The sequence below is a fragment of the Panicum virgatum genome, chromosome 5N, assembly GCF_016808335.1.
Source record: "Panicum virgatum strain AP13 chromosome 5N, P.virgatum_v5, whole genome shotgun sequence".
NCBI lineage: Eukaryota > Viridiplantae > Streptophyta > Magnoliopsida > Poales > Poaceae > Panicum > Panicum virgatum.
Window position 1 is genome coordinate 34,358,608 of NC_053149.1, and position 70,959 is coordinate 34,429,566.

The 70,959-nt window shown below is 47.7% G+C and overlaps 5 protein-coding genes and 3 pseudogenes across 6 annotated transcripts; 4 read left to right on the plus strand and 4 right to left on the minus strand.

Moving 5' to 3' along the window:
* Positions 1-24,078: 24,078 nt before the first annotated feature.
* Positions 24,079-31,976, minus strand: LOC120672390 (1-aminocyclopropane-1-carboxylate oxidase homolog 6-like). Its single transcript, XM_039952763.1, has 3 exons — positions 31,763-31,976; positions 24,519-25,447; positions 24,079-24,400 (listed from the first exon to the last, which is right to left on the minus strand). The coding sequence occupies exons 2-3, from the start codon at positions 25,413-25,415 to the stop codon at positions 24,131-24,133; spliced, it is 1,167 nt and encodes a 388-aa protein (XP_039808697.1). The 5' UTR covers positions 25,416-25,447; positions 31,763-31,976; the 3' UTR covers positions 24,079-24,130.
* Positions 26,976-29,951, plus strand: LOC120674752 (annotated as a pseudogene).
* Positions 31,977-36,665: 4,689 nt separating the features above from the next.
* LOC120671943 lies at positions 36,666-39,227 on the plus strand. 2 transcript variants are annotated; one of them, XR_005673912.1, is made up of 3 exons: positions 36,666-37,474; positions 38,703-38,956; positions 39,054-39,227. XR_005673912.1 is itself a non-coding variant. In XM_039952211.1 (2 exons), coding segments are annotated over exons 1-2 (732 nt in total). In that variant the 5' UTR covers positions 36,666-36,743; the 3' UTR covers positions 38,704-39,085. The 2 variants fall into 2 exon arrangements, 1 of the variants encoding a protein (XP_039808145.1); XM_039952211.1 differs by having other exon boundaries at positions 38,703-39,085.
* A 2,784-nt stretch (positions 39,228-42,011) lies between these two features.
* Positions 42,012-43,758, minus strand: LOC120671876 (probable pectinesterase 67). The gene is made up of 5 exons (XM_039952137.1): positions 43,490-43,758; positions 43,197-43,359; positions 42,856-43,062; positions 42,518-42,765; positions 42,012-42,396 (listed from the first exon to the last, which is right to left on the minus strand). The coding sequence occupies exons 1-5, from the start codon at positions 43,756-43,758 to the stop codon at positions 42,240-42,242; spliced, it is 1,044 nt and encodes a 347-aa protein (XP_039808071.1). The 3' UTR covers positions 42,012-42,239.
* Positions 43,759-46,339: 2,581 nt separating this feature from the next.
* Positions 46,340-47,341, plus strand: LOC120676687. Its single transcript, XM_039958016.1, has 2 exons — positions 46,340-46,719; positions 46,911-47,341. Exons 1-2 carry the CDS (start codon positions 46,373-46,375, stop codon positions 47,101-47,103), a joined length of 540 nt encoding a protein of 179 aa, XP_039813950.1. The 5' UTR covers positions 46,340-46,372; the 3' UTR covers positions 47,104-47,341.
* Positions 47,342-49,119: 1,778 nt separating this feature from the next.
* LOC120672204 (heat shock 70 kDa protein BIP4-like) lies at positions 49,120-51,123 on the plus strand. The gene has a single exon (XM_039952513.1). The coding sequence runs from the start codon at positions 49,120-49,122 to the stop codon at positions 51,121-51,123; it is 2,004 nt and encodes a 667-aa protein (XP_039808447.1).
* Positions 51,124-65,664: 14,541 nt separating this feature from the next.
* LOC120674753 lies at positions 65,665-66,262 on the minus strand (annotated as a pseudogene).
* Positions 66,263-66,652: 390 nt separating this feature from the next.
* On the minus strand, positions 66,653-69,287 carry LOC120676895 (annotated as a pseudogene).
* Between the last annotated feature and the right edge of the window lie 1,672 nt (positions 69,288-70,959).

Consider the following 70,959-nt stretch of genomic DNA (forward strand, 5'->3'; position numbering starts at 1 on the left):
TCTCAGACAAGAAGGTGACTTCGGCGCCCTCCATCGCTTTGACATACCTCGCCACACGGGTGACCAGTGGGGTTATGTCGATGGGACTTTTACCCGTAATCATCTTCTGCCAATAAGCAAGCATGCTCCAGATGGGCGAGAAGCAAATCTTGTTCGCCATAGTGTACAGACACTGCAGCTCAGGCAAGCTATAGAGACGAAGGTCTGTGCGAGAATGCACAACCATGGCGAGCCACTTGGCAAGAAACCTCAGAGTAGGATTATGAATTGAAACTATGTTGTTCTTACTACTCACAGTTTCATTAGATATTTCACTCCACCAAGAGTTATGATCATACTAATAGCGCTCAACAAGTGTGTTGGGGTCTAGGATGCATCTTTTATTAAAGCCCAAAGCAACACTAAATTGTTGGAGAGTCATTTCAAATTGTTCGCTAAAGAACCGAAAGTAAACTTTAGTTTCAGTGCTGGTTTCTTCAACGGTAAGAGACATAAGAAATTCCATGGTCAAGAGATGCAAACCTAGCTCGACGATGTCGGCGAATTTCTCCCATCTGATGGTGGTGAAAGCTTGGTTCATGTCTTGCAAGAGTCCCATCATGATGAGGAAATGGGTTTCGAACCTCTTGGCATGGGCATAAGTTTGCCTCTTCGGTAGCTCGAGTGCTTGCCACTCGTAGTCATTCTTGTAGACGATCTGCTCGACCATCGTCAAGATCCTGATGCGGAAGTGGCTTCTTGGGACTACGGGAATTTCTTCTTCCTCCCGGGACGCATGTGAGCGGTGACCGGAGTCGACCGACATGTTATCCCAAGAAGAAGAGGAACTTCGCGAGCTTCTCGATCTTCTCGAGAACGCCTTCTTGACCTTCTCCTTTGCTCGATTTATCATGGTGCCTGCAAAAGGTTAGCACGAGCAATACCCAAAGGAAACAAGAGGTTAAGAGGAGGGTTAGCGTTAGTTGTTAGTCGTTAGTCATTCTTGCGGGGCGTTAAGCCACCACAAACGTTCAACGTTCAGCGTGCCATGAATTTATTAAGAGGGGAAATATTTTTTTTGTGTTTTCTGGTTTATGAACTTCACTAATTACTACTCAAATTTTTGTTTTTAGGTGAGCTAGCACTTGAGTTCTTCTCCTAATCAACTCAAAAGAGCTTAAATAGGCAAGGAAACTAAAGGAAGGGAGAAGAGATTAAGGAGCTCGGGCTGGGACATGTGTACCTGAGCTTCTGGTGCACCGATGAACATCACCCTGGCTGGCTTTTATAACCATTTGCAGAGGCCTGGCCGGCTGGCCTGGGGCAGGCTGGTCGGCCCCCTAGGCGGCGCCAAGTGATCCACGTCGAGGCTCTAGCGCTTAGGCTTGCAGGCATTGATGCCGGCGTCGGTGGGGATGGGACATGGGTGGAGGAGAGGAGCCGACCGGCCTGAATGGGACCGCTCGGCCTGCCCCCCGGCACGTTGAGTGCCCATCCTTTGCCCATAGCTTCTTCTTTACTCCTTGATCCCACTCCTGGTTGTTCCCTGCGAGAGGAGAAAAGGTGGGGCCGGCCGGCCTAAAGCTCGGCCAAAAATTTTCAAAAGTTTTTGTGAAGTTCTCTGATGCAAAACTTTCAAATTTTAAACATGGGTTGGTTGAAATTCAAAACATGATATGCAAGTTGGAAAGAGAATTATGCAAGGAAAAAAATTAAACTATCCTATATGCAATGCAAGTGATGGATATGTGCCACGTACCTCATGGCGAGGGCTCGGGTTTTGAGTCCGGAGCCGGACTCTCCATTCCTTCAGTTTGATTGTCGTCGACGGATGGAGTTTTGGGCGATGACACTTTCTTCCGCCACACCTTCTTCAGTGTGGGTTGTGTTTCGATCTTCACTTCCTATGATTCTAAAAATTTCTTACGCTGGATTCGACGTTTGGCATTTCTCTGATTATGAAGCTTGTTTTGCTTCGCTTCCTCTTGAAGTCGTAGCTCCTCCTAGATCCGTAGATTCTCCACGAATGCGATGAGAGTGTCAATGTTTGGAAGTGATGGTTTCTTCGTCTCTTTCTCGGGTTTCTTCTTCCTTTGGACCTCTTTGACTTGGTTGCATTGTTTGACCTTCGGTTTGAAGGCAAACTTCTCCTGCTGGCCATTGATGTTGAACTGGATTTCTCCAGCCCCGACATCAATGTGGGTGTTTGCTGTACTCAAGAATGGCCTGCCCAGGATGAGCGGTGTCTTGGCGTCGACTTCCATGTCAAGGACGATGAAGTCGACGGGAATAAAGAAATTACGGATTTTCACTGGGATATTCTCTGCTATTCCCGCAGGGTAGCGGACCGTTTGATCCGCTAGCTGCAAACACATGGCAGTAGGGGCAAGTGCGTGATGGTTAAGTTTGTCATAAACAACCTTTGGCATGACACTGACGCTTGCTCCCAAGTCACAGAGGGCGTTGGAGAAATGTTGAGCCCCGATCGAACAAGTGATGGTGGGGCAGCCTGGGTCTTTCTTCTTCACCAGGAGAGGATCGAGTATAGCTGCGCTACACTCTTCCGTTAACTGCACGACCTCAGTGGTGGGCAGCGTCCGCTTGTTTCCAAGAATATCCTTGATATACTTGGCATATGTGGGTACCTGCATAGCGTCAAGAAGTGGTATATTCACATATAGCTTCTTGATTACCTCGACGAATTTGCCGAATTGTTCGTCGGCCACTTGCTTCCTTATCCGCTCTAGAAATGGTAAGGCAGTTGTGTTGTGACAGTCTCGTGAAGTTCTCAGGGGTTCCACGGGGTCTTCCTTGGTAGCTGGTGTGTTGGAGTCGACGGCCTCCTCCTACTCTTCGTCTTCAACTTTGGTACTGCTATTGGTTACGGTCTTCCGCTGCTTTCCTGCATCTTTTAGGAAAGGTGGCTCTTGTGTGGTCTTACCACCACGCGTGGTCACCGCACTAACATTTTCTTTCGGGGGTACTTCTGGTTGCCCGGGCAGTTTCCTCGTATTGACGTTAGGGCATGAGGATGCAAGTTGAGCTACTTGAGTTTCTATCATTTTGTTAAAGCTCAGTTGATTTTTAATTACAGAATTGAATCCCTCTAGTTATGCAGCCATAGGTTCTAGGATCTTGTCATTAGCAAGAAATTTCCTAATAATGTTCTCATTTATTTGCTTTTGGCCGTACACTAGGTCTTTTAATGTGGGCTGAAAACTGTTATTGAAATTCATACCTTATTGTTGACCGAAGGGGAGGTTGGGCTTGGAGTTCCAACCCTGCTGAGGACGAAATCCTGAGTTGGGATTATTGTTGCTCCCAACGAAGTTTGCGTCCTCTTGAGTTAAGGGGCACGAAGTGCCCGAGTGCTCAGTCTCGCCACATGTTTCACATGTCATACGAGACTCCGAAACTTGATTAACTTCCTGGGGCGGAGATTCCAGCTTCTTCATCAGAAGTTCCAACATGGCAGCTAACATGTCGACCATGTCGATCTGCCTTTCTCCTTTCCAACTTTGGTTGGACGCTATCTTGTCAATCAACGCCTTTGCTCCCGCAACGTCGAAAGAAAGGAAGAAACCACCCGCTGCTGCATCAACGTGGTCCTGCGCTTGCTGATTCAGGCCATGGAAGAAGTTCTGAATGATCAGCCACTCTTCTATGCCGTGGTGAGGGCATGCTTGTATGTACTCCTGGAGACGTTATCAGACTTCTGAGATAGTCTCATCCGGTAATTGCTGAATTCTGGTGATCCTGTTCCGGAGGGCATTGGTCTTGCCCACTGGAAAGTACTTGGCTAGGAATGCATTTGAACAAGCTTCCCATGTTGTGAAAGCTTCCTTGTTGGAGTAGAACCACGTCTTGGCCTTCTCGAGCAGTGAGAACGGGAACAGGCGAAGACGGACGTCATCTAGAGTAGTTCCTCTGGGGTTGATGGTGTTACTCACCTCCAGGAAGTTCTGGAGATGGGCATTGGCATCCTCGGATGCCTTTTCGCAGAACGGACTTGCTTGGACCATGTTCGTGAGGCCAGTCTTTAGCTCAAAGCCGTCATTGCCAGCTTGGTTGACGTTCAGTACAGTAGGAATGTGGCTGCTGGACGGGGCAGAAAACTGACGAAGAGTCTTCTGAGCCATGGATAGGGATGCTGAAGTGGAAGGTGAACTGATAGGCCAAGTGAGCTTTTTCTGAGGTGGGACGATGCGGCGTCTCACGATTCTCCCAATTCGTTCTGGATTTGGGTGGAACTTACTTGGTAGGTCGAAACCGGTCATGCACTGCTCTGCTTTGATCAAAAGATAGAGAGAGCAATGGTAAGCCCACTAGGGTTAGCGGCGACAAACTAGTAGAGTTTATCAAACTATCTACAATATCTTTAGCCAATTGCTTCCCCGGCAACGGCGCCAGAAATGCTTGTTGGCATTTTTTATGCCCGATAAGAAATTTAGAATAGATATTCTGCAAGCACACAGAATCACCGCTGTAGCACTTCACCTTGGAGTATTCCAGGGTATCGTATTTTTTTCGGGAAGCACTATGGTGAACAGTATCGTAAACCGAATGATAACCGTACTAGCTTGATCGTCCGACTGACTAGACGGGGGTAAGCCAGATAGGTAAGTGAGATGAATGGCCAGGCAATGACCGAGTGACACACGGAGATTCTAATCCTTAGAGAGGTAGCAGCTGGGAGGACAATGAGCGAGATAAGACACCTGATACACTTCTGAACTATCGAGCTAGCCTCTCTAGATTAGACTAAACACCTAACTAGTTCTCGGGAAAGCAGAGCTTACTTCGGCGGCTGGAAGAGGAAGGACTTCAGAAAGGGATGAGAAGGGAGTCCAATGGCAACCTGCACTACTACTATGAAAACACCCGAATGTGGTGGCCTACAAACGACGGATAGGGCTGTCACCACCTACCGACTACCACAACGGTTCCGTGGGGTGGAACACACTTTCTAGCTAACACTAAAGTCAGACACCACGCCTGCACTCGGTGTTAGGATTTCTCTCCAGGCCTTCGAGAGAAATCCCCCACAACCTAGAGCACTAACTTGAGATACTCTAGTCCGGGCGAGAAAACTCGTAAGATAAGTTCCCGATTACTAAGAAAGATAACTTAGCCTAACCTAAAGGAAAACTTCCGTGCCCAAGCTGAACCTCAGACTTGAGTAAATTAAAGACTACGGAAAGTAAAGCTAACTCAGAAAAGTCAAGAAGATAACTTATATTAATAAAGTCAAAAGAAAGACACAAGAGCTATACCAGACTCCCGACGACTCCAGAGTCCCGAGCAAGCTCGACTCGACTCTAACTCCCAAGCTACTAACCTACTCTAGAAAGTACAACTGGAAGAGAAGAGCTCCAATAGTGTGTGTTGAAGTGATGGATGGTGGCTCCTTTTATTGCCCTCCCAGGGTCGGTTCTGGCAGTTACTGCAGGTATCATCGGTTGGAAGCAGGTAATCTCATTGCGCTTAACTTCCACGCCAAACATCAGCCTGAGAGGCCTCCAAGTGGGGCCGGCCGGCCTCCCCCAGGCCGGCCGGCCTGGGGTTGCCACCACATGGCCGCCGCCTTTCGGACCACGGCTCTGGTCCCTCCCTGGAATCGGTTGACAGTTGGGTTCGCGCCAGTTTGGTAGTTGCTAGGCCGGCCGGCCTCCCTCTAGCCCATCTCGGCCTCTGACTTGGCCGATGCTTTGCTCTATTCTTGGACATTCTCCAGGGAAGTGGGTTCTTGAAATACTTGTGCTCTTGGGCTGCTTTGTGGATCTTTGGATGGATGTTGAAGCCTTTCGGTGTTTCCAGTTGAACCAAGGCCCAACCCTCGACTTTGAGCCCCTTGAATATGTCACATTGCCACTGGTTCAAAGCTAGGACTGTGTCTTTGGAGGTGCCAGGCCGGCCGGCGTAGGAGAGGCCGGTCGGCCTGGGTTTTTGCCCTTTTTTGCCCATTCTTGGTACACCTGTTCCTAGAATCAAAACTCATCCAAAACTCGTGGAACTCTTTATAATTAAACAAAATATGAATGGAACATAGTGTAAAGCTCTTGTTATTTCCGAGAAGTTGACGGCTTAGAATGTGAAATTATGGCCGTCAACAGTGTGTTACAAGTGATGGATGGGTTCTCTATTTATATAGGCTTCCAAGGTCGGCTCCTGGCCGGTAATGCAGTTGGTGTCAGTTGTAAGCAGGTAAGGTCGGTGTGCTTGTCTTCCACGTGAAGCCGGGACTTGAGGGGCTGCAAGGTGGGGCCGGCCGGCCTCTCCTAGGCCGGCCAGCCTGGGGTTGTGGCCATCTGGCCACCGCCATCACCTGGACGCTCTTGATCAGTCCCTGGTGTTGGTGTTCATTGCGTGGCTTCAACGCGTGAGGTTGTAGGCCGGCCGGCCTCCCTCTGGCCCATCTCGGCCCTCCGTCGCGTCGACGTTCCCTCTGCACACTTGAGATCTTGCCACGGTGGTGGATCGCTATCCTGAACCAAAGTTGGTACTGAGTTGTGGGTCCTACCCAATCCTTCTCAGGGCATTATGATTGTGCCACACTGCCACTGGATCGTAGCCGGGACCCAGTCTTCAAGGGTGCCAGGCCGGCCAGCCTGGGAGAGGCCGGTCGGCCTGGGTTTCTGCCCAAATTTGCCCATTTTTGGTACACCTGCTCCTGAAATCCAAACTCATCCAAAACTTGTGGAACTCGTTAGAAATAAACAAAATATGAATGGAACATAGTGTAAAGCTCATTTTATTCCCGAGAAGTTGACGGCTAGAATGTGAATTTATAGCCGTCAACAACCATCTACAAACAATACAACTAAATATGAAGCTCTCTTACTTGGGCTTCGCAAGATGAAGTCACTAGGACACCAAAACTGCGTCATCAAAACAGACTCGAAGGTCATAGCCGACCACATAGAGAAAGAATCCGAGGCCAAGAAGCCTGAGCTCATTGAATATTTGGAAACAGTAAGAGCAATGGAAAAATACTTCAAAGGTTTCACTATCACTCACATTCCGAGTGCCTAGAATGACGAAGCCGACAGGCTCGCAAAGGCTACAGCTAGAAAGCAGCAACTCCCGCTAGATGTTTTCTTCAAGGAAATCTCCACACCTTCGACCAAGGCAAGGTAGGAAAGCAAAATCAATGCAATCTTCAGCGAAGATTGGAGAGCGCCGATAATGGCGTACCTTCGGGGACATTACGAACCTTCTGACGAAGCAGAAGAGAAAAGACTTTCCCAAAGAACAAGAGGTTATGTAATCTTGCAAGGTGAACTATACAAATCAGGGATAGTAACCCCTTGGCTCAAATGCATCCCAATAGCTCAAGGCGTCGAACTACTTAATGAAATTCACTCTGGCATCTGCGGATCCCACATCGAAATCAGGCCTCTCGCAGGAAAAGCATTCAGGCAAGGATTTTTCTGGCTATCAGCATTAAAAGATGCAGAAAAAGTTGTCAAGAAGTGCGAAGCTTGCCAGAAGTTGGGTCCAAAATCCAACAAACCATCGGAGCCCTCGCAGCTCATAGCCCCCGCCTGGCCCCTCCAAAGGTGGGGAATGGACCTGGTAGGCCCCCCTGCCTACAGCCCAAGGAAATTACAAATATGCAGTGGTTGTTGTAGAGTACTTCATCAAGTGGGTCGAAGCCAAGCCCTTGATAAATATCACCTCCGAAGCAGTCCGAAAATTCTTTTGGCAGAACATCATATGCAGGTTCGGGGTACCGAAGGAGCTAACAGTTGACAACGGCAAACAGTTCGACTCGTAGTCATTCAGAGAATTCTGCCAAAGCATAGGAACCAAACTCATGTTTGCCTCAGTTTACCACCCCCAATCCAATGGGGCCGTAGAACGTGCTAATGGTGTCATCTTCACAAGCATCTAAAAGTGCCTTTTTGATCGGAAAAAAGGAAAGTGGGTTGACGAACTCCCGAAGGTTGTCTGGTCACACAATACATCCGAAACTAGAGCCACCAAATTCACTCCATTCAGACTGTTATACGGCGCCGAAGCCATGAGTCCAGAAGAACTAAAAAATCAAAGCCTAAGAGCAACCTCCGCACTCGAAGGCAATGAACCTTCAGACGAGTCAGATCTAATAGAGCTTGACATCCTACAAGCAGCCTCCAACCTGAGCAAATACCAGATTGAAACCAGAAAATGGAGGGATAAGAAAGTGGTCAAGAAGAACATCTCTGTCGGGGATTGGGTCCTCAAGCGAAGGCCAAATGCAGAAAATATAGGAAAAATGGAGCCAAAATGGGACGGCCCATACCTCGTCATCTCAAACAAAAGGCCTAGGTCATACCACCTAGCTGACCCCGAAGGCAACGAGTTGCCGCATTCGTGGAATGCTAACAGCCTCATAAAATACTATATCTAGCAAAATGTAAAATGGGCTGGACTGCGAACCTATAAGCAGGACCAGACCCATTAGGTACTTTTCACCTTTTTTTCATTTCTGAACCTTCGGGCCGTACTCTTTTCCTCACAAAAGGGGACTCCATTCAGGAGGTGAGGTTTTTAATGAGGCGGACCCTTGTAAATTTCATTACCTTATAAATGAAACTAATTTCATTAAAGCTGCAAACTTTGACCGTCGCTCGGCGCAATTTGCAAAGTTAAGTCAGCTAGGCTCGCACCCCTCACGAACCCAGCATACTTATGCTAAGGGATCCAAAACCTTGCTTCAAGCAACATGGGCAAAGTGGGGGGAGACGTTTTCTCAAGAAATAACCACGTCACTCAAAGCAAAACCACACCTTCGCCCTAAAACTTAAAGTGCAATAAGCACCGACAGGCAAGGGGTTGTCGACCCAAAGTCGAAGCCAAAACACATTCGCCCTAAAATTAAAGTACAATAAGCACTGACAGCCAAAGGGCTGTCGACCTAACGTCGAAGCCAAAACACCTTCGCCCCAAAAATTAAAGTGCAATAAGCACCAAACAGGCAAGGGGCTGTCGACCCAGAGTCGAAGCCAAAACACCTTCGCCCCAAAAATTAAAGTGCAATAAGCACCAAACAGGCAAGGGGTTGTCGACCTAGCGTCGAAGCCAAAACAACTTCGCCCCAAAAATTAAAGTGCAATAAGCACCAAACATGCAAGGGGCTGTCGACCCAGAGTCGAAGCCAAAACATCTTCGCCCCAAAAATTAAAGTGCAATAAGCACCAAACAGGCAAGGGGCTGTCGACCCAGAGTCGAAGCCAAAACAACTTCGCCCGAAAATTTAAAGTGCAATAAGCACCAAACAGGCAAGGGGCTATCGACCCAGAGTCAAGCCAAAACATCTTTGCCCGAAAAATTAAAGTGCAATAAGCACCAAATAGGCAAGGGGCTGTCGACCCAAAGTCGAAGTCAAAACACCTTCGCCGCAAAAATTAAAGTGCAATATGCACCAAACAGGCAAGGGGCTGTCGACCTAGAATCGAAGCCAAAGCTCCTCTCATCTAAGAATCTAAAGTGCGATTCGAGGCCCCAAGACCCTCGCTCAGCTTTAGCTAGCATGTGCAAGGTGGGGGGAGACGTTTTTTCCAAAAATAAATCTGCCCATGCTACCTAAAGCATGGAGTCACCTATGCAAAATCCGAAGCCCCAAGACCTTCTCTCAGCTTCAACTAGCATATGCAACGTGGGGGGAATGTTTTTTCAAAAATAAAACTGCCCATACTACTTGAAGCATACGACCATCCATACAAAGCCGAAGACAAAAAAACCTCCGCCAGCTTCAACCAGCATAGGCAAGGTGGGGTGGACGTTTTTTTTCAGAAAATTATTACCTATGCTGCTCAAAGCTTAGGAAGGGGATGTTTTTTTCCAAAATAAAATTACTCAAGCCACCCAAAGTATCGGCACACAAAATAAACGCACAACCCAAAATCGTAAAAGGTAAAAGACAAAGAACAAGCCTGCCACGGCAACCATTTGCATCAAATATGAGCTCAACAGGCTTCATCCCAAAAGAGTATCATCCACCACACAAACAGCTTAAATACTCCTAGCTCCACTAGCGTTCAAAAACTCAGCAACACTCGCGCCGGGGTGCTTGAAGCTGAACCGCTCCCAGTCAGCCAGCGGCGCCACAGTAAGTATTTGACCTGCCGGCACAATTGCCAGGCTAGGGTGGGAATATTTACATCAATATCCACAACAAAAATCACAAAAGTCTCAAGTTCATCTCATAAAAAATTGTTCCTAGACCTTCGGACTCTCACCGCCATCGCTCCCAGCTTCGCCAGACGACTCGGCGATCTCCCCAGCATCAGCACCTTCGTTGAGAATGCCTTTCCTAGCTTCATGGGATCGTTTGGACTACACAATCAGCCAGACGACTCGGCGATCTCCCCAGCATCAGCACCTTCGTTGACAATGCCTTTCCTAGCTTCGTGGGATCGTTTGGACTACACAATCAAAAGCACAGTTAGAAAACATCTAACAAAAGGTAAGGGACAACCCAAAGGATAATAACCTAACCTCCTCAAGGCGCGAACGGGTGGTATCCAGTACAACTTGCCGACCAGCGGACATCCAAAACCTCCGCAAAAAGGTCCTTTTAACAAACTGAATCCGGGCAGCACAAGCTGCTATCTCAGCAGAGTCAGGGAGCTCGTACCTGGGATCAATAAGTTTTCCCAAGTCTTGGCAACCCTCGTGCTCGAGCAATGCAAAAGCATTCTCGCACGAGACTACAGCCGAGTTATTAGAAACATTTGTCATAATATTACCTAGGACAACAAACTCCTTCAGCATCCAATCCAGCAGACCATTAACCCCCAGGCCACTGGACTTTCCCAAGGGCTCGGGCTCAGCCCCGAAGGTTGCAAGAGCATCCCTGTAAGCCTCAAAGATAGCGTCGCTCTTTTCCTCAATCTCATCGCTTGCATCACTTAGCATCTGCATATTCTCGCAGGCCTCCTCTTGCAGTTTCTCAATCAGCTGGTCCTTTTTAGAGCACTCGCTAGAAAGTTGAATGACAAGGCTCTCAGCCTTCTTGGCGCTATCAACTTATTTAGCAACCTCTTGCCTCAGGCCTTCAATGGTTGCCTCTTTAGAGTCTAGCTCTTTTTGCATCTCGGCGATAGCAATGTCTTGGCGTTTCGCCCTCTCCTCCAGTTCCTCGTTCTGTTTCCTCCGAGAGTCATCAAGAGTTTGGAGCACTGCCAGCTCTTTCTTTAACTTTTCGTTTTCCACAACCAACCAAAGCCTCTCAGCTGAACCTTCGAGCATCTTGTCAGATTCGACCTTCGCCCTTCGAAGCAGCATCCTCCCAGCTACAAGAGCGTGCACAAAAAGCGTGTGAAACCCCAAAGCAAGAGCAAATCTACAAAACACCTACAACAACCCAAACCTTCGCGTTCATCGCCGCCACAACCCGGCCAACATCCCCAGTACCGTAACATTCAAGCTCCTTCTTAAAACCTACACAGATCACAGTCAGTAAATAATTCACTACACATACTTCACCAAAATAAACAAAAATATCTTCGATATCGAAGAACTCCTTCTCCAGTTGTTGCTCCTTGGCATTGAAAGAGGTGCCTAGCGAAGGTAGAGGCACCTTCGCAGAGCCAACCTCGATCTCGTGGCTCAGCTCCGCCATCATTGTGGCAACATCTACTTCACGCACCCAAGGAAGATAAGGATCAATATCCGGACCCTGAAAATCAAGAGGACGAGGTAGTAGAACCCCACCTAGCTCGTCGAAGCGATGTTGTCCGTCGTCATGAGCATCATCACCCATTAAGACTTCCTATGTCCCCACCGGGTCCTTGCGGGCCGCGGTAGCAATGGCACCAGTATCTTTGCTAACAGCACCCTCCAGCACCTTCGAAGGCTGATCGCTCGAGGTCGCAATGGCTGTGCTTACGACCTTCGCGACAACTCTCATCGGGGCAGGAGTTGGCCCAGTAGCGGCCACAGGTGTAGGCACAACGGGGTCAATGGTAGCACCCTCACCTTCAAGATCAAGCAAGCTGACACTCCGACCTCCCGTGCCGCTTGATGGGTGAAGTTTCACAATCACATCCCCAACATTGTCCGGGCCTGAAAGGAGGGACGCAAACTAATCAAGATAAAGTTCCATAGACTCTCCTCGAAGAGGGGAACAACTTATCGTCTCCTCTAGCTCCCGCATAAAAGATTCACTACATAGCTCATTATGAGAAACCCCCCGAAGGTAACGATCCAAACGATTACCTTTCTTTGCTGAGGGGACCTTCGGAGGCAGACGGGGCGGCTTCGTCGCAAAACTTTCGGGGTAGCCTTTCGAAGATCCGGCGTCCGCAGAAGAAATTTTTCTCTTCTTGGCGACGGGATCTTCACCCGAAGCCCCCTTGCTCCTCTTCTCCGTCTTCTTGGGCTCCTCCCGGTCTGGGTACTTCACCCCCATAATAGCAAAAGATCAATTCACACGAGAACCTCCGGGGCAGCATATAATGAAAGAATCATGTTCCTTCGACAAATATGGTCTTGCCAACTCCGCCGCCTTTCGCTCGACCTCTGCAACAATAGCTTCGTCCTTCTCACCGGGCGGCTTGACCAGTACAAGTTTCGGGAAGGGAACTGTTTCTTTCGAACCACGCACTCCAACCTTCCCAAAGGGGTTTGGATCCCAACCGGCAGACAAAGGCCAAATATTCGCACAAATAAATATCTCAATCAAATCCCTCCCTCCGATCAACCCAGCTGCCGACGCGAAGGCGTCCAAGCAATCCTTGTAACCAACTCTGGACCTTCGAAAGTCAGCCTGACTGATGTGCTCGACTGGGGCAACCCTCGAGGCTAAAGGATAAGAGACCTCTGTTGGATTCTCAGAATTTGGAAAGCCCAATTTTGGCATAAAACCAAAATTGGGCCCAGTCATTGTCCCATCGATTTTTCTGACAATACGAGAGCTCCACACGATCAATCTTTAAAGACTTGTTGGGCCTCCGAGGCACGAAGGTGTAACACCCGCTCTGAGCGCTAAACACCTCATCTTCGTTAGCGAACCTGACCTTCCAACCTTGTGGATGAAGCTCATACAGGCGGCAGAACGCGTCAGCTGAGATAGGACCTTTGAAAGTCTTGACAGCCCAGAAAAACTTTGAAAGCTGAACGACCGCGTTCAGCGTCAGCTGATGAATGTTCACCTTAAACCGAAATCACGAAACACAACACATTCCCCATCTTCGGGGCTGGGCGTCTCTTTTGCTTGAGGCGGGCGATAAACCCGCGCAGGAAAATACCCTCTTTCGACATACGACTCAATCAGAGCCGCAAACATGAGCGAAGGTCCAAACCTTAGGGTTGGCTCAGGCTTGTCCCGCTTCATTAGCTCTGACGGGTCGGCGTCAACGTTCGACAAATCTTCTTCCTTCGATGAAATATGATCCCTCTCTTCACCCGAGCCCGCACCTTCGGAAACGTCCTTTGCAATCAGACGAACACGAGCCATCCCTGCCAAATCACAAGTATGGATCCTTAAAAAAGAACTTACAAAGACTTTAGAAGATGTGAAGCTCCACAATAGACCAAAGACGCGAAAGCGCTCAAGGCTCCTATCGAATCACAGCACTCCACGTGGCAAGCTGTTGGCGGCCATTATCTCACGTTTTGACCGTCAACTTCTCGGGAATAAATTGAGTTTTGCACTACGTTTCATGCATATTTTATTTGATTCTAATAAGTTCCACAAGTTTTGGATGAGTTGTGCTTGCAGGAATCCTCTATCCAAAGATGGTCGAAATCAGAGAAAATCCTAGCCGCCCGGCACATTTCGTGCTGACCAGCCTGACACCTCCACATACATGGATCCAATACTTTCACTGGAGCAATGTGACATGTTCATGAGGTTCCAGAACAAGGTAAACATTTCATATCCTGTCGGTGGACCCGGAAGGCACAAAGTTCAACTCAAAAGCCCACATACCAGTGCCAAGATTGCCAAATGGGGAAACCACAAATTCCGGAAGCAATGTGGAGTGTTGTTGTGCAATGTCGGCAAAGCGGAGGGCCGAGGGGCTCTGGAGGCAGGCCACCCGGCCTACCTCAGGCCGCCTGGCCCAAGATGGAAGCATCCGAGGTAACCACCCAGAGAACCGACGTACAGAAGAGATCAGGAGCCGTCCACGGCAGGTCGGTGGCCAGATGGCACACCCCTAGGCCGCCCGGCCTAGGGAGGGCTGCCCGGCCCCACCTTGTAGAGACTCGACTCCCGGCTTCGCGTGGAAGTTAAGTACCGCCTCTACAGTTGCGTGCACCTAGCGCTAACAGAATTACTGGCCTTCTACCGACCTTAGAAGCCTATAAATAGCACTCTCCCCCCTCACTTGTAAACACACACTCAAAGGAGCAATTCTATCTTCTCAAGTCTAGAGTAGGTTAGTAGTTGGGAGTTAGAGTCGAGTCGAGCTTTTCTCGGGGATCCGGAGTCGTCATCGGAGCTCGGTAAAGCTCTTGTATCTTTTCCTTTGACTATTTTAATATAAGTTATCTTCTTTATTTACTTGAGTCAGCTTTACTTTCCGCAAGTATTTATCTTCCCAAGTACTAGTACTTGTCTCCGGGAGTAAGTTTACCTCTAGTTCAGTTTAAGTTCTCTTCCTTGCTTGTCGGAGTTAGTCTTACGGGTTTTCTCGCCCGTACTAGTGTAACTCAAGTTAGTTCACTAGGTTGAGGGGGATTTCTCTTGAAGGCCTCAAGAGGAATCCTAGTACCGAGAGCAAACGTGGTGTCTGACTCAGTGCTAGCTAGAAAGTGTGTTCCACCCCCACGGTACCGTAGTGGTAGGCGGCAAGTGGTGACAGCCTTGTTCGTCCCTCGTAGTCCACCACGTTCGGGTGTTTTCATAGCAGTAGGATTGACAAAAGTATGTTGGGCCCCTTCTCATCCCTGTCTGCGCCCTTCGCTTAGGCCGCCGAAGTAAGCTCCTGGTTCAGACATCAAGTTAGAAACTTATATTAGTTCTAGTGAGGCTAGCTCAGTAGTTTAGAAGTGTTTCAGGAGTCCTTTCTCGCTCATTGTCCTCCCAGCTGCTACCTCTCTACGGTATAGAATCTCCTGTGTGTCACGCGGTCATAGTTTGGCCATTTATCTCATCAGTTATCTGGCTTACCGCTGCTGAATTAGTCGGTCAATAACTTCAATAAGGATTGTCACTATAATTTACGATACACTTTACCATAGTGCTTCCCTTTGGATTTCACGATACCCTAGAATACTCCAAGGTGAAGTGTTACACCGGTGAATTCTGTGCGCTTGCAGAATACCTATTCAGATTGAGCATAAGAGACACCAACACAAACTCAAAAAACTGACAGAGCTTTGCTGCAGGCAGAAGGCGTGAAAGTGGCGCCCCCCCTCCCCCCTATATAAGGGGGGTAAAAGTGAACAGTAATGCCAATGGTAAAACCGAGAAAAATTCCAAGAGTCAACCAACTAAAAGTCGACACGTGTAAAAAATTCACCTTCGGCTTGTCCCAGCCTCCGACAGGGGGAGATGTTTTCTTGGTTGCAGGTGATAAATACTTCGAGGGTTCAGCCCGTCGGAGTCGGCCCTCGCCCGCGAGGGGCGACTGTTGGGAATCACCGTCTCGCAGGTCAGAGGTTGCCCAAAGATACGAGGCGGAAGAACCAAGCAGGCCTGAGCTAACGCGAAGACAGCCGAAGGAGTCAGGAACCCGAAGGTCCTGGGAGGCACCCGAAGGTCTGCGGAATCAGCCGAAGATCCACGGAAGCACCCGATGGTCTGCGGAATCGGCCGAAGGTCCTCAGAAGCACCCGAAGGTCTAGAAAGGAACCCGAAGGTCACCTGCAAACCCGAAGGTGATGTGGTACCTTCGGGGTAGCGTCCCGCATACGAATCGGATAGGGTAGACAATTTGTACACTCCAACCTGTATGAAATGACCTTCGATTCGGAATATTCCACGAATATTTCGGGTTGGTAGGGGCATTATAGTCATTATGTAACAATAAATACCCCCAACCAATCTATACTAGACACCTGCTAATACGAAGGCGACACTCTTCCACTTTATCATGTCTAACCTGCGTGTATGCATATTGATTGGGTTGTAAAGAAGCCGAGAACCCAACAGATGCTAATGATTGTTACTGTAAGCTTTGATTGGTATCAATTATTACTACTGTATTCAAGAAATAAAAGGAAATCATATCAATTTGATCCTACACTGCAAGTATCATACATTCCAAGTGTTAACTAGCAAATTACTAGTCAATCCTAGTTCCTATATAAGATTCATCCTATCGTTATGCATCTAAGGCTAAAGTTTAAGTTACTTCAACTTTCTTGATCAAGGTGGAACAGATTTGCACTTGACAACTTTGGAATGCATGATGCATCACTTTAATGGAGTCGTAGCTTTAAACATTTCATAGGTGGGCCATCATGGTGTATAGCTGGGCTAGTTAAATATTTTTCAATGAACTAAATGTGCAGCAACCCTTATCCAAAATCTAGAATTGCTGCATTGGATGAACGAACTAATTATCTCATTTTGCATATGTATTAAGAACTACATAGATATGTATCTCACTTGGAATACATGCAAAGTACGTAGGTTGTCAGTTTTGTACCTTCTGCCAGTAATGAGATGGCTCATTACTCTTCTGAAAATTAGGATATCCTCTTCTCCTTTGGATATCCATACTTTGTACTTCTTCATCAGCATCAAATAGAGGTCACGTTCAGAGCCCTTCCTCATGGTAACTTTGATATTTTGTTCTCCAGCACTTCCAACACATCCTTTGGATCTTATTTGACCGCTCTGCAGAGCATTCTCGCATGAAGGTTTGCCAATGTTGCAGTCGAACAGGAATTACAAGTTTTCCATCGACACAGCCTTGGGAGCTCGGACAACCTCGGCCCTCGATCTCCCAAACCCACATCCGCGGCGTCCTGGAGGTGGGGGACGCCCTCGTGGCGAGTGCGTGGTCGTCCATGTCTGAGGCCAAGCGGAGACAGTAGGACGAATTCACCGGTGGAGCGCTAGTCCACCATAGCAACGATCTGATCCGGATCCTCTACCTTGGTGGCCTCGAGAGTAGACTGTGCCTGCATTGATGGCGGCTATGGCGGAGGGTTACCGTACAATTTCCTACAAAGCATCGAGAAAGATGGCTGAGGGACTCGCGTGCTGAGTCCTAGTTTTCACTCTGCATCTACGATCCGACGAGTGACGACAGAGAATAACATGCAACTAGTTTTCACGCTGCATCTACGATCCGACGACAGAGAATAACATGCAACGTGGCCTAATGAGGAGTCTGAGCCAGTGTTAGGTTTCGTCTTATAGAGCAGTTTTGTTATTCAAAGTCAAAACTTAGTAAGAAAAACCACTCAAAGTAATAACAATTTCCAAGATATGATGGATATCAGCAATCTAGAACATTTTTTATTCTGGTAATATGTTCCTATACAGAAACGAATGGTAGTTTAATTGTGCAGGAGAGTAGATAACGCAGAGTCTATTCAAGAATCTGTTGAGTTAGTCCAGTTTGTTTTTGCCTTTGGGCTATGCTTACTTAGACATGAGTTCAATGACAATACCTTGTCTATTGTAATCCACATGTTATGCAATGATTGTGTACACTATACATAGCATTTCCATTTCCTCCATGAGTCATAACAGCCTTCATTTATCACATATAGTCTAATCCCTATACAGCAAGCGGCGAGGGCACTCCACAGCGCTCGGCCTCCGCATGCCTGACGCGTAGCAGCGCTGGGTGGGATTAGACGGAGAAGCTCGCCGCTAGGCCTGATTTTAGGCCCACGTCGTGCGTCGCGTGCTGTTCTCCTGTTGCTCCTCCACCCTCCAAGCCCTCCAAGCGACACGTATCTCAGCTTTCTCGATTTACGTGCAACTATGACTTATGCGTATTGAAAAAGCTGTAATTGCTAAACCATTTATCAAAATTAAATTTCGATTGCACTGTTGTATTTCTTTTGATTAGATTTTCAAAACAAAACCACACTTGACTATATTTCGATAATTTTTTTTCATTTTCTAGAGATGTAGCAAGTCCTTTATTCATGGGTATTGAAAAGATGTAATTGCTAAACTGATTATCAAAAAAATAAATTTTGATTGCACCATTGTATTTCTTTTGATGAGATCTTCAAAACAATAACGCACTTCACTATATTTCGATGAATTTTTTTTTGCTCATTTTCTATAGATGTACTAATTACTTCATGTATGCAACTTTATCAATGGATGTTGTTTCCATATTCTTTTTTATCTTGACCTCAGAAAATCAGTCCCATTCTATGTATGGAGAGTATTAAGATAGAGTTAGCCAACATTTTTTTTTACCTCAACAGGCTTTCACTACCAATACAGATTATGTTAAATGTTTGTAGTGACTCACTATACCACTGCCGTTCATACATTATTTTTAGGGAAATTTGTCCATAGCACACTGCGAAAGCATGATTTCGTGTAGAGCACACCGCCAAACTCGAATTTGTTCCCAGCACACCGCGAAAGCGCCATTTGGTCTACCACACAATGCATCCAATAAACTATTCATTTTCAACTGAGAGATCAGATAAAAAGACTGTTTTGCCCTTTGTTGGGGCCTACCTGTCATCTTCTTCCTCACCTCTCTTCTTCTCTCTTTCCCCTCCGTCTCCTCACTGCCGCGCCCATCGCGGCTTCCCGCGGCCGCCCCACCTCACACCATACGGTGGCGGTCCGCGCCTCGCCGTGGCCACTCGACGCCGGTCCACGCCACCTCTGGCCCGCGCCGCCATGGACCCTCGACGCCAATCCACGCCATGCCGCCGGTCCGCGCCTCGCCATCCCTCGCCGCCGGTCCGCGCCGCCGCGGCCCCTCGACGCCGGTTCGCGCCTCGTCATCCCCTCACTGTCGGTCCGTGCCGCCGCAGCCCCTCGACGCCAGTCTGCGCCTCGCCAGCCCCTCGCCCCCGGTCCGCATCGTCTCCGTCGAGGCCCCGCGCCGCCGCCGACTCGCACCCGGCGGGGAACTTCGACCGCAAGGAACACGGCTGCGCTGCCTCGCTCTGCGCCTTGGCCGCGCTGCTCACCGTCGCCATCTGGCTCGTGCTCACCACCACCAGCGTCACCGCGCACATGGAAGTTGCCAGGGCTGCGCACGGACGGGTGGCGCGGTCGCCGGCTCCGCGCGACGGCCGGCACGGTCGTGAGCTCGTCTACGGGCGGCGCGGTCACGGTCTCCTCCACGCCCGCGGTCGTCGTCGGCCTGCACCCTCGCGCTGGCAAAAGCGGAGCAGCAGCAAAAGTTTGGAAGGGAAGGGAGGATGAAGCAAATGAGCGAGCCGCACTACGACGCGGTGTTCTGGGCGCTCCCCGGGCAGAAAAAGTGTGTGCCGGTGCCGGTGCCGTCCAGGGAGTCGGAGGCGTCGCTGTTAGTGGAGGAGATCCCCGAGGCCTTCGTTCTCTCCGCAGACGTAGTGGCCTTCTACAGGCCGATCGCTGGGAGGTCGGAGGTGCACATGAGGCCGCGGAGGCGCGCAGGCTCCGCGTGAAGGGCGGCGGCGTCCGTCGCAGGTTCCTCCAACCATGCGAATGGAGCGGAGCCAACTGAGGCAATGAATCCTTGGGCATTTTTGTCTTTCTAGATCATGTTCTCTCACCTCCCTAATTGCAAAATAATTATTTAATGGAGCCAATGTGCCACGCACAAAATTCACCGCTCAGAGTGTCCTGGAGACTAATTCAAGAATTGGAGTATGCAGCTCACAAAACAACGTTTTGAGAGTGTCCTGTAGACAAAAAAAAACCCTTATTTTTATGTTCATTTTTTGTGTGTAAATGATTGATGCATTGCAGTATTTGATAGTTGTGTAAGCAAAAATTATGGCAGTTTCTGGCACTATCCTCCTCTAATCGACTCAAACGCTGAATCGACCTCGACTGACACACTCTCTGCACCGACACAAACAAACCATCACTCTCGCAGCCTCTTCGCGCCGTCACTCTGGATTACCGATGCGACGAGTTGGACAAGTGCAACAAGGAAACAGAAAAACACAGTCGGATCGGATAATCCGACGGCCCTAAGGTCGGACTATCCGGGCAAAGCATCCGGATTATCTGACGAGTTGAAAACCTAGTCGGACTTTGTCTCGGGCTATTCTTCAGAGAGTATGTTTCCGAAGGCTGAATTTCTCCTTCAGGGTCGGATGATCCGACGCAGTCAAAAGAGCCTGTCGGATTAAGACTCGGAGCAATTCACCAGAGAGCCTGTTTCTCGAGTTGGAAAATTTGCTTCAGGATCGGATGATCCGACGCGTGGTATTTGGAGCGTCGGAGTAATGGTCGGATGAATGATCAGAGATGTCTTGGAATTCAAATCAAGCCTTCAAGCACCGGATGATCCGACATGGTCTTCAAATAGCGTCGGACTAATGCGTCGGACAAATGATGTCAGCAATTGGTTTGAAACTCAACGGCTACTGTGAAGATGACAGTAGGGTCGGATGATCCAATGCCCTTCTCAGAGCACCGTCGAATTATCCAGCACCTAGCAGAAAAAGTTGGTAACGGCTCAAAACAGCTAGTTCGACTTAGTGGCCTGTATAAGCGCCTCACCCTGGCCATTTTAGAGTTGCTGGAGTTCAGAGAGACTAGACACACTGAAGAACATCTCCAAGCCAACCAAAGAGCAAATTGATCACATTCTTAGGTTTAGCACTAGTTTAGCTCTTGAGTGAGTAAGAGAACAAGGATTGTGCCTTGTGCCTTGGTTCTAGAAGAGAACCACATCGTGTACTTGGTGAGCCGGCCATCCTTGGAGTCTTGGTGACTCACCGACAGCGTCGTCGACTCTCCGGCTTGGTGTGGAGCGGAAACGACATCTTTGTGCGGGGAACGTGGAGACCCCACCCTTCTTGGTGAAGCTCCTTAGTGGAACCCGGGGCCAAGCTGACCGTGATTGTGTTCACGGAAGAGACTTGGTGGCCGCGAAGCAATACTCTTTGTGAGTGCTTCAACAACGTAGATGTAGGTGTGCCTTTGTGGCTAACCGAACCACGGGATAAATCCTCGTGTCAAAGAGTTTGCTTTCTCTCATCCCTCATTTATGCTTCCGCATTTACTTATTGGAATCTTGTGTGTCTTTACTTTCATAGAGTAGAATTTTGATAGGATTGGCTATAGGTTGCATAACTCTTTTGGGATGAGGGTTTTCACACTAGAAGAACACTAGTTGCGCATCTAAATAGTACGTCTTAGTTTAATTTATGTGCAAATAGTTGGAGCTTGAGATTAAGATTTTTAGTTTGCCTAATTCACCATCTCCTCCTTTTAGGCTACGAGCACCCGATTCCTTTCAGATCACTGATCTTATTTCTAGGCCCGGTTCTTATTTCAGTCTGCCCTAGAAATCAGGATGATTTTCAGGAGCGATTCATGTCATTCACCGCATGGATCGGACCTCCCCTCGAAATTGAACTTTAGGTGTGGACTGGCTGCTATAGTGTAGCGCAATGTTACCAGGCAGTGAACTTTTCGCCCGCCTATAAAACACCAGGACCTCCTAGAAATTATTTATGCAACAGTAAATTATAACGGGGCCTTGAAAATATATGGCAATACGCATATTTTCCTTTTGCAAGCATTTTTCATGACCTCCAAGAGCGATGCAACAGCTTTTATGTAATTTCATTTTTGTTATGGTAAACCAGACAGCTAATGGTGTTGCACATTGCTTTGCAATCTAAGTTGATCTGGTGCGTGAAGTTTATAAATGGTCAAATTGCGTTCCTAGCTTTCTAATAATGATGAGGACAACACTTTTCAGATACCACTGCTGAAAAACCGTCATTTGTACCGGGCCGGAACCCCGGTTTGTACCGGGCGCCGGCCCGATACCGCCTGGCCAGTACTAAGTGGGCCGCCACTTAGTACCAGTCAGGCAGCTCGGTACTGAAGGTGCACTTTAGTACCGGTCGACCTGCCATGCAGGCGCCGCAGGTGGAGCATTTTAGTACCTGCTGGTACTAAATGTCTTTTTTTTCTTTTCTGCTTTTCCATTTTTTGGGTTTTAACTAATTCGTATTTATATACATTTGCGTATTCATATTCGTGTACGTCTGCGTATTCACATTCTAGCACGTCTGCATATTCGTATATATTCGTATCTAGCACATAATTGAATATATTTATTATAATTATATAAACTTGAAATATTATTTAGTAGAAAAAAAACTTTATTTCGGAAAATGTCTATGTCGGTAACCTCGACCCTGCGGTGATGACAATGACTTTCGGGGGGACACGGTGCGGTACAAGGATGTCACCAATCGGCCAGTCGCAGCACCAACATTTCCGGTTAATAGGAACACAGCACTTGGTACATGCAGCGTGCTCGTTGATATGCTCTCAGTGCAACAACGGTGACGCTGACTGCGTCAAATGTTGTCTTCGTATTAATCGGAAGTGCTGGTGATGCGACCAGCCGATTCGCGACGTCCATATAGCACATCGTGTATCCCCGAAAGGTAGTGATATCACTGTTGGTTGGAGATTAACGATGTATACTTATTTCGAAACAAAGATTTTTTTACCTTCTAGATGGTTTCAATGTGAGCCTGAATAAATACATCACTAGAGTGTCAAAATAATTAATTCATAATAAAAAAATCTATTATAATTCTTTCAATAATTCATTATAAAAAAATTAACTATCCACATTATGGCCATATCTACTACAATCACATAAAGTGTCTACACTCATTCTAAAAATTTCTACTATCCACATGCTCATCTGAATCTAAAAATAAAAAATATGCTACAGTCATTTCTAATATATAGAAAATGATTGAAAAATATGTCTATAAATTATCCATATTCAACCTAGCCAATAAATCTACTCACACATTCAAGTCATCAGATCTATATATCTCAAATCATAGCATAGATCAAAAAATCATGCTCATTCTCACTATTTCCAAAAGTCACAAATTTCTCTAACTATGGAGCATAAAACGAAGAATAAAGACTATCAATGAAGAGAGGATGAAGTTGCAAACTTTTAGCGCACTTGGATGACTAGAACACACACTAAAACTAGAAAAAATGGTGGCAACTCTCTAAGGGGAAGGACAACCCCGAGCTCGAGCTTCTCTGGTGAAATGGCACTGGCTCGGGCTCGGGGAGGAAGAAGGCGCCAATTTATAGTGGGCACATTAGTAACGGCAGGTGGCTCGAGCCGGTACTAACGCGCCACATTTAGTACCGGTTGGAGCCACCAGCCGGTACTAAGTTTCCTGGCGGCAATTTAGTACGGCTGGTGGCTCCAGCCGGTACTAAATTGTCACTAGCCGTTGCAGGCGGAGGTCAAAGTCTGTCGGTGGCACACTTTAGTGCTGGCTGGAGCTACCAACTGGTACTAATAGGCTCCCATGGCCACTATTCCTTTGGCCCGGTACTAAATTTGCACGTTAGTACCGGCCAAAGCCGTGACCGGTACTAACGGCCGCGGACGAATGTGCTTTTTTCCAGTAGTGTACGTACACATTGAAGTTCATGTTCAAGTAGGACTTCGAACTTCACTGCATCAGATTCTAGAAACACTCTGCACCAAATACAACGCCACGGATACACATGGAGTCTGTTTCGCGAGATCTTTATACGGTTGGAAAAATAATTTCATAACCTTCCAATGCCACCGGATTCAGGTCCATATCATTTCGGAGTCATCGGCAATTGACAATACAAGGCGACATTCAGAATTTATCCACGCTCTAAAGTCCACATATTTAGTAGCTGCCGCCACATTAGGGTTCAAGTTTGTTTGTGCCACCACTTTTGGGCTAAGGACCCGTGTATCGTGTTGGGGCCAATAGAGTTGTCCAGAGGGGTATCCACGCTCTAAAGTCCACATATTCAGTAGCCACAGCCCCATTAGAGTTTAGGTTTTGTTTGGGTTTAGTTTTCCACGTGAAACTTAATGTTCATTGCAATTGCAGATTGTGTTTTTCCAGTTTCTTGATTGTGTTCTTTGATTCGCTTGCAAGAATCATCAATCCTGTGATATACATATACGTAGGTATCCAACCAATATTCGATTCGTTAGTCATCAGGATATTTTCTTTGGCAAACGTGTACATGAGAGCTGAATCAAATCATCGACAATATCCTCCACAATCATCAATTCAAAGAAGTGACCCTAAATTGATCAAGTGTCGATGGCTTAGCATGCCCCAATGCGTTCCTGTTATCCAGCATCTCCTGCCAGGATAAACTCCGGTACCGTGCAGGCTTTTCTTCTGTCACCAGCTCCGGGAGAGGGCCGAAGACGAAATCGGTCTCGCCATGCTTGGCAGGGTTGAAGAAGAGGGCAATGGAGACCCTTGGCTCTTGTGCGGACTTGATCACCACCCTGTGCTCCACGCTTCTGCATTCATCATTCGAAACCACCTGCGAGTTATTGTGACGCAAAGGTTAATTATTAGCTTGGGAAAGGATGCAAATACATTATTTAATTAGACTTTTCCATTGCTAAATAAATATAATAATCAATTTAGAAACTAGGTGCCTTTAGAACGTCCCCGATGTTGACAAGAATTGTACCGGCCACGGGCGCCACGTCCACCCACTCGTCGCCGTCGAGCCGCACCTGCAGCCCGCCGACCCCGTCCTGTGAGAGCACCGTGAACAAACCTCCGTCGGTGTGCTCACGGCTGCCCAGCACCCGTTCCGGCTCAGGACACGGCGGGTGGTAGTGGCACTGCATCAGGAACCCTTCAACCGGGTCCAGCCGCTCGGCCCCGACTCCGAGCCCCTCCGAGAGCAGGCCGGCGATCTCCTTCCCGAGCCTCGTCAGCGCCCGATGGTACTCCAGCAGAGAGTCCCGGCACGCTGCGGGGAGGTTGCGGAGATCGGGATCTCTTAGTTTGTCGAAGCGGAGGAGTAGCGAGTCGCGCCATGGCAGGAGGGGAGCGGTCACAGGCTGGCCATCCGTGGGCCGCGGGATTGGATGGGTGCCGTAGGAGACGGCCCCGACGGGCGAGACGGAGTAGAACGGCGAGCGCGCCGCCAAGGGCTGCTCGTTGAAGGCCCTGACCACGGAGAGCGCGGAGTCCATGGTGGCGGCCGGGACGCCGTGGTTGGTGAGCTGGAAGATGCCGCTCGAGCGCGCCGCGGCGCGGACGAGCGCGACGGCGTCCGAGCGCGGGAGGGAGAGATCGACGGATGGAACGACGAAGTTCACGGCCGCCGACGACACTGGCGCGACGGGCGCCACGAACAATGGCGGCACCGTGGTGACGCCTGACTCGACGAGGGCGCGGACGCCGCCTCCGGACTCGAGGAACCTGGACATGGCCATCGCGGCGTCGTCGTCGCCGACGGAGGCCGTCCCTTGTTGCCCAATGTAGCGGCGCTTGCGCTTGCACTTCCGATGCGATGGGCGCCGTGCAGTTGCTAGATCCATCGCGGGGCGAGGAAAGGTACTACTCGAACGTCCTGCGTAAAAGATTCTTTAAGCATCGTTTTGCTAGAGCCGCGTCATGCTGTATTTATAAGAGCGCCTTCAACCGGCTAGGGATCGGAGTTGACAGGAATTTGTTACAAGAGTACGTATGACGCACGGATCCATGATCCTCGAATCCTATTACCTTACAACTTTAGTAGCTAGAATCCTAAACATACACTACTAGAAAACAAGCCTTAGGTCCACCTCAAAAGTACCAGTATGAAGATGAACCGGTACATAGGTACCGGTTCATCTTCATACCGGTACTTTTAGGGTGGATGGAATTTATGGATGAGCCTTAGGTACCGGTTGGTATTATCAACCGGTACCTAAGGCTCATCATAGGTACCGGGTGGTACCACCAACCGGTACTAATAGACGAGCCTTAGGTACTGGTTGATATTACCAACCGGTACCTTAGAAGCCTTAGGTACCGGTTTGTATTACCAACCGGTACCTTAGGCTCATACATGAGTTACTTTAAAATGAAAATATCTTCTTCTCAATCAGAACTGCTGTGTAGTTGAGATGGTAAAGGAGCAGCACGTGAGGCTAGAGGTCGTGGGTTCAAATCCCAGCCAAAGAATATTTTGCGTGATTTAAGAGGCCATAGGTACCGGTTGGAAATACTAACCGGTACCAATGGAAGCTTAAGGCACCGGTTGAAAAAACCGGTGTCTTAAGGCGAGGCCATTGGTCGCGGTTGCGGGGCACCGGTTGGGAAACCGGTGCCTTTGGCCCTTCTCAACCGGTGCCCAAGGCCCGTTTTCTAGTAGTGATACACTTTGATTATTTTATGTTCCCCCTCAATCATGCTATAATAGAACTCCAAACGAGTGGCTTCGCTAAAATAGGATTTCTAACGTTCGCTTCGCTAAAATGACACCGAAACATTTGCTCTTCGGAATACATGACATTATGCCCCCTTTTAATTCATTTGATAATTCTAAATACATGTATTTTTCGTCATATGACTGTATTGCCCCTCATCCTTCTACCTTGTGGATCGACGTCTCATCTGCCTCCCAGCCCTAGACGCCGCCTCCCCAGCCCTAGACGCCGCCTAGTAGCACTGCCGCCTCGCCTGGCCGCGCCGCCGCCTCGCCTGGCCGCGCCGCCGCCCCAGCCCGACGTCGCCTGGCCACGCCGCCTCCCAGCCCTAGACACCGCCTCCCCAGCCCTTGACGCCGCCGCCTCCCCAACCTCCCCGCGCGATCTCCCTCCATGGATGGAGAGGCACCGCCTGCATGAGCACCTGGTGCCCTGGCCGTAGGACATTGTGCCCTGGAAGCAGCACCTGATGCTCGATCTGGAGGACAAGGAGGGCTGGCGCCCGCAGGAGCAGCTCTGCCCCATCCTTCATCTCAGGTTGGGTGTGAACTGTGTTTGATTTCACATACGCGTTCGTTCTTCTCCTAGGTCTTTGTCCAGTGAGATTAGGCACCACTGACTTCTTCACTGCAGGCTGCATATCATCTTCCCCACTATCCACATCATCCACTGCAGTACAACGTCCACATGAATCCTGCAGGAGGGCTGGCCGCAGTAGCTCCTGGTGCCCTGGCCGTGGCTCCTGATGGCCTGGACGGAGGACCAGGAGGACTGGCCGCAGGAGCACCTGGTGCCCTGGCCGTGGCTCCTGATGGCCTGGGCGCCCTCGCCAGGGCAGCCGCTGGAGGTCCATAGCCAGGTGATGATGCAAGACAAGTTGATGTTGTAGCCCAAGCAAAGTCACTGCTTGCTACTGTTGTTGTTCCGGCAATTGAGTATAATCTTCCTATTCTTGAAGTGGACAGGTACATATTGGATGCACTAGTTCTTTTATTTTTTTATAACAGTACAGTAGTGGAAACCCTCAAGCATGCAGACATACACTTGTCTAATTTGTCATAGTAGTTTATATAGGGGCCAAGTAGACGATGTTGAAAATATGGAAAGAGTTGATTGGACAACATTACAAATCGTGGAGACACATGATGATGAAGGTCGAATTGAACTTATGAGCGAGAGTCAGATGTGTGAGCTTTTAGGCATCAGAGATGAGAGCGCGCCAAATACCGCCATTCCTACTAATGATGAACAGAGGCATGATAATGTGGTTGGGCAAAATGTTGATGGTCCTGCCATTCCAACTAATGATGAGGTGCCAAGTGAGATGGTAATTTCATATGATAAGAACAACCCATCAATGGAGGTTGGAACAGTGCACCCAAACAAGGAGGAGTTCAAGCTGGTGGTGCGGCAATATGCAATCAACAATGAGTTTGATATAAAAGTAGAGAAATCATGTAAGACGATATATATGGCTTTTTGCAAGTTCGGTGATGAAGGTTGTTGCTGCCCTTGGGGATAAATGGCAGGAAAATAAAAGGCACCACAACTGCGGAGGTAACCATTTTAGTTAATAAATATCAACTGTAGTTAATAAATTCATTCATTCTTCTTGTTGTGTATTAATGTCATTTTTTATTTTGCAGGTAATCGTTTTAGTCGACAAACATGAATGTGTGTCTAGCATGAGGATGTCAACTACAACTCCAAGTTGCAAGTGGGTAGCTAGCAAGGATGTGCCTATACTTAGAACTGAACCAAAAATTGGATGTAAGGAATTGCAACTACGGTTAGAGAAGGAACACAAGTGTCAAATTGCATATGACACTGTATGGCGGGGTAAAGCAAGAGCTCTCGATGAGTTTTATGGCAAATGGTCAGATAGTTTTGAGTTGTTGTTTAGGTGGAAGGCCGATGTGATGAAGCGCAGCCCCCGAAGTGTCATTGAGATTGATGTTCTAGAAGTGGATCGTGAGACATATTTTCACCGTTTTTTCTGTGCACTTAAACCATGCATAGATGGTTTTTTGGAAGATTGCAGGCCGCATTTAAGTATAGATGCTACTACACTTAATGGAAGGTGGAATGGTCACTTGGCAGCAGCTGTACCAATTGATGGACACAACTGGTTGTATCCAGTTGCTTATGGCTTCATGGCTTCAGAAACAACAGACAACTGGACTTGGTTCATGGAACAATTAAAGAAGGCTATAGGTGATCCTCCACTCCTTGCTATTTGTTCTTACGCTTGCAAGGGCTTGGAAAATGTAGTGAAGAATGTATTCCCAAATGCAGAGCAAAGAGAGTGCTTTTATCATATGGTCAAAAACTTCCAAAAGAGATATAGAGGGTTTGGCCAGATATATCCTGCTACAAGGACTTACAGGGATGAGATTTTCATTGAAATATAGCAAAAATGGTAAGTGAATCACCACAATCTGTGTAATGGTTATAAGCCAATCATAAGCTATTATGGTATAGGTGTGGTTTCAATCCAGAGATTAAGTGTGACTACATAACTAGTAACATTGTTGAGTCATTTAATAACTAGATTAGAGACATCAAGGACTTACCTATTGCTGACCTAGCTGACAAGGTTAGAGAAATGATCATGCTACCATGGAACAAGAGAAGAGATATTGCATACATGCTACCTAAAGTCAGGATACTCCTAGCAGTTATGGTTCAGCTAAGCGCAAATACTAGAGGTTTGGGACACTTGAGACTAGTACCATGTTCTAATTGGAGTGCAGAGCTATGGACTATAGACTATAGTGGCAGCATTTCTGTGAGGCATATTGTCAAGTTACACCAAAGAACATGCACTTGTCTTGAATAGCAGCACACCGGTAAGCCATGTCAACATGTATTAGCCTATGTAACCTGCTAGAGAGGCATTGATCTAGAACAATTTGTGCATGGCTACTACTCAGTGAATAGGTTTAGGGCTGCTTGTGGAAGAGAGATTGAGCCGACGACAGATAAAACACAATGGCCACAAGTGGAACTACCATTATCAGTTGGTGCACCTCTAGCTAGCTAAATTACCTGTTGGAAGACATAGAAAACTAAGAATGAAGGGATGGGACGAAGGTGGACACAAGAAGAAAGGGAAAGGGAAAGGGAAAGGGAAAGAGGATGGTATAGAGGCCAATGTGGGTGAAGGTGAGAATGATACTGCTCCAACCGATGCCAAGGGAAAGAAAATGGTTAGAGGACCTATGATTTGGAGAAGATGCGGAGAAAAAGGTCATATGCAAGCTAGTGATAACAGGTAACTTATTTACTTCATCAAGAAACTTGAATGAAAATGTCAATATTAATTTATTTGATCACTTGTAGGAAGCGTAGGCAACCTAGTAAGAATGTGACAAAAATGCATCCAGAACCTAGCACTCCATGAAGGCCGACTCGAGAAGAAATCCTATGGGATAGTCCTGGAAGGGTCAATAGAAGGTGAGAATATGTTAGGTTCATAGAAGCCTATTTTCCATTGTCCACTGTGCTACCATTGTAACAAGTGTATTTTCCATTTGCAGCAAGCTCGCGATGTTATTAGGAGAGGGTACATCTTCACAAACCGACACCACTTCTCCCGTGAGGATACCTACTGCACCAGCACCAAGAAAGATGACTCCAAAGAGAAAGCTGCACATTGCATGAATTATTTTTGTCTTGTGTGATGACATGTAAACTCATGATTTATTCCATATCACTTGGATCTCGTTTGGAATTAAACTCATGAATTATTGCTAACATATTTTTATGAGCTCGTTTGTGCTAAATTTATGATTTTACCTATTACTTGAATCATATCATACATGTATTTGAGATCCAAAATGATATATATGTGCCCAGCCATGGCCACTCCCCAGCGACCAGCCATGACCACGTCCAGCGAGCCAGTCATGGCCACGGCAGCTAGCCAGGCCAGCGGCCGGCTAGGCGCCCAGGCCTATAGTTGGCCAATGGGAAGGCCCAGCATGACACGGCCAGGGCCCGACTCGTCCCGGTATGATTAGGCCCGGTCTGATTGGCCCGATTATTTATCCGTGCCGGGCCGGGCAGGCCCATGTGCCGAGGCCACAGGCACAGGCACGGCCCGCAGGCCAATTTGGCGTGTCGGGCCGGCCCGACTGGCCCGTCGCCCGCGGAGGAGCTGCCGCCTGCCGGCCCTGCGGCGCCAGCAGCCATGGCGCGGGAGGATGGCAGCGCCGGCCGCCACGGCGCGGGAGGAAAGGAGGTGGCTCGCCGGCCGCGGTTCGAGAGGAGAGATGGGGTCGCCGCCGGTCGCATTGCGGGGGAGAGGAGGTGGCGCGGCGGCAACGGTGACGGCCTGCGACCGTAGCCTGGAGGAGGAGGAGGAGGAGGAGGAGGCAACGCCAGCGGTCGCGGCCTGGAGGAGGAGGAGGAGGCAACGCCGAAGGCTGCATGGAGAGAGGGGCGGCGGCGTCTCGGAGGAGGAGAGGGTGGCGGCGCCGTGCCGGAGGGGCGGCGGAGGGGCGGTGCCTGGGGAGCGATGTGAGAGGAGGGGAGGGAGATGCGGAGTTTAGGATTTGGATACATTGAAATGGGCTTGGGTGTGTAATGTTTATTTGGGCCTATTGTTAATTGGGCCTTTCATGCGGGCCGGCCCGCGTGCCTCTGTCAGGCCGGTGGTTAATTATGCCGGGCCGGGCCGGCCCACGTGCCGAGCCGTCAGCCCAGGTACGGTCCGACGCTCGTGCCTGGCCGGCACGGGCCCGATTAAATTCGTGTCGGGCTGGGCCTTGTACCATGCCGAATTGTCGGGCCTCGGGCCCAATGGCCAACTATAGCCAGGCCACGGCCAACGCGTTTGGAGTCCTGCGAGCCAGCCATGGCCACGACAACTAGCCAGGCCAGCCGGCCAGCCGGCCAAACCACACCTAGCGCGCCTAGGCCAGGCCAGCGGCCACCGAGCAATGAGGGGCAATATGGTCATATGAGAAAAAATATAGTATTTAAGATTATCAAATGAATTAAAAGGGGTATAATGTCATGTATTTCGAGGAGCAAATGTTTCGAGTGTCATTTTAGCGCAACGAACCGTTAGAGGTCCTATTTTAGCGAAGTTGTTTGGAAACTAAAATTTTTCTGCCGTTCGGCTCCTCTTTTTCTTTTTCACCAGCGATGGAACTTACCGGCACCCGCCCACGCATCGCATGGTCTATTTGTTTCGGCAATGAATTAACTAGGCAATGATTGTTTCTTTCCTACGTAATTTAAAAACTTACTAAAAACAATAATATTACTGTTTCAAAAACTACTAAACATATCTGAAGAGCAAGCTACCAAACCCCACGGCGTGGTGAGGACGGAGGCGACGGAGGTGCCAATGCGGTGGCTCTCGAACATTTGCCGCGGCCTTCGGACGAGCACGCGCGTCATCAAATCGACCAAAATCACAGTAGATGCGGGGACATTAGGGAGGCGGCTAGGTCGTCAGTCATCACCTTGGTGGAGAAGAAGGTGTCGCGGACGGCGGCCCAGGAGTTGGACGCCCGCCTCCGGATGTTGGGGAGCGTGAGCAGCGCGCACCCCTCGCCGCCCAGCCGGCGCACCACCATCGCCCTCGATCTCGGCGCTTCGTCTTTCCGGGGATTGTTTCTGGTTTCTGCTCTATCTGGTGTGGTGGGGTTTTCGCGTGTTTTCCGGCGGGTTCGGTAGGCCAGCGGCCGAGTCGGCTTTGATTGCTTGGCTCCTCTTGTAGTCTTGTTCCTCCGGCTCCGCTCCTCCCCACGGCGGAGGGAGCGCGACCAACTTTCGCGGCACGACCAACTTGCGATGCGCGTGCGGTTGCTGGATCCATCGCGGGGTGAGGAAAGTTACTCGTCTTTGCATAAAAAAGATTGTGTAAAAGATCGTGTAGTTAGAAGGGTACGTATGACGCACGGATCCTTGAGGCTAGGATACAACAGATTTGTTACGTTACAACGATTGTTTCCGTCATTTTAGGCAACCAATTAGGGCGCGTTTAGTTCCCAAAAATTTTCACCCAAAAATTTTCACCTCCCCTTTAAACACATGTATGAAGCACTAAATGTAATTAAATAACAAAACTAATTACACAGTTTGGATGTACATGACGAGACGAATCTTTTAAGCCTAATTAGTGCATGATTAGCCATAAGTGCTACAGTAACCCACATGTGCTAATGACGCGGTCAAAGGCCTCAAAAGATTCGTCTCGTGGTTTCCAAGTGAGTTCTGAAATTAGTTTTTTAATTAGTGTCCGAAAAATCCTCCCGACATCCGGTCAAAGTGCTGATTTGACATCAAAAAATTTTGAACGGGGAACTAAACGCGCCCTTAGCTAGGCAACAAGGATTGCAATTTCTTTGCATCGCATGCAGGTTTATTTGTTTCCTCGCAAGTGAATCACGGATTCACGGATCGGATCACGTAGGTTACCCATTAAGGCAATGGGTTAACTAGGCAATTATTGTTTCCTTCATTTTAGGCAGCGAATTAGCTAGGCAAGGATTGCAATTTCATTTTACTTCCTTTTTAGCTGTTCTGGTCATCTAAATCACACGTCCTCGTTCAGCCTGCTATTGGATTGTGCTACATCCATCCCAGACTCCGCGCGAGCGCCACTCGCCATTCACTACCGAAAACCCTCCATTTGCCATGTGCTCTATCCTTTTGCCGTGTGCAATATTTCGAGCACACGCCAAACAATTCATTTGCCGCGAGCCAAAAAAAAATACACATGGCAAACAAAAGGGACACGACAAATCATACATTCGCCGTGTGCTTGAAAAAAAACCATGCAAAAAAACACACGGCAAATTATCCAAGTTTGTCGTGTGCAATGACAAACACACGGCAAACTCCTATGTTTGCCGTGTGACTAACATCTGGCACACGGCTGACCTAGACATGCTGTGTACCTGACCATCAAGTTTGCCGTGCGCTTCAAATGGCACACGACAAATCAAAATGTATGACCTGTGTTTTTCAGCTATGTCGTGTGCCTATGTTGTGGTACCCGGGAAACTTTTTCAAAAAAATTGATTCAACACTCCTAGCTTTTTCTGCTACTATGCGTGGTATTATATGTTAATTTTTTGCACTTTTCTCGGTCTTTCTGCTATATCTAATTATTTTATTTTAGTAAATGGAATTCTTGTGGATAAATAAAATTTGAGCAGCAAGTGTTTTGAATAATTAAATATAATTAGTCGAAAATTGACATTTACATTATTGAGTCCAATTTGAGGCCGCATCCATGAAATGGAAGGAAATTTGAGGAGAGAGCTGGCAGAGGGGATGGAGTACACGAGAGGTAGGTGAGACTGAGTGGATGAGGAAGAGGAAGAGGGAGGGGGGCTGGCCGTGGGGCATGTAGACTGGGAGGAAGTTGGCGGAGAAGGAAATGAGATGGGCCACTGTGATTGACAGCTGACCGTGTGGCATGTGGACTGGGAGGAAGTTGGCGGAGAAGGAAAGGAGATGGGCCACTGTGATTGACGGGCGTGATTGGGTGAGTATACTTGGGCGGATAGATACCTGCATGGCGAGAAAAAAAGAGCCAAATCATGAAAAACATTTTAGAAAGAGTGGTTTTTTCGCTCATTGTCCACCTTCCCGACAGGTGGGGCACAGTCCGACAGGTGGGGACACAGTGAGGGGCTGGTGTGAATTTTCTAGGTACATGCTAATTTTAATTGTTTAGGATCCTTATCACTAGTGATATTTTGTGAGGTATTATTAGCCACATCAGCATGCATTGTTGTACCCAAAAAGGATCAATAAGATGAGAAGGAAGGAGGTGAACTTCAGCGTGTAATCTTGTGTTGGCATTACACTACTAAAAAACAATTTATTGAAACGACCCATTTTTCTAGAGATGGGTCAAAATAAAGATAATCTGCTCCTACAGAGTGAGTGGGCTACTGTAGCAACTAACCCATATCTAAAAAAAATCAATGAGGTCGTCCTCTCACCCGCCCCTGAAAATGGAGCCCGTTATTAGAGGCGGATGAGGGCTTACCCGCCCGTACAAATGTCATTTTCAAAGTCGGTCACCCCTCACCCACCTCTTAAAACGGGCACCATTTTCAAAGGCGGCTGAGAGGGTGATCCGCCCCTAACAATATTTTCTACAGCAGGTCGATTGCTACAGTGGACTGCTCCCTCTGTAGGAGCCGTGCAGATCTACTAGTTGCGTCACCATCAGGCACAATTGCCCATAGTTCCACTACCGGGCTCCACCTGGGAGCCGCATCACCATCCCAGCTTAATACGACTGCCCCCCCCCCCCCCAAGCCACCGCCCTACTGTCGGCACCAGCCGCTGGGGAGGGGGGGGTGGGGGAGGGAAGGGTGTTATTTTTCCTGGTCCCAGTGCATCCAACAATTATTTAAGTATGCAACGGATTTTCAATACGACAAGTTCATTCCAACTATTTTCCTTTTTCACTGTTTATCTTACCAACTCACAATATTTTCTTATCCAACATTTCTATTATCTAGCCCCAACTTTTTATGGTTCGGCACAACCTATTCTTTTTATAAAAAGTTAATTCCAAGAATTTTCATTTTCAACAAATTTTCTAACACAATATTTTATTTTGCAATATCTTCGAACTCAAGGCGCGGTGACCGTGCTTGACACGGACGCGGAAGAAGGAATGATTTTGAGTTGCTTGATTAAACCCATCTGTATAATCGGCATAAGATGGATTACATCAAAAAATAGATAAAAATTCTACGTACTTTAGAAATAAAAAATGGTAAAGATATAAAAAAAATTATACTAAACATAATAAATATCGAACTGAATGCGCTTTCAATTTATGTGGGCCAGGTTCCGTCGCTCACTCGGCTTCAGCCGTCAGGCACCCGTCCCAGCTGGCGCACACGGCCCCAACTCTGCCCCGCTCCGGCCCCACCCAGGCTACCCAGCAGAATCAAAAGCCGCGAGCACGCACAAGCGACAACACAGACCTCTTCGCCTCCTGATGCTCAAAAAAAAAAGACCTCTTCGCCTCCTCTTGCTCCGACCATGTCGCGCTTCCTCCGCCCCGCCGTCCTCGCCGCCACAGCGGCTGGGGGGCTCTTCTCTGCAGTCTCGTGGAGCCCCTCCTCACCCCTCGCGCTCTCGGCCTCCCCATCATCTTCTCCGTCGACGCCCGTCGGCCCCGCCGACGCCACCGGCCACATCGCCCTCGTGCGCGCGCACCCGGGCCTGCGCGAGCTCAACGCAATGCTCACCCCGGCCTCCTTCTTCGTCAACGCCACGCAGACACTCCTCGGGACTGCTCTGCGCATCGCGCCCTTCTGCCCCGGGAGTCTCCGCCTGGCCCGCGACCTCCTCACCGCAGAAATCCTTTCCGCGGAGGCGGAGTCGGAGGGCCCCACCGACGCAGCGGCGGAGCAGGCGGTGCTGGCCCGGATGCATATGGCTCTCCTCAATATGTTTTTGCTTCTCTATATGTCATATTGTGATCCATTAGTCCTGAGAACAGAGAATATTGTTATCCTTGCAGGAGGTGAATTGTCTACAGAAGTGCACTTGGATTTAGGTAAACAAGTCAGAAGATCCTCGGTTAACACTGAATGAATGTTCACAGTGAAGTGCTGCTACGGAGTTTTGAATTGATCGTGAAGCAATAGTGTAATGCAAATTTAGTCGCTGACCTTGTGTCCTTACCAAATTTCACTTTTGTCTTGGCACTACCAAGGTGTCCCTAGATTGATACCAAAGTTACTTACGCCGTCTTAGCAATCAATGCGTGAAAGCTGTATGACTTGATGGATTTATGTTTCTATGCTTGGATCGATATGCTGTGAAAATATTACTCTTCCATTTTTCAGGATTACAAATCTTAGTACTATACAAGTTTAAAGCATTCTTTACCACTTCTATTGTTGTGTGCAAGCAGAGCAGCAGCTTAGTATGCCATTTGTTCAGTGCTACTTTAGGTTGGAAGGCCCCAGCCCCTCTCTTCCGTTATGTCGCGTGTTTTATGAAGGAACACATCTATAATAATTTTATTCTCTTGGTTTCAAGGCTTTGAATTGAATAACTCTTATTAATAGGACACTATGACTGGATTTTCATTGGATAAAGGTGCCGTGATTACTAGGCAAAGCAAATATTAGAACATATACTGGTGATGAAACATATATGGTCTCTCTGCTTTAAGTTACATCATTTTGTTTTAGAAATTATCTCCAAAGTCCAAACTAGTATCTTGTTGTAAGAGCTTGTTTTTAATTGTTCGTTTTCCTAAAATAAAATCAACAGACCGTCAAGAAAGCTGCTTAGTTACTTAGTTAGTGCAACAAATCAAAATACTAATATGTCAGTGTCAAATAGCCCATCTTAACAGACCAGCAAGGCAGCAAAGCAAGCCACGCCACTGTTTCCATTCGTCCCCCGACAAACTTCAACTCTCGGGAACCACCTCACTCCGCCCTCCTGCCCATGGCCGGCCGCGTCCTCCTCCGCGCCACCGCACTCGGCCTCGCCGCAGCGGGGGCGGGGGCCCTGCACGCCGTCTCCAGGTGGACGCCGCCCAAGGACCTGGCTCCCTACGTCCTGTCCGTGAGGTTCGTGCTACTCGAGTCCGCGCAGGGCGCCGAGCACGACCTCGCGCTCGCTGACGTCGACCGCGCCGAGGGCGGCGACCCCGCCGCGGCCGCCAACCTCCGCCTCCTCGCGTTCCTCGCCACCCGCGACGGCCGCGCCGACGACGCTCTGCGCATCTACGAGGAGGCGGCCCGCGACGCGCTGTTCGACCCCCGCCCCCGCGCCCTCGCCTACCACCTGTGCTGCTTCGACGGGCGAGAGGACGAGTCGTTGCGGTGGAGCGCGGCCTACCGCCGCCTCGTCCCCGTCATCGACGGCGCAAGCCAGGAGCCAGGGATGGAGTCCCACGAGATGCGGGAGCTCGTCCGCGAGTTGTTCATCGCGGCGACGGTGGGCGGCGTCTGCAGGATCGTCCACCCCGTGGACAGGGCCGTTGTCATGCACGCGGCCTGCGGCGCACTAGACCAGGGGCTAGTCGCCGCGCTGCAGGACAAGGCGCTGTCAGCGACAGAGAGGCTTCAGCTGCGAGCTCTCCGCGTGTATCTGCACGCCAAGGTGTGGCTTCTCATCAAGGAGGAGGCGCGGGACGTGGCCGACGGTGTTGCGGAGGCATCTCCTGTTTCATGGTAAGCAACCTTGCACTCGTCTCATCCTCAGATCCGATGCATGGATGAGGTGGATTGGATTATTCAAGCAATTGTGTGCAGGCCTGCAGGGTAGTTGTGTGGATTGGATTATTCAATTTATCTGCTAGGCACCAGTAAGATCACAATCAGTTAGTAAAACAAATCAAAATAATAATATGTTCGTTGGTATTTATCCTTCACACTGAATCCATGGATGTTTTCATTGGCAACGCTATATGCTATTGACGATGAACTGGGTTGGTAGTATTATGTCAGTTCAAGTGTGGATTTGGCATTTTGTTGGGACTCAACTTCATGCATACATGGCTACATTCTGACATAAATTTGATTCTTCATTAATTTGATCAATGACATCCAGCTCATTAGAAAGGTGCAGTGTATTTGAGTTTAGTGATATTATGACATATTGCACAATTTTATTTAGTTTATTTAGCTGTGCAGTGTGTTTGATTTGTTTTTTTTTCATGGACCAGTTCATTGGTCAGTAGGGTTCAGTAAATTGAAGCATAACAGAAGGTGCCAATGACTAGGATAAATGATCTCTATCCTTATCGTGGAAGCATTTGTTGATGCCAATGAACAATAATATGTGGCACTGCTTTTGTCTACCATCTGGGTTACATATATATTTTGACAGAAATTTACTACTATTCTGTGTGGTTATATTCAATTCTTTCTTCTATTGATGGATGCATAAACAATAAGATCTAGTTCATTGAAACAGAGCAAAACAGAGTATTGGTTTGCTGATACATAACATTATTGTAGATACATTTTTTTAACTAAAATGCTACTGTGCTAGTAGTGTAGTATGTATGAGAAAAGGATTCCAATTGTTTTTAATATCATAAATAACACTATCGGACATCTCAGCACCTCAGAAATGAGAGTTTCTGAAGACTTCAGTGAAATCCATAAATAAAAATAATGCAAAATCTTATTTGTGGAAAAAGCAAAAATGGGGAAACAGTTGTGCCTGTTTGTGAATTGTACTTGGGATTTTTTTTAACAAACTAACATTCTATTCAGTTTCTTTTAAAATTTATCTGACATTGTGTGAATCGTTTCTTTTCTCTTGGGCATTCCAAAAAACATATGTTGCTTGCAAAAGACATGACTGCTCTGCTTTCTGCCCTTTTAAGGATTGGTCTACAGCAAATTAGAAATGTTTACCTGGTGATTAAACCTATGCTACTTTTTTATGCAGATGAGGTTGACATATAACTACAGAAGTCGACAGTTCTGTTTTTCTGAAGTGACTGATCGCTCAAGTTACTATGGAGCCATGTTCGATTCATCAGCATTAAGGTTCTAGATTGTAAGCAGAGATGTTCAACTAGCAGATCCGTTAACCACAGAAGCTAGGTTATTGCTTTGCAAGAATGTTAGTTCATCTGCCGCTCGAATAGAGTTGCCTTCTATAAGGTCATATGCTCCAAGTTGATTTCCAAATTTTTTCAGGTATTATAGATTAGTTACACTAGTGTTTTCTGTAGCTTACTGGTGATATTTTCTAGACATATAGCCCTTATTCACTGTGGATTTTATTTTCTCACAGATTATGAGTTGGAGATGCAATTACTTTTTACACATTGGTGTGCAAGCTATTGTAACCTCCCTATCTTTGCATTTAGTATGCTCTCTGGGTTCCTGATGAGACAAGCTACGTTTCCATTTGATATCATCTCATGCTTCTGCTTGTTTGTGTCTCATCTTATCCTGTAACGATTGTGCATGCTTTTGCTTCAAATAACAGCTATCTGCACGTTCTGGATTTTTTTTTGGAGGGGGAGGGGGGGGGGGGGGGTTCTCTCCACGATGCGACGATCTGCTTTGATATATCGATCTCTGCTTTTGTTGACTCAACTCATCCTTCTCTGGATCATAAGCTACTTGTTGATGCATCTTTTGAACCTATCTTGACAGATCTCCAATAGTAATTTCTGTCGTTAGAACTCAGTATTCATTTGGATACTCTGAAACAAAAAGGGTGACCACCAATATCTACTGAATAAATTCAGACAGCCTGATGAAGTCAATTATTAGATCGAATCATACCAAAATTATTTTCATCTGGTTGATACCGAAATACCATTTGCCAAGAGAGTAATAATCTGACTGCACACATTCTAAGAACACACCATACATATTTCAGCTGGAGGGAGTACATCAAACTGCTTGATGTTTATTACTGAATTATCATAGGCATTCTCTTCCTTTTTGCTGCTGGTGAGTGTTAATGTCCATTATTGGCAGCAAAGTTGATGTCTACTTTTGTAATGGTTGGGATTCATGTGGGTTCTCTTAGCCTTACATCAGTGCTAGTATGCTGATCTAGAGGCAAGGTTAGTGGAGTTGCAGTTACTTTAGGCATGCGCTTTTGTCCGAATGATGCTGCATCTGCAATGGAAATAATGGAGATCTCTGATTTGAGGGGAAAAAGACCTCTTGTTATATTGTGCTAAATAACTATATGTGTGTTAGAGGTTGCTTCTCAGTCACAAATGTATATTTTTGTGCGTGGGGTGGGGGTGGGGGATCGGATATTTCCCGCATCCCTGTCTAAACAAAATTTTCTAGGAAAGGTGGATCTGAGACCACAATGTACATTAGATCGAAGAGAATATGGAGGGTGTAGGAAAAGAAGATAAATTACATCAGGTGATGGGATAAGACACATGACACGTTTATCAGAAAAAAACAAAAAACAAATAGGCATCTTACTATTACTAATTGGAGGCTCTTTTGGAGACTTCACGTGAAGCCACCTAGGATCCTAGGTGGACACTCTAAAAAAAATAGAGAAATCCTATTAATTCTCACAAAAATCAGAAATATCCAGCCATCAATCCAACAACTCTAATTATAATAACCATTGGATCTGTTATATTTCCTAATAAATTACCCACCTCTGCTATTATGAAAATAGACTAAAGTAACCCCCTAAACATGTATCTAAATTACCCACCTCTGCCATTATTAAAAAAATCTAAAGTAACCCCCTAATCTTTGTGTAAATTACCCACCTTTGCCATTATAAAAATAAAACAAATACCCCCCCTAAATTTGCATATAAATTATTCAATTATGTCTTTATTATTACAAGTTAAATTACTCATAAATTTGAATGTAAATTATATAATTACAATAATATATTAAAGTGCACCAATATGAAATTCTAAAATTACTATTTCTATCATTATTAATATAGTATTTATATTATTATTTATATAAAAATACTACCCACGATATATGTCACCATATATTCATGTATGATGGAAGAGATAGAACACCAATTCACAAAAAAATAGTTCAACTAAACATATATTGAATACATATGGAGGTGCACAAAATGAAATCTATTGTAACTAAATAATGAAAATATATATTTTAGAGTATGTGTTAGAATATTTAATAGATGAAAAGGGCGTGAGATGGATAATTATAATTATTAACCTCATTCTTATATTAATTTTAATTAGCCTGTGCGGGAGCACGGGTTGATAGACTAGTGCTCTTAATTAGGTTCCTTTTTTCTCTGCATGTGTCCTAACGATGCTGCATCTCCATTGATGTGATGGAAATGGAGATCTCTGATTTGAGCAAAAAAAAACTTCTTGCTATATTGTGCTAAATAATTATGTGTGTTAAAAGTTGTCTCTCAGGTCGCAAATGTATATTTTGTGTGTGTGTGTGCTCGGCGGGGAGGGGGGGTCATATCTAAATAAAATTTTCTACGAAAGGTGGATCTGAGACAACAATGTACAATGGATCGAAGAGAAATATGAAGGGTGTGGGAAAAGGAGACAAATTACATCTGGTGATGGGATAAGACATGACACATTTACTAGAAAAAACAAATATGGTATGAAATCGCCGCTAGAAGAGCTTCCGGTGGGCGTGCGCAAAAAGTCACATAATATGCACCGATTGACGAGCTCAGAATTAACAAATTCACTACTACAGAACATGTCTTTGTTTCAAGCCATTTGTTCCGGCTGTCTTTGGGCCCGGGACAAAAGGTGACTTTTGTCCCGGGTCCAACGGCTAGCCGGGCTAGCGGGGGACAGATGTCTTTTGTCCCGGTTGGAGACACCAATCGGGACAAAATGACCCCCTTTTGTCCCGGTTGGTGGCTCCACTCGGGATAAAAGGCCCAACCCTTTTGTCCCGGTTGGTAACACCAACCCGGACTAAAAGGTGACCCTTTTGTCTCGGTTGGTGGCACCAACCCGGACTAAAGGACCCTTTTGTCCCGGTTGGTGTTACCAACCCGGACAAAAGTCCCCTCCACGTGATAGTTCAAAAGAAAGCTATTCTTTACTGAGTTACATGTACTACTTAGATGAGTTGGCAAGGAAGCCATGTGCCAGGCAATAGGTCTTGGGTTCGAATCCCGCAGGGCGCAAAAAAATTTTAGCGTGAGGGACATTTCGGCAGCTGAATCTCGGTTCCAAAACCGGGACAAATGGCCGGCAGCCAAATCCCGGTTCCAAAACCGGGACAAATGGCCCTTTAGAACCGGGACAAATGGCCCGATCTGCAGTAGTGATTGAATTTCGTCACAGTTCTATATATATGACAAGAAATTAATGGATCGTTCGGTCCCAATCAGAAATTAGTGGTACACGTGAGAGCAGCATGCATGGAAGAGAAGTGTTACAAGTTGCCAGCAGCATGCATGGCAACACATGACATGTGCATACTGCATGTTGGATCACAGTCCCGGCCCGATCGATCATAATCAGTAGTAGTAGGCCGGCAGCCACTCCTTGCCGTTGATGAAGTCGATGGTGAGGTACTTGGTGGCCTCGTTCACGGTGAACCGCCGCGACCACGGCACGCGCTTGGCCGCATCGGAGCCGGGCCCCGTGCAGTTGAACTCCGCGAGCATCACCTTACTGCATGCATGCGAGAGTCATCAGATCAATCACAACAAATGAAAACCCATCACGATCATGAACATTATGCTCGGCAACCATTCATGGCGTGTGCTAGCTACTACTACTGCTTGCCACTTACTCGGTGCTGCCGGTGTAGCCTATGGTGGTCCACCCGGCCGGGTTGATGGTCTTGGAGAGGTAGGTGTCGGCGAAGATGACGCGCGAGTCGGGCGCGGTGACCCGGCCCAGGTAGACCTCGCCGACGCCGTACACCTTGCCCTTGAGGAACACGAAGCCGCTGGTGTCGTCGTCGACCTTCCGGTCCTGCGCGGTGATGGAGCCCAGGATCTCCGTCCGCCGGTCAGGCTTCACGAAGATTTCGGGGCACTGCACCGTACCACAGGCATTGCTGCCGTTTCACAGGCGATAGCTGCACGTATGTGTTGGAGGAGGCAGCTCTGCTAGTTTATTTGTTACCTGGAATATGGACTGGCCGCTGCCGAAGATGAAGTCGATGTTGCCCTGGATGTAGCAGCTCTCGTAGTAGTGGCGGCCGGCGCTGTCGAAGAGGGTGTGGTGGGGGCTGTAGAAGGCGCAGTGGTAGAAGGCCACCTTGTCGCCGGCCACCATCGCTGAAACGGAGCGGATCTCCTGGTTGTTGACAAGCCCGGCGCGCGCGGTGTTCTGTTAATTAATTGTTGGCGATCGGATCGGACGACGATGGTGTCAGACGACCAATGTCCATTCAGGATAAAGAAACACACACACACACACACACACACATACATATATAGAGAGATCAATGATGATGCACGGACCCTGAAGCTGATGCCGAAGACGATGACATTGTCGGCGTTCACGGTGAACGCGGCGGACTCGGCGTTGTCGGGGGAGGCGGACTCGTGGGAGATGGAGGTCCGGCCCTTGCCGTTGCCCCTCACGAAGATGAACGGCTTGTTCTTCGGGATCACGACTTTGCCACTGCGTGCACCACCACACACATGCTCACGACATCAATCAGCAGCTTACCCTTCCTACTGCAACCAAGACTGACAGGAGGACAAACCAGAGGGACAGATGCGAAACACTGATTAAGCAAGCAGCAGCATACTTATGCACGCCGGAGCGGAGGTGGACGATGATCCACTCGGTGTTGCCGGCGGGCACGGCGTCGATGGCGGACTGCACGGTCTTGAACTCCTCGTCCGGGCCGACGATCAGCGTCCGCTTCGCCTTGAGCTTGTCGGTGAGGAGGGGCCCGTTCACGATGTCGTCGCTCTTCTTGGCGAGCTTCGACTTGGCGAGCGTGCCGCTGGGCGCCGACGTTAGCACCGCCGCGGCGGCGAGCAGCAGGAAGGGGAGGAGGCACGGCCAGGCCATCGTCGGCTCTCGCGCGCGCGTGCGATCCTGCAAGATCAGCTCAGCTAGTTTCTAAGAGGGGGGCAATGCAGCGGAAGCACCGGGGCTCTTAACGTGGCGCTCGCTTCCTGGCCGCTCGCTGCCGCGGGGCAGGGGAAGGCAGGGAGGGAAAACCGGAGCTTGGTTCTTCAAGCCAGCTGTCCTCGCGTACGTTTCACATGCAGTTCTACACCCAACTCACAAAAGCAATTGTTACCATCCAAAAATAAAATCTGAAACACAATTTTTAACTTAACCTCAATATAAAGTCTGCTAGGCCTTAAGTACAATGTTTGTTCTGGATGAGCCAAAACTTTACAGTCAAGCTCTCACATAAGCAAGCCACCACAGGTAACCAATGCAAGGACAAATATAACCTGACCTTATCATTAGTAAGGCATGCTAACCTTCACCTTCCTCTCAAGGCACTGTTTGGCCGGTGCTCCAATTTATAGATTACCTTGGAACTCGCCCGTCCAAGCTATACACATCCGAGCAACGTGATCTACTCAACAACACTTGATTTGTCAGTACTGAAAAGCTTAACAGAATGTTAGCAAGGCATACTAATCTTCAACTTTCTTGCTCTCTAGAAAGCCTACTAGAGGAATACTACTACCTACGCTTTCCACGTCCGAGAATAGCAAGAAATTGTCACCATCCGAAAAAGAAATGCTATTACTAAAAGACAAGTTACCTCAATACAAAATCTGTTAGTTATTAAGACAGAGTCTGCTCTAGTTGAGCCAAAACTTTACAGCAAAACTCTCACGTTAAACCAAGCCGGCCGCAATGCACTGCCAAGCGAGGTCATCACCTGTCCTGAATATTACAATAATGGACGCTATCCTTCATCGCCTAATAACCTTTACACGTCCGGGATAACACAGTATGATCCTCTGGGAGTCTCGCATGAGAGTATCCGACCTCACGTCCTGCTTGCTCCTCTGACTGATCAGGAGAGGGCCGCATCACAACAAGATTTTGCATGGCTATATTTGCATGACCTGGACAGTTTGGTGTGCACCATAAGCTATTATGTGTGGCAGCTAGCACTGACAGGTTTGTTGTGAATGTCACACCAGGCATGTGTTGGCCAGCAAGTCAGTGACTCAGCAACCTTAGCATTAGATAGTTCACCCCACTTTTAATTTTGCACTTTTCCAAATTTTTAGTTTGGGCATCTGGTAAGTGTACACCACTTAATCTACACATATTCAGAATTAGGTCCTCATGCGCAACGGTACAATGCCAGTGTCTATGCGTATTATAAATGCCGATAAATTTAGGGACCTAGATTAATATAAGGAAAGTGTAAAGTAAAAGGTTCGAAGCGATGCTACCGTGTGCGTCTATAAAAACCGATGATTCAGCTCCGCAAACCCCGTAGAATGTGCATAGCGGATAGGTAGCCACGGGAAGTACCGCTCCTCAAGAGTTTCAAGAGAAAAATTAGGTGACGAGATAATGAGCGAATGCTTGGAACAGAGAGATTGGAGCTCCATAAGCGGAATATTATTTCGAAATCCATTTTCACCTTGTCGAGGAGAACTGCATATTCTGACATCACAACAAGAATGATGAGAGAAAGCAAGGGAAGATAAGATGATTTACCATAATTCTACATTTGTTTCAATCTTTTTGATGGAAGTGTTGGGTCTCCAATGTGTCGTTAAGTCCATGGTAACATATATACATTCAACTAAGTTTAATGATTTATGGTGATGCAATTTTTTGTCAGCAAATGGCATAACAATGGCTTGCAAAGGCAAAAACTATATATTCGGTCTAGTGATAAACAGATCTAGAAGGATTGGTATGAGCTCATCTCAACTATAAAAAAAAATAAGTATATAAACTTTTGATCATGGCACCATTGGTGGAAATGATAGATTTGGTGAATGCATTGTATATATAACTTTGGGAGTAAGTAGCCATAGATAAGGTATACCAAAAGCGAGGTCGAGGAATTATGTCAGTGGTGAATTCAGTGAATATTATTCTCAATCCAACACCAGAGATCTTCGTGACATATTCTGTATCCATATATTGAACATGTATGTAAGAGTTAAGAACTTGAAATATGGAAAATCTTTCTGATCAACTATAAATGGAATAATCTTGCATCAGTGTGCAACTTCTATAGTGGCTTCGCCTTAATGGTGCACATTTTAACTTATCAAGATTGGAAATAAGGACCAGAAGATACATAGGAGTAGTGCTACTGCTCGACGGGGAACAGTTTTAGTTAAGTTGTCCATCATACATAAACAAGACATCTCCACATTTTTGTCTAGATACAATTCAATTTGGGCTCCAAATATTAACAGAATCTTGAAAGACTATTGAATACTAGATAGAGATATTCCTGTCATCCTGTGTAGCATCATGATGTTTCTCTAGCTGCACCAGGGTGGCAACAAAACAGATTCCTCCAAATCACAAAGTGAGATAGACATTCCCAACGTAGGAGAACTAACCCCTTTCCCCGCAGTCCCTCACCCTATAAGAACACGTAGCCCCCCTCCATCCCTCAGCCATCCACACCGGCCAGTTCTTCACTTCGCAGTGCAAAGCACAGCAGGCACTAGCAAGCATGCCGAAGCAGGCAAGCAGGCCGGCAAGCTGGCAGCAACTGCCACAGCACGCACCCACCGAGAAGAAGCCGCGCTTCGCGGGGGCGTTCGCGGCCGGGATTCCCTGCGTCCTGGGCACCCGCGTCGGCCTTCCCGCGGCCCTCGCGGAGCCTGCTGCCGCCTCGGCGCACCTCCGCGTCGTCCAGCCTGCTCGCACCAGCGCCCGCGACATCACTCTCGCGCTGTCCACCAGGCTATGCTGCGTCGCCCGCGCCGCCGCCCCGCTCCGGCATGTCGACATGTCCCTCCTCCTCACCTGCAAGCACTGCCGCCGCGACACCAGCGGCCACACCGTCTATCTGTACATGTATGCGAGCCGCCTTATTTGATGACCGATCCATCCAGCTGGGAGGAACTAATGGCATCACTAAGTGCATGCCCTCCTGCTGGCAGCCGTCCAGTAACCAACAAACCAAACATGCATGCATGTTAAGAATAAGATGTAATCAAACACGTATGCATAGTTAATCAAACATGCATGATTTTTTGGTTATGCAGGAGCATGGGGTTCTGCTCAATGGACTGCAGGTATGGGTACCACCTCGGCGAGGTGGACAAGCGTAAGAGGCTCGCCGCGGCGTTGATGGGACAGCGCAAGATGTCCAGCGTTGTCACTAGGACGATGGCTGCCGGCAAGGCTGGAGAAGTGAGCTGCAGGCCAATCTTCTTCACTTGTGCCGAAGCCGAGTAGTCGGCGTCATTACCCCAAAAGAGCTTCGCCGTCATTCCAATAATAAGAAGCTAATAAATAAAGCTGCAGGAGTACTGTAGCGCGCAACTATATGTGTCGTCTGTCCTATGTGTCATGTTTTCTTCTATATGTGTGTGTTGTTATATGAGCATGTATGAAACTGAGGTTGCTTTGAGGAGGAGCAGGGTGCATGCGCCATTTTCCTCGGATCAATATAAATACTGTGCTTGTGGCTTTCTTCTAATGATCAATTCCAGTGGAAACATCATAAACATTTACTACGTGCTTGCTTCTTCCTGAACTACTCAGTATTGAAAGTTTGTGTTCTTCTTGTTTTACTGTCACACACAAAAAAAAATGTTCAGGTCGATCACGACCGCCCCGGTGACGCATGTTTGCTCTTTGACAGGCTCCAGCTTGTTGGCCGTCATGCAACCCTTGTTTGTACCTCTGCTGCATAAAAAGGGTGCACATGTTCTAGAATGAGTAAAGTACACCAAGGGCCCCTAAACTTGTTCTGATGTGTCATCTAAGTTTCTAAACTCTTAAAATGCATTTTCAAGTCCCTAAACTTGTTTCAAGGTGTAACATAGATCACTAATGTCTCAAAATGCATTTTTAGATCTATAAATCACTACCGGAATTCAGTACTTTGCCGTGTGTCCCCAGCACACGGCAAACTTGGACGGCATCGGCGGTCGTCAGTGTCGGGTGGGTGGACGGCACATGTGGCACCTATTCGCCGTGTGCCGGCCTTTGGGACACAGCAAGGGATCTGTTTGCCGTGTGCCTTGGTCGCGGCACACGGCAAAGACTCCTGTCGCCGTATGCCAATTGTTCGCCGTGTGTTTTGGTTATGGCGCACGGCAAAGCCTCCTTTCACTGTATGCCCGTGGTTTTGCACACAGCAAACATGTAGGCACACGCGAACTACAGTTTTTCGGTAGTGAATTGTCCCGCGGTGTCATGCAAGTTCCTAAACTCTCAAAATATTATTTTTAATTTAATATAAATATTGTTTTTCTATTTTAAGTTAATAAAAAATTCTTTTGCTACTTTAAATTTAATAAAATTTCTATATTGATTTTTATTGAGAATGGGAACAAATCATCATACTAAATTTATACAAAGGGCATAAATAGTTAGTAGGAAATATTCAGAATTAGCATTGGTATCTCCATGTTAAACGAGAAAACTATAATATTCACTGTTGATATCAAATGATCTAGATTAACCCATGATAATTAATAAGCAGCTAATTCAGAATTGAAATGGTCTTAGTGGTAGGATTTCTAAATGAATCGGCTGAAAAAAATAATTTAATAAATAGTCCCATTTTGAATACAATTAATTAATGGCAATTTTCAGGAATATAAAAATTCATCTTAAGAGTTTAGGAACTGAAATGACACATTAAGATATGTTTGTAGACCTGAAAATGCATTTTGAGAGTTCATGGATCCAAATGATACCTACGAATAAGTTTAGGGATCTAAAAATGCATTTTGGGAGTTTGGGGATCTAGATGACATTTTAACACAAGTTCGAGGGCCGCTCATGTATTTTACACTTCTAGAAAATAACAAAACTCCAACGCTAGCATGAGTTCAAGTCGGCTGCAACTTTATTGAAAAGTAAGATCGGATTTGGTTTGCCTTTGCCCGAGTGACATTGCAGCCAGATGCATTGCGGACACAACATATGCAGTAGATCGACAACCCTGGCGTGTCTTGATAGGATTAGGAAAACACTACTGTTAGTCCGCCAACGCATTACCACGTCATGGACCTCCGCTGACCGCCCGATCGGGAAAATGCACGGTTCAGATCGCGTATCCCACGCGTCCGGCAGCCATGGGACGCCACACGTTCGATCAGAATCAGACACCGACTCACATTGACACGCCCTGCAGCTGGCTTTATATACCGGCGCGTCCCCTGCCCAACCTCCTCGTCTCGTCTCGTATCGCCTCCTACCAACGATCAGCAAGCTAGCTGCAGGTTTTCGACGTCCGCCATGGCGCTGCTAGCTCGCGTGTGGACGCTTCTGTTCGCGCTACTTGTCGCCGGTCTCGTCGCGGCCCCGATCGTCTACGCTGCACCGGCTGACGGATCAGCGGCCGACAAGAACACCGGCACCGTCATCGGCATCGACCTGGGCACCACCTACTCCTGCGTCGGCGTCTACCGGAACGGCCACGTCGAGATCATCGCCAACGACCAGGGCAACCGGATCACGCCCTCCTGGGTCGCCTTCACCGGCGGCGGCGAGCGCCTCATCGGCGAGGCCGCCAAGAACCAGGCGGCGGCCAACCCGGAGCGCACCATCTACGACGCCAAGCGGCTCATCGGCCGCCAGTTCGCCGACGCCGTGGTGCAGCGCGACATGAAGCTGCTGCCCTACGCCGTCGTGGACAGGAACGGCAAGCCGCACGTGCGGGTCCAGGTCAGGGACGGCGACGTGCGGGAGTTCAGCCCCGAGGAGGTCAGCGCCATGGTGCTCACCAAGATGAAGGAGACCGCCGAGGCCTACCTCGGCGAGAAGGTCACGCACGCCGTCGTCACCGTCCCGGCCTACTTCAACGACGCGCAGCGCCGGGCCACCAAGGACGCCGGCGTCATCGCCGGCCTCACCGTGCTCCGCACCGTCAACGAGCCCACCGCGGCCGCCATCGCCTACGGCCTCGACCAGAAGGGCGCCGAGAAGAACGTCCTCGTCTTCGACCTCGGCGGCGGCACGTTCGACGTCAGCGTCCTGGCCATCGACAACGGCGTCTTCGAGGTGCTCGCCACCAACGGCGACACCCACCTCGGCGGCGAGGACTTCGACCAGCGCGTCATGGACTACTTCATCAAGCTCATCAAGCGCAAGCACGGCCGCGACATCTCCGGCGACGCCCGCGCGCTGGGGAAGCTGCGCCGCGAGTGCGAGCGCGCCAAGCGCGCGCTCAGCAACCAGCACCAGGTGCGCGTCGAGATCGAGGCGCTCTTCGACGGCGTCGACTTCTCGGAGCAGCTGACCAGGGCGCGCTTCGAGGAGCTCAACAACGACCTGTTCCGGAAGACGATGGTGCCCGTGAAGAAGGCCATGGCGGACGCCGGCCTGAACAAGGCCGACATCGACGAGATCGTGCTCGTCGGCGGCAGCACCAGGATCCCCAAGGTGCAGCAGCTGCTCAAGGACTACTTCAACGGCAAGGAGCCCAACAAGGGGGTCAACCCCGACGAGGCCGTCGCGTACGGCGCCGCTGTCCAGGCCAGCATCCTCAGCGGGCATATCGACAACAACACCCAAGGCATGATCCTCCTCGACGTCGCGCCGCTGACGCTGGGCATGGAGACCGTCGGCGGGGTGATGACCAAGCTCATCACGAGGAACACGGTGGTGCCGACGAAGAAGACGCAGGTGTTCACCACGTACCAGGACAGGCAGACCACGGTGAGCATCAAGGTGTTCGAGGGCGAGCGGAGCATGACCAAGGACAACAGGCTGCTCGGCAAGTTCGACCTCGCCGGGATCCCGCCGGCGCCCAGGGGCACGCCGCAGATCGAGGTGACCTTCGAGGTGGACGCGAACGGCATCCTCCACGTGCAGGCGGCGGACAAGGGCACCGGCAAGTCGGAGAAGATCACCATCACGAGCGACGACCGCCGGCTCAGCCAGGACGAGATCGACCGGATGGTGCGCGAGGCGGAGGAGTTCGCGGAGGAGGACCGGAAGGTGAGGGAGCGGGTCGACGCGCGCAACAAGCTGGAGGCGTACGTCTACCAGGTCAAGAGCGCGGTGGACGGCGGCAAGATGGCCGACGCGATGGATGCTGAGGAGAAGGAGAAGATGGAGGAGGCAGTTAGGGGAGCGAACGAGTGGCTGGACGGTAACTCGGATGCTGACAAGGAGGACTACGAGGAGAAGCTCAAGGAGCTGGAGGACGTCTGCAACCCTGTCATCTCGGCGGTGTACCAGAGGTCCGCCGGTACCCAGGAAGACAACGAAGAAGAGGATGATCATGATGAGCTTTAATTTAGGCAGTTTTATTTAGTTTCTTGTGACTAGCTATTCTATATCTCAATAATAGCTAGCTTTTGGAGTTTGCTGGTTTTCATTTAGTTTGTAACCTCAATTTAGTATGATCTTGTTTTTATTATTGTTATTGTTACTTTCGTCTACTGATGCCAATTTGAAAATTTATGCTCAGCTTTTTATATTCCGCTGGCATCCTATCGAATGAATTTTGCAAAACTGGAAGCCACATTGTGTAGATTAAATTATTAAAACCGTGATTGTTGGAAAAAAAAACAATCTCACTATTCAATGCATGTACAGCAATTGATTTATCGGTGTCAGCATGAGACTGTTTTCCAGCGGACATCAATTTTGTCCTTAAAGGATCCTTGGATTGCCAGTCCCTACATGCAGGTATGCAGCATGCTAGCAGTTCCAGGGTCATGCCAGTATGCCACGGATCGACCTGCAAAACAGATGGACAGAGTCAGGTAGCAGCGAATAACCGACAATAATTTGAACAAGGGAATTGTTGAAGCTATGGTCATCTGACGCAGAAGGATTTGTTTCTGTATGTAAACTACTGCAGGAGCCTGATTTCAATTGTTTCATGGTGCAGGTCATACACTCAGTAAGAAAGTAACATAGTAAACAAGTGAACTTGAAAACTGTCTTTGGAAAAGATTACTACCCTGTAACAAATAAATATGCTGGGATTCGACTGTCCAACAGTACGTGTATAAGCAAATGTAATTTTCAGTAGTGTACAACTAGCATCACTGCAATAGCCAGAACTGATTACTGTTGAATGTATTCCGGGAAACAGCACTCGGATCTCAACAGCTGCAGTATTTCAGCAATGCACGGAGAGCTGAATTGTCCTTAAACTGTTTCATATTCAAGTTATTTTCTCATCGGATGATTCATTCTAAGAGATCTAAACTGGATTTGGAAGCAGGATTATGAATGCTGCTTACAGTTTAATATATAGACAGCTTTCGAATGTAAGTTCAAAACAGTTGGACTACTCTAATAAGCACTACCAGAGAACAATAACCTTCCAACACATCATGTTTCCTGTAAAAAAATTATTCGATGGTTTTATTCATCTGGTTGATATATTTCATACATATGAACAAGTTCAACAACGATATACACAGTGATCATGCCTAGTTCAAGTACACCAATGAAGGTTGAAAACAATGGTTATCCTTTGTGCAACCAAAAATACATGCATCAAATCTAGTGCTTTGTCTAGCAAAAGATATTGCACATATGAAACATCGGGGATGAAGAACTTGAAGAGTCTTTTGAAAACTTGTATCTTGATGGTGTTGAATCTGTGTAGTGTGGTGTGGACATGTGGTCCAAAACTTGAACCTAATGTACTAATGTATTTGAACAATTTAGAGCTGGTTGTACTCTTTTTTCCTTTGTAGGGTTTTATCCTCATGAGGTGTGAGGTTTTACCTACAAAAGTTTTTAATGAGGTAGCAAATAAACAGCTCAAGTTAATATATGTTCCCCTTTTCAAATTTGTGAATGATTCATCTTTGGATGTGTATGTTTCTGTCTATTTTGATGTGTATATTTGAATATGTATGTGATTGTGTGAATGACGACGTTTGAATGTGACAATGTGTTAAGATTTGAGGATATTTCTTGTTAAATTTGAAAATTTTAAGCTAAATCTGTATTGAATGAGTGATTAATAGATACACAGGCCATGGGCTGGCACGGCACGCAGGGCCTGGTTGGGATATCGGGCCGACCCAGCACGGAAAACAGACCTTCATGCCGTGCCTAGGCCGATACCTCAGCCCGTGGTATAGCACGGCTCAACACGAAATTGTAGTCGGGCTGAGTCGTGCCGGGCCTAATCGTGTCGGGCAGCCTGATTGGCCAACTATAACCAGAGAACAATAACCTTCCAACACGTCATGTTTCTTATAAAAAATATTAATTGATGGTTTTATTCATATGGTTGATATTTCATACATATGAACAAGTTTAACAGCAATATACACAGTGATCATGCCTAGTTCAATTACACCAATGAAGGTTGAAACAACGGTTATCCTTTGTGCAACCAAAAATATATGCATCAATCTGGTGCTTAGTCTAGCAAAAGATATTGCACATATGTTAATTCGCTAGAAATCACTTTATAATCATATGGAGAAAAAATAGCTGTGCTCCCAAGTTCACTGTTCTTTTTACCCCATTTCACAGACTTCAACGTACCGTTCATGATTTGTGAATGCTGATGGTCAATAAAGCCTGCAAAACTCATAGATACCTACTACAAATGTCGTACAGTTTCATTTTAAATAAAAACAAAAGTAAAAACAGAGAAACAGAAAAACTCTGTTCATTGTACCAGCAACAGATAAAAATATAACAGGCTACATTATAATAGAGCTTATAAAGCTAAATTATAATCGCAATGTGACTGGCTATATGAAACTGCCATCCTACAGTAAATATCTGAAACACAAGCAACTGATGAATTTTGGGAACCGAAGATCGATATCGATTGAATAAAAGTGGGGAAACTGAACAGTCCGGACTTAACACTCTGAAATTCTGAACATGAATAATAAGATAAACAGCATATTCATTTCAGGTGAAAACTGTATCACCATGCGGTTACTGTTTGAACTATAAGCAGTACCCAACGACCATGAAAATGCAGGAAACAATTACAGAAGGATAAGTAATTACACTAGTTCAGTCAATGTAGCATCGCCATCAAGGTGATTCAATTGAAATTCATTTCAGATAGCAGTTCTACTCTGAATTCTCAAATATGGCAACAACTAGTAGTGAGTAGTGATGAACTGTGTTCCTGAACGCAAGTAGGCATATGAAAATGACATTCCTCTGCATAACATATGAAACACAATCGACGCATTGCACAAATGCGTGCTCTTGCTGACGAAGCCTCCTGCTGCTTCAATCCGTCGTGCTGCCGTTGCCACCGTCATTGCTCTTGGATTTCTTCAGCAGTGACCACACCCCAGCGTGCAACAAGGCACGGACAGCCCTGATCTCTAGCCTCTCCACCATGGACATCTTCTTCTTGTTCCGTAACGCAGACACCAGCGCCACGTCCACCCTGCTTGCAGCGGCGCCGACGACCTCGCCCACCTCAACAGGGTAACGCTCGCTGTCGACGGCAAGAAGCGAGCCACCGAGCGTGAGTGCGACCACCAGCTCATGAGAGAGGGTGATCAGTGCGGCCTGCTCGTCCACTGACAATCCATCGGCGAGGCGGCCGTAGGTGGCGAGCCACTTGTCCGACTCATCCGGACGCCCGTCGAACCGGCAGACGAGGTGCGCGAGGTAGTGCGGCCGGGGGTCCTTGGGGTCGGCCCGCTCCATCTCCACGTACCTCTCCAACGCGTCGTCGAAGCTGCCGTCGCGGGCGGCGAGGAAGGCGACGAGGAGGCGGAGGTCGGCGACAGCCGCGGGGTCATCCCTTTTCCGCACGGCGCGGGCCAAGTGGCGCTCGGCGACGCGCAGCTTGGCGCGGACGCGCTCACCGGACAGAGGGGCGCGCGGAGCACCACGGCGGACAGCAGCGCCTGCGACGCCTTGAGAAGGAAGAACGGGGGAGCATTGGGGTCGGGGCTGCTGCCGCCGGAGAGGGCCTTGAAGACCGCGCGGAACATCCCAATTCCGTCATCGCCCTTGAGCGCCGCCACGTCCCTGCTCGCCCTGCTCGCCGCGCGCTTCAGCATCGCACCGATAAAGATCTGGAAGGCGGACATCTCGGGGACGCTGTCGTCGATAATCTGGAAGGCAGCAGAGGCCACGCGGCCCTCAGAGCCGGCGACTTCGGCGACCTGCACCCCGCCGAGCGTGGCCGACACGACGCCCATCCGGAAGGGCCACTGCTGGCGGGGGGCGCTGGTCCTCGGGGAAGCACGCGAGGCATCGGTCGCCCTCGTCGGAGCGCCCGATGAGGTCGCAGACCGCGGCGTAGCACAGGCGCGCGGCGTGGTCCTCCGCGGCGAGGCGCGCGAGGGCGGGCAGCGCGTCGTCGAAGCGGCCGTCCTCCACGTCGCTGAGGACGATGAGGAGGCGGTGGACCGCCGCGGCCCTGGCGTCGCCCAGGGCCTCCGCCTTCGCGAGGTCCGCTGGGGCGACGACGTCGTGGAGCACGCGGTTCGCCCGGCCGGTCTGGGGCAGGGCGCGGAGCTCGGCGGCCCCGAGCGCGTGCGTGGCGTCGAGGAGGAGGGCCTCCGGCGTGAGCAGGCCGCCGAGGCCCGGGCGCGCGCGGGCGAGGCCGACGTGGCCGGCGGCGGGCGGGGCGGCGGAGGCGAGGAAAAGGCCGGAGAAGGGACGCGGGTCTGAGGGGCGCCCCAGCAGCAGGGAGGCTGCGCGGCGGAGGAAGCGGGACATGGCGGCGGCGGAGAGGAGGATCTTTTGGGGCTTTTGGCTTCTTCCGGTTGCGGCGGGGTGGAAATGTGGAATGACTTCCGGTTGCGGCGGGGTGGAAATGTGGAATGAGTACGAGTCGTGTGATCGTGTCCAAAGCACGGAAGGCTTTTGCCGGAATCGGCTTTGGCCCTCGAGGCTTCCACACGGCGAGTGCCCAAAGCAAAAGGGGGGGGGGGGGGGGGGGGGGGGGGTTGTACTAAAGTTACACAAATTTCGCAATTGGATTGTATTTCTTTAAAATCAAAAGATTGATAAGAGTAAATCTTCTTAATTAATTTCACTAGAGATTGGTGCTCAACCTTTTTTGTTTCTGAGTATCCAAATTAATACTGATTGAAATATGGCAAGATAGGTACGAAGGATGCATCCAATAGCTTAGAGCATTTTCAGCGACAGCCTTTAAATGAGATTCTTTAAATGCTAAACAGGGTTTCTTCTATTTTTTAGAGCCTTATAAATTTAGTTCAACTCTAGCAATAGCCTTCAATTCTAACATATAATAAAATGCTCCCTAGAGATTCTTTAGTAATAGAAGGCGGAGGGGTAAATTTAGATGCCTCTCCAAAATAGAGGGCCAAGTAGAGGATCTATTGGAGTGCATATTTTTAGTTTAGCCCTCTTAACTTGAAATAGGGAGTTGTTTAGAGGGTCTGCTGGAGTTGCTTTTATTGATCCAGAGAAGATGAGTTGAGTCAGCACATCCAAAGATCGATATATCAAAGCAGTTCTTAGCATTGTGGAAACAGTAACCTCATACCATTCCATAGCATGCTGATTACCAGTATTATTAAAACAAGAGAAAAATCCACTTTACACCCTCAAATCGTCATAAAGTCTAGCTGACAACTACAAAATCGGATAACTAGAATCATCCACTACGGGACAAAATTGGCTCCTTATGTGGTTTCAAAGATAGTTTTTTATATCTTCTGAAAGTTTAAAATATTAAAATTTAACTAAAAATTTCATAACTAATTCATTTTAAATTAGAGAAACACGAGACATGTGCCACTATTTTAGAAAAATGTAACCACTTGTACTCTAATTGTCAATTATTAGGATCCATTTTTCTCATGTTCCTAGTATTTATTTGCTTTGCATTTTTGGTTATTATTTTTGAATAAATAGGGTTCAAATAGAGCATTAGGAGATAAGTTACATTTTTAGAAAAAAATTATACCAATTTCATAATTTCTTGATTCTTCAGACATTCAAAGGGCTAAATTTGTTCAATTTTAACAGTTTAATGATTCCCATTGTCTGATTTGGTAGTTGAAAGTTGAAAAATCAAACTATTTACTAGTTCTAGGGTGAAAATTGTATTTTTCCCTTAAAACAAAAGCTTGTACAGTCCTTCCCGAGTAGGCTGAAACACAAACTAGCAGAAGCTGAGATAACGTCTAACGGAAACACAACTTGTCTCAAAAGGAAACAAGAGAACATAACCGACTAAATGCAAAGATAGGAGGTTATAGTAGCTTGCATACCAATGTTTAAAAAGTAATTGCATCTCGAGGTCATAGTCTCTAAGAAAATAGAAGCCACAATGAATAAGGGCTACATGCCTAAAAAATATTACATCCACCTTCCTGGATATCGCGAGTAAGCTACAGAAAACACTAGTGTAACTAATCTCTAATGCCTGAAAACTATGAAAGTCAACTTCGAGCATATGACCTTATAGAAGGCAACTCTATTCTTCTTTTTTTAGGGCATGGCAACTCTATTCGAGCGGCATGAACTAACATTCTTGCAAAGCAATAACCTAGTTTCTGTGGTTAACAGATCTGCTAGTTGAAAATCTCTGCTTACAATCTAGAACTTTAAGGCTGATGCATCGAACATGTCCTCCATTGTAACTTGAGTAATCAGGCACTTCTGAAAAACAAGAACTGTCAGACTTCTGTAGTTATATGTCAACCTCTCATCTGCATAAAAAGGCAACATAGGTTTAATCACCGGGTAACATTTGTAATTTTCTGTAGAACAATTTTTAAAAGGGCAAAAAGCAGAGCAGTCATGTCTTTTGCAAGCAACATATGTTTTTTGGAATGCCTAAGAGAAAGGAAAATATTCAGACAATGTCAGATAAATTTTAAAAGAAACTGAATAGAATGTTTGTCCATTAATTAGTTTGTAAAAAACATCCCAAGTACAATTCAAAAACAGGCACAATTGTTTTCCCATTCTTGCTTTTTCCACAAATTATATTTTGCATTATTTTTATTTATGGATTTCTCTGAAGTCTTAAGAAACCGTCATTTCGGAGATGTTGAGATGTCTGATAGTGGTATTTATGTAGTTAAAACATTCGGAATCCTTTTCTCATACATACTACACTACTAGCATACTAGTTAAAAAGTTATTTTCTACAGTGATGTGATGTATCAGCAAACCAATACTCTGCTCTGCTCTGTTTCACTGAACTAGACCTTATGGCTTATGCATCAATCAATGGAACAAAAGAATTGAATACAATCACATAGAATAGTAGTAAATTTCTGTCAAAATAATATATGCAACTCAGATGGTATACAAAGCAGTGCCACATATTATTGTTCATTGGCATTAACAAATGGTTCCACGAGAAGGATATAGATCATTCATCCAAGTCATTGGCACTTTCTGTTATGCTTCAATTTACTGCACCCTATCACCCTACTGACCAATGAACTGGTCCAGGGAAGAAAAACCCGAATACTAGATTTAAACTAATTAAAATTGTGCAATAATGCCATAATATCACTAAACTCAGCATATGTTCTGTTCCAATGAATTGGACCTTACTTATGCATTGATCAAATTAATGAAGAATCAAATTTATGTCTGCATGTATGCGTGCAGTTCAGTTCCAACAAAATGCCAAATCCACACTTGAACTGACATATACAAGCAACCCAGTTCATCCCTTCATCGTCAACAACATACAGCTAGCCTTGCACATGAACATGTCCATTATTCAATCAGTGTGAAGGATAAACACCAACAAAGCAACACTTATTAGTGTTTTGATTTGTTGTACGAACTGATTGTGATCTTACTGGTGCCTAACAGATAAATTGAATAGCCCAATCCATACAACTACCCTGCAGGCCTGCACACAATAGCTTGAATAATCCAATCCACCGCATCCATGCATCAGATCTGAGGATGAGACGAGTGCAAGGTTGCTTACCATGAAACAGGAGATGCCTCCGCAACACCGTCGGCCACGTCCCGCGCCTCCTTCTTGATGAGAAGCCACATGTAGTGCCCCGTGGCCGCGGCAATCGCCGGCGACGTGAGTAACACCGGCAAGAGGAAATCGCGGTGAAGGAGAACCAGGCGAGGACCCTGGCCTCACGGGTTTCTATTTCTCAATTGAAAAGATTCTTACTCCTTTTACAAGCCAAGAGTTTTTATCCCTCTCCCTCACACACACTGACCCGTCGGGTCCACGCACACACACACACACACACCATTCTACGCCTTGTCTTCACGAAGACGCCTTCAGCCGTCTGTGTGACCCTGGGTCACAACATCTGCCCCCTGGAGACGGAGCTTGTCCCCAAGCGAGCGCCGTAGGAAAGCGCTGCTGCAGCACATAGAAATCTTCCCATGTCACAGATGTGGCCGGGAGCTTCGTCCACTTGATCAACACCTGTGGCACAGCACGGTTGCCCTTCTTCACCAAGCGTCGCTCCAGAATGGCTTCAGGGAGTACATCAGAGCCGTCAAGCTGGACCAATGGAGGCAAGTTGGAGAACACCGGAGTGTGGTCAGGAGTAAATGCTTTCAACTGAGACACATGAAAAGTAGGGTGAATTAAACTGTTAGCAGGCAAATCAAGGGTATAAGCTGTTGGACCAATCTTCTAGATGATAGTGAATGGCCCATAGAACTTCATGGCCAGCTTGGGAAAAGGCCTGTTCACAACTGATGACTGGGCGTAAGGTTGGAGCTTGAGAAGAACTTTGTCACCCAACTGGAATTCAGTAGCTGTTCTCAAACGGTCAGCTGAAGCTTTCATGCGTTTCTGAGCACGCTCCAAATGTTGCTTGAGGAGAACTGAATGTAATTGATGGTCAGTAATGAACTCAGCCACCACTGGTGGAGTGCCAGGCGAAGCAGCCATTGGAACACCCATGAATGGGTCATGCCCGTACAAAGCCTTGAAAGGAGAACAGCCCAAGGAAGAATGATGAGAGGAATTATACCAGAATTCGGCTTGTGGTAGCCAAGATTTCCATTTAGCAGGAGAATCACCAACCAAGCAACGCAAATACATTTCCACACACTGGTTCACTCTCTCGGTCTGACCGTCCGTTTGTGGATGGTAGGCTGTACTGAGATGCAACTGGACACCCATCAACTTGAACAGTTCCTTCCAAACTGAACTAGTGAATACATTATCCCGGTCTGAGACGATGGACTGAGGAAGACCATGAAGCTTGACCACTATATCAAACAACACTCGCGCAACTGAGATTGCAGTATATGGATGTTTGAGGGGTATAAAATGGGCATACTTTGTGAAACGATCGACCACTACCAATATAACATTGTATCCTTCAGATTTTGGCAACCCCTCTATGAAATCCATTGAAATGTTTTGCCAAGCCCCAGCTAGAACATGCAGTGGTTGGAGCAGTCCTTGAGGATGAGTGTGCAAATGTTTTGCTTGCTGACAGGTTGGGCATTGGGAGATGAAAGTGGCCACATCTTGTTTAAGTCATTTCCATGCAAACAATCTCTTAATTCTATGATAAGTGGCTTGTTGTCCAGAATGGCCACCAATGGCACTAGCATGAAGGGCATTAATAATTTGTGTTTGCACAGCAGAATTTGTCCCCACCCAAATCCTGCCATGATATCTGATCAGTCCTTGGTCCAAACTGTACCCTTGAGCATTAGGACTATGCACAGCTAACTGGGCCAAAAGATCTTGGGCTCGAGCATTAGTAACATAGGAATTGATAACAGCTTGTAACCACTGTGGTTGTGCCTGAGAGACTGCCTGCAGAGCCATCATGTCACCAACCCTAGAAAGAGCATCAGCAGCCAGGTTATCTTTTCCTTTCTTATACACAACACGAAATTGTAGCCCCATCAACCTTGTCATGGCTTTTCTCTGCATATCCGAGTGCAGGTTCTGCTCAGTGAGGAATGCCAGACTCTTATGATCTGTTTTGATAATAAACTCTCCACAGTTCAGATACTGTCTCCATCTTTCTACGGCCATAATGAGGGCCAAAAACTCTTTTTCATAAATAGACATGTGTTTGTGAGAGTCACCAAAGGCTTTGCTCAAGTAGGCTATGGGTTGCCCATGCTGCATGAGCACAGCTCCTATGCCAACATCAGAGGCATCTGTCTCAACCTCAAATGGTTTCTTGAAATTAGGTAGTGCCAACACAGGAGTAGTGACCATAGCTTGTTTCAACCTCTCAAAAGCATGCTGGGCATCATCAGGCCAACAGAACTGTTTTTTGCGAAGCAATTGGGTTAATGGTTTAGCAATGAGGCCATAGTGCTTAACAAAACGTCTGTAGTACCCCGTTAGGCCCAAAAACCCTCTCAGCTCAGTAACAGATTTGGGGACTGGCCAACTAACCATAGCAGCTGTTTTAGTGGGGTCAGTAGACACACCTGCTCCAGAAATAATGTGGCCAAGGTAATCCAGCTGCAACTGAGCAAAGGAACATTTGCTAATCTTCAGATATAACTGATGAGCTCTCAGCTTGTCCAAGACTTGTTTCAGGTGAGAAATGTGGGTAGGTAAAGAAGGACTGTAGACAAGAATATCATCCAAGAACACCATCACAAACTTCCTTAGGAAAGGAGCCAACACTTCATTTATTAAACACTAAAAGGTAGCAGGAGCATTGGTTAAACCAAAGGGCATGACTCTGAAATGGTAATGACCCTGGTGTGTTTTGAAAACTGTTTTGTGCTCATCTTCCTATTTCATCCTAACCTGGTGATATCCAGAACACATATCTAACTTGGTAAAATATGTGCTACCAGCCATTCCAAAATTTCTTCCATAATAGGCATGGGAAACCTATTTTTGATTGTCAACTCATTCAATCGTCTATAGTCCACACAAAAACGCCAACTGCCGTCCTTCTTCTGAATTAGTAGCACTGGGGAAGCAAAGGGGCTAGAGCTAGGAACTACTATTCCTGCCTGTAACATCTCTTTGACCTGTCTCTCAATCTCATCCTTATGCTGTGGAGAACATCGATAAGGTTTGGAGTTTACAGGGACTGCAGAGGGTAACAAGGATATAGTATGATCATACACTCGGCTAGGAGAAAGCTGCTTTGGGGTTTGAAAGACATCAGCATACTGCTTTAGAAGGTACTGAATTTCCTGAGGTTGGTCAGAGGAATGGTGGTCAGTGTCCTGCACAACTAGTGCCAAAGCCCAGACATCATTTCCTTTCCACAACTTGACTAACTGATCAGCAGATAACTCCTGGATAGTACATGGTGATGGCTGACAAACTTGTTTCCCTTGATAACAAAATTCCATAGTCTTTTCTGTCCAGTGACAAGTCATAGGGCTTAAAGGTTTCAACCAATCATAACCCAAAATGGCATCAAAAGTAGTGATATCAATCACTCTCATATCAGCATGAGTATGACCATTGCAAAACCAAGGCATATTAGGAACCCACAAATCAGACTGCAAAACTTGCCCATTGGCCAATTTAACTTGTCGAGGAACAGTAGGAATAGGCTTAATGCCAACTGTATTAAGGAAAGTTGCACTTACAAAACTGTGTGAGCTACCTATATCAATCAATGTCAGCATGGTTTTGTTCTGCACAAGGGCTTGGATTTGCATAGCATCCCCATGGGCAGTGCCAGCCAGAGCATTCAGGGACAGCTGACAAAATTCAGAAGCTAGGGAATCCTCTAACTCCAACTGAGCTACCACTTCTTCAGATAATGGCATATCCAATGGGTTGGTGACTAGTGCATTCAGCTGGGCTTTTGGACGCTGCGCACAAATGGCTGCATGATTAGGATCATATTTCTCTCCACAGTAGTAGCACAAGTTATTGGCCTTCCTGTAATTGAGAGTTTGCCTTTCCTTCCACATGGTTGATGGTTGGGGGCCTGTCTTGCCCACCCCTTTAGATGTAGAGGACTAAAATTTAGTACTAGCAGCAGCTTTAGACCATTTATGTTTACCTTTCTCCAAGACCTGGACCTTGGCCAATAGAATAGCCTCATCCACATCTTTGGGCACTTGAGCTCTCACACCAGCACTGATATCCAGCTTAAGACCCTTGACAAACTGAGACACAAATAAAGTATCATCAAAGCCGTCATTATACATGGAGATTTCGAACTGCAGGTTCTCAAATGCTCTAGCATACTCCTCCACTGTATCAGTCTGCTTGAGTTCAAGCAGCTCACTCATAGCATCCCTGTAATCATTGGCTCCAAATTTCTTTTCCACTGCTGAAATAAAAGTATTCCAATCTCCTAGCCCATGCTGTTTCTTGTAGACCTACAACCACTTGGCAGCATTGCCGTCCATATTCAGAGCGGCTGTTGTAGCCCAAAACGCCTCATCAATGTTACACAGCTCAAAATAATCCAAGCACGTAGACTTCCAGATACGGGGATTAGAACCATTAAATGTTGGGCAAGCCATCTTCGGTGTTACATGTCTGTGGCCTGAAAATCCCAGAGGCTCATGACGAAATCTGTTACCGTGAGGAGGAGCACGAGCAGAGATCCCGTGCGGAGGGGGGCGGTACTGATGAAAACTCCATGGTGGAGATCCCTAAGGATGAGTCGGGGTGGGTGGTGGTTCCTCTGACTCCGGAACAAACTGGCGATTCAGAGTGAGACGCGCAACCGCATCGCCGGTCACTTCGATCTGCTTTGCTAGTGTCTGCTGGTCCTTCAAAATCTGTTCCATGACTTGATTCCCCAAATTCATCTGCGACTCCAAGCGTGCCTGATTGACCCCAAGGGACTCCACCCGAGCAAAAAGCAAATCGAAATTCTCGTTCACCTGGGTCCAGTGCTCGTCATCTTGCTGAAAACGACCATCCATCCTATCCAGTACGAACTGGGTCTGCACGGAGGGCTTAGGGGGTGCCGTGGCAACTGCTCCTCAAACCCGGAGACATTGCTCGATTTGGAGGAACCTCACACGGAGAGGCCCGAACAACGTCGATCCAAGCCGAAGGGATACCGCAGACGCTACCGAAACCCACGAACAGCGACGAGATGTTCGCCGCTGCGCCGAAAAGCAGAGGGGAAAGCACTCGATCCCGGACTAGACCTAAGCGGCGCGGTAAGAGGGGTGGTCGACGGCGCTGGGCAGCTAACCGTCGATATGCGGGGGCCGCCGCCGACTAGGAGTCGGTGGGCGGGGCAAGGACGCCGGAATTGGAGAAATTCGCGGCGGAGCCGGTCAGCGACGGCGATGTGGCGAAGCAGACCAACCGGGAACGAGAGATAGAGCGGCAGCGCGCCGAGGACCGTGAATCTAATACCACTTGTAGTGCCCCGTGGCCGCGGCAATCGCCGGCGACGTGAGTAACACCGGCAAGAGGAAATCGCGGCAAAGGAGAACCGGCGAGGACCCTGGCCTCACGGGTTTCTATTTCTCAACTGAAAAGATTCTTACTCCTTTTACAAGCCAAGAGTTTTTATCCCCATACTGGTTTTGCGGGCGACCGCTCCCAGCGGTCGATGTGCGCTGCCCATGCACGTGACGTGGGGCCAGTGTGCAAACTCTTCCAACTCCACTTTTTTATCTTCTCTTTTTTCTAACTTTTACATATGTGTTCTATTTTTTTGTCTTTAACATTTTTGCTTCTTTAACTATTTCATCCTGAAATGTTTTTGTCAAAATAGTTTTCTCCAAATTTTCTATCTCAGATTTTTTTGCTAGACTTTTTTGGCTCCTAAATTTTTACTTGTACAAAAATTTTGCACCACAATTTTTCTTTCAAAATTATTGACCTCAAAATATTCTAGTCTAAAAATTTACCAAATATTTTATTTATAGTATTTTCTCTTTTATTTTTTTCTCAAAGCTTTGTTTAGAATTGTTTGTATAAGTTTGGTTAATTATTGTTTTATTTATACAAGTTAGCCTAGTTTTTTTAATATACAAATGTGTCATGGCAGTTTGTTTTACTAGAGCTGGCAACAAGACTTGGTGATGTGACGTGAGGTCATTCGGACAAAGGAATTGACCAAATAAAGGAATCAACCGTATGAAGCCCAGATTACGGTCGACCGTAAATTAGTCCCACCCAGTTTTTATATCTCTCCCTCACACACACTGACCCGTTGGGTCCACGCGCGCACACACCATTCTACGCCTTGTCTTCACGAAGACGCCTTCAGCCGTCTGTGTGACCCCGGGTCACAACACCACACCTTGGCGTGCAGATACATGCGGAGAGCTCTCAGCTGAAGCCTCTCTGCCGCTGACAGCGCCTTGTCCTGCAGCGCAGCGACTAGCCCCTGATCTCGTCTGCCGCAGGCCGCGCGCATGACGGCGGCCCTGTCCACGGGGTGGACGATCCTGCAGACGCCGCCCACCGTCGCCGCGATGAACAGCTCGCGGATGAGCTCGCGCATCTCGTGGGACTCCATCCCTGGCTCCTCGCTTGCGCCGTGTTAGCGCGTCCCACCTAACCAACCCGATCATAAAACCTAAGTGTTATATTGGGAGAGGTGGTGACATTTATCTATAGTCCATCAACCAGGTGTTATAGTAGGAGGGGTGGGGGCTTTTATCCATAATTCATCATTTCCCCTCTAACCACTCCGACCCTAAAACTCAGATGTTAGAGTGAGGGAGAGGGGGACTTTATCACTGGACCAACATCCCCCCTACGGCGAGCGAGCCGCGCCGCGCCTGTGGCTGCTGATCTCAGTGAACCCCGCAGGGGAAATCGCGCAGCGAAATAAATGTGTGGCCGGTGGGTTTCGAACCCGGAACATAACTCTGGTACCAAATTAGATCACCCCCTCTAACCGAAACCCACTCGGGATCTGGCTCTGGTACCAAATTAGATCACCCCCTCTAACCACTCCGATCCTAAAACCTAAAACCTAGGTGTTAGAGTGGGAGAGAGGGGGACATTTATCACTCAACCAACACGCCGTCGATGACCGGGACGAGGCGGCGGTAGGCCGCGCCCCACCGCAACGACTCGTCCTCTCGCCCGTCAAAGCAGCACAGGTGGTAGGCGAGGGCGCGGGGGCGTGCGTCGAACGGCGCGTCGCGGGCCGCCTCCTCGTAGATGCGCAGAGCGTCGGCGGCGCGGCCGTCGCGGGTGGCGAGGAACGCGAGGAGGAGGCGGAGGTCGGCGGCCGCGGCTGGGTCCCCGCCCTCGAAGCGGTCGACGTTGGCGAGCGCAAGGTCGTGCTCGGCGCGGGCGCGGACGTCGGGGAGGTGCTGGCCGGAGAGCGGGTGCGCCCCGAGCAGGGCGGCCTGGAGGCCCTGCGCGGACTCGAGTAGCATGAACCTCACGGACGGGACGTAGGGAGCCAGGTCCCTGGGCGGCGTCCACCTGGAGACGGCGTGCAGCGGTGCAGGGCCCCCGCCCCCGCTGCGGCGAGGCCGAGTGCGGTGGCGCGGAGGAGGACGCGGCCGGCCATGGACAGCAGGAGGAGGGCGGAGGGAGGTGGTTCCCGAGAGTTGAAGTTTGTCGGGGGACGAATGGAAACAGTGGCGTGGCTTGCTTTGCTGCCTTGCTGGCTTGGTGATGAACGGTTGCTGAACGTCTTAAAGCTGTTTTCCTGCACCTGTTTTCCACCTTTTTTTTTTCTGGCACTTGCACTGTAATTCACCCATCCCGATTTCTCCTTTCTAGTAAGCAGCTTTCTTGCCGGTCTGTTGATTTTATTTTAGGAAAACGAACAATTAAAAACAAGCTCTTACAACAAGATACTAGTTTGGACTTTGGAGATAATTTCTAAAACAAAATGATGTAACTTAAAGCAAAGAGACCATATATGTTTCATCACGCGTATATGTTCTAATCTTCGCTTTGCCTAGTAATCACGGCTCCTTTATCCAATGAAAATCCAGTCATAGTGTCTGATTAAAAAGAGTTATTCAATTCAAAGCCTTGAAACCAAAAGAATAAAATTATTATAGATGTGTTCCTTCATAAAACATGCGACATAACGGAAGAGAGTGGCTGGGGCCTTCCAACCTAAAGTAGCACCGAACAAATGCCATGCTGCTGCTCTGCTTGCACACAGCAATAGAAGTGGTAAAGAATGCTTTAAACTTGTATAGTACTAAGATTTGTAATCCTGAAAAATGGAAGAGTAATATTTTCACAGCATATCGATCCAAGCATAGAAACATAAATCCATCAAGTCACACAGCTTTCACGCATTGATTGCTAAGACGGCGTAAGTAATACTTTGGTATCAATCTAGGGACACCTTGGTACTGCCAAGACAAAAGTGAAATTCGGTAAGGACACAAGGTCAGCGACTAAATTTGCATTACACTATTGCTTCACGATCAATTCAAAACTCCGTAGCAGCACTTCACTGTGAACATTCATTCAATGTTAACCGAGGATCTTCTGACTTGGTTACCTAAATCCTAGTGGACTTCTGAAGACAATTCACCTCCTGCAAGGACAACAATATTCTCTGTTCTCAGGACTAATGGATCACAATATGACATATAGAGAAGCAAAAACATTCTACTGAAAATGCAAGACATTCATAATAGAACATTCCGTACAGATTTGATGCATAGGCATTTCGACATCCACACAAGCTAGCAAGAAAATAAAAACAGGAACAACATATGAGAAATTAACTGTACTTTGAATGTTCTAGTAGTAGTGTGAAATGGATGGCTAAGCAGTAATTACAAGGTGGTCAGCACTCCGTACTCAAAATATGACAATTCAGGTTTATTCGGACTCTATTCTGGACAGATTGAACAGGAAAATGTGCCTACAATGCCTCATTTAACTTTAGTAACAGGATCAGCAAGGTAATAAAACGGCCATTGCCATATATGAAGCATAAGTACCATTCACTAATGCAATTTGATACATCTTCCCAAATTGATTACTTCTGATTACAAATAATACGCCAGCAATTATCAGATACACAGTACTGTGACATTTCCCTGAACCTCAATTGTACACAGGAGTTGCATGTTTCCTATCCATCTATTACCAAGAAAATACATTGCGTGGAGCAGAATGCATTTAAAATAAGTTTACTGAATTTAGTTCCTAAAACAATTATGTCAGTGTCAAATAGCTCATCTTAACAGGTAGACTCGACTCTCTAAACATTGTTGCACATAGAAGGTGTCATGGTTTATATGGACGAATTGGAAGGATGTGGCTGCGATGGTAAAGCAGACAGACTCTTTGGCCTAAAAACATAGATATGCTTGAAATTAGCAACTGTAAACTCTTTAGCCTAAAATCATTGAAAGCTCACCAACTTATTCATCACCTAAATGGACACTGTATCAACATATTCAGAGATATATCAGATTGATGTTTAATTCAAACAAGCACAGAATCATGGCATAATGGAATAATTCACACAAGCAATACAAGTTCGCAACCCGTGAAACACTACAAACAACTGCGAGAACCTAAAATTGGTTGCATCCAATTGTATTGCATGACTGAATCGAAGTATCTGAGTGAAATTATCGAGTATCCTCTCACCTAGGCTTGGCGTGTACTAGTTTGGGGTGGCATCCTGAACTCCTGATCCCTCTAGCGGTGCTGATCCATCATCTCGGCGTAACTTCCTCGCCACGACGCCACGCAAGAATGACATCAACGCCAACACCTCAAGCCTCTCCGACAGATCCCCATGCTTGAAAATGGACCACATCGACATCTCCACTAGCCCGAGCGCGGTGGCCAGGACCAGCTCCTCTGAGCCCGCCACGGTGCGCGGCGCGGAGCCGAGCGCAGAGAAAAGGATGGCCTCCACGAACGGTATCTTGAGCTCGAGGCGGGAGAGGTTGGGCACGGCAGCGTCGCGGAGCCATCGGGCCCCGTCCTGGTGACGGCCGAGGACGTGGCAGAGCCCGGCGGCGTAGAGGCGCGCGAGGGTGTTGCCGGAGTGCTCCGCGGCGAGTCGCGACATGGCGTCGAGCGCGTCGTCGAGGCGGCCGTCGCGGGCGTTGAGGAGGGCCATATGCATCCGGGCCAGCACCGCCTGCTCCGCCGCTGCGTCGGCGGGGCCCTCGGACTCCGCCTCCGCGGAAAGGATTTCTGCGGTGAGGAAGTCGCGGGCCAGGTGGAGACTCCCGGGGCAGAAGGGCGCGATGCGCAGAGCACTCCCGAGGAGAGTCTGCGTGGCGTCGACGAAGAAGGAGGCCGGGGTGAGCATTGCGTTGAGCTCGCGGAGGCCAGGGTGCGCGCCATGGTTTTAAATCGCCGGCTAACGTATTTAGCGGCAAGGTCACTGTTACGGTGTTTAGTGGGCTATAACTGGCATTTAGCGGGCTATAGTTGGCTTTAGCAGACTAAATGCTATAGCGGTTGTCCTTCCTAGAGTCTATAGCGGTCTTTAGCGAAAGTTATAGCGCGCACGAGGGAGATGTGACTGGTGGTGTCGGCGGGGCCGACAGGCGTCAACGGAGAAGATGATGGGGGAGGTTGAGAGCGCGAGGGGTGAGGAGGGGCTCCATGAGACTGCAGAAAGGAGCCCCCCGGCCGCTGCGGCAGTGAGGGCGGCGCGGCGGAGGAAGCGCAACATGGTCGGAGCAACCGAAGGCGAAGAGGTCTGTGATGTCGCTTTGTGCGTGCTCGCGGCTTTTGGGGTTGTTCGGCTCATCTCGGCTCGGTTTGTCTCGACTTATCTCGACTTATTTTCTCTTAAATAATACTATTCATTCTACCAGTCGAGTACGGATACGGATACGTGTATTGATATTGGGCCGATATAGATACGGGATACGTCATTTTTTTTAAAAAACTCGATACGCTGATACATTTTAGTATTTTTTTATAAAATAAATATTAATGCATTTTAATGGTAGAAAAAGGAAAATAAAAAAGAAAAGAAGAAGAAACTAAGAAAGCTTAGCCCAAGAGACCACCAAACAGCCCAAATAATCTTCTTTTTTTCTGGATCAGAAGCAGATCCTCAGCTCTCTCTGCGATACGTTCAATGGAGTATCCAATACGTACCCAAATAAATATCCGATTTATGTTTCATTTATTTTTTTACGGATACTTCTCCGATATATATGCATCGCGTATCCGCCGCGTATCAATATCCGATACATATCGGATACGTAATTCGTATCCTCCTCTGGAGTATGGGGTAAGTAGCTACTGGGTGCTTGGGTGGGGCCGGAGCGGAGCAGAGTTGGGGCCGTGCGCCATTGTCTGCGGCGTTGCTACACCGCGCACCTGGTGTGACACCGCTCATGATTCTGACGCGTGGCAACTAATAGCATCGGGTCGTCCATCCGCGGGATCTTGGCGCCGCACCGATCCGGCCTTCAGTCCCACAACTGCGCGGATTCTGCAGATCCTCCGAAGCCGGTTGGCGCGAGCTGCTCCGTTTTTTTTGGTTGATGCCGCCCGCCGCCAGGTCGTTCATCGTCGTTGAGCCGTGCAACAAAACCAGCAAGCATGATGATCGCCACCAAGCTAGCAATCTTGTACGTCGAACAAGTATAAAAAAGATTTGCAGACTGTATTTCTTTATTCGATAAGAGACTTTGAAGATTGCTGAACGGATGTATGATTTCGCAACACTACTCATTTTTGGAACTTAGGCAAGGGAGACATTAGGTGTCAAATGTTTGAATCGAGCGCGCATCTAGTGCTTTCATGTTCCATTGGGTGATGATATGTGCTTTATATCCTCTTTTTAATTACATAGACAATGTCTGGATGCCAGGGTTTTTTTTCTAGCCCACTCCTCAAATAGCCCAAATAACACAATAGAAGCCAAACATGTAGGTTATTTGAGGGTTATTTGAAAATAACCCACCCAAAAAACTATCCACCCAAGGAATGATATTTGGTCTATTTGAGGATGGGGCCCACTAGAGCAAGAGAGAGATAATGGGACTCCAATTATTGGAAAAGAATATTAAATGCTAAATAGATCTTGGATCCAAACAAGTGAAGAGTTATTTTGGTGGAGAGCAGATTCTATGGGCTAAAGAATAGCCCAAAAAATAACCCTGAGATAGTTCTCCAAACAGGGCCATAGTCACCCTCTACGAGCATCTTTGAAGACCGAGCTAGTAAATTCTCGAGATTGACGAAGTCACCACATGCACCTCACTGTCGATGGGAACATCATCTGTCGGATTGCTATTCCGGCCAGTCCACCAGGGGTGTACCCGGCGGTAGAGTTTCAGGATGGGGATCTCAGGACCAAGAGCTCGATAGTAACACGAAGATGCAGG

Coding starts and splice junctions, on each gene's coding strand:
- LOC120672390 (XM_039952763.1), bottom strand. CDS start 25,415: ATGGATCTAGCAACTGCACGGCGCCCATCGCATCGGAAGTGCAAGCGC. Junction 24,401..24,518: donor ACATCGGGGACGTTCTAAAG/GCACCTAGTTTC, acceptor AATAACTCGCAG/GTGGTTTCGAATGATGAATG.
- LOC120671943 (XM_039952211.1), top strand. CDS start 36,744: ATGGCCGGCCGCGTCCTCCTCCGCGCCACCGCACTCGGCCTCGCCGCA.
- LOC120671876 (XM_039952137.1), bottom strand. CDS start 43,758: ATGGCCTGGCCGTGCCTCCTCCCCTTCCTGCTGCTCGCCGCCGCGGCG. Junction 43,360..43,489: donor CTCCGCTCCGGCGTGCATAA/GTATGCTGCTGC, acceptor TGGTGCACGCAG/TGGCAAAGTCGTGATCCCGA. Junction 43,063..43,196: donor TCTTCGGCATCAGCTTCAGG/GTCCGTGCATCA, acceptor ATTAATTAACAG/AACACCGCGCGCGCCGGGCT.
- LOC120676687 (XM_039958016.1), top strand. CDS start 46,373: ATGCCGAAGCAGGCAAGCAGGCCGGCAAGCTGGCAGCAACTGCCACAG. Junction 46,720..46,910: donor CACACCGTCTATCTGTACAT/GTATGCGAGCCG, acceptor TTGGTTATGCAG/GAGCATGGGGTTCTGCTCAA.
- LOC120672204 (XM_039952513.1), top strand. CDS start 49,120: ATGGCGCTGCTAGCTCGCGTGTGGACGCTTCTGTTCGCGCTACTTGTC.